At 39.4% G+C, this 69,696-nt stretch overlaps 2 long non-coding RNA genes across 2 annotated transcripts; both read left to right on the plus strand.

Annotated features, from left to right (window-relative positions):
• The first annotated feature begins 48,500 nt into the window (after nucleotides 1-48,500).
• On the plus strand, nucleotides 48,501-50,056 carry LOC145945842 (uncharacterized). The gene is made up of 5 exons (XR_014426928.1): nucleotides 48,501-48,572; nucleotides 48,774-48,852; nucleotides 49,270-49,499; nucleotides 49,670-49,835; nucleotides 49,948-50,056. It is a non-coding gene; the product is annotated as an uncharacterized LOC145945842 (long non-coding RNA).
• Nucleotides 50,057-56,177: 6,121 nt separating this feature from the next.
• On the plus strand, nucleotides 56,178-56,540 carry LOC145945955 (uncharacterized). Its single transcript, XR_014426947.1, has 2 exons — nucleotides 56,178-56,245; nucleotides 56,330-56,540. It is a non-coding gene; the product is annotated as an uncharacterized LOC145945955 (long non-coding RNA).
• The last annotated feature ends 13,156 nt before the right edge of the window (nucleotides 56,541-69,696 follow it).

The following is a 69,696-nucleotide window of genomic DNA, read 5'->3' on the forward strand; positions in this document are numbered from 1 at the left end:
TTATTATTTAGAATAATATGTAAAAACTCTCTCGAATTCGCTACACATTTGTGCTGCGAAAAAGTGTCTTTGTATACATTACAATTTTCATCGTTACACCGCGTAATCGACGATTATTTGGACAAAAATCTACAAAGCGTATGGATGTTGCGTCGAAGAGTTAAAAATCTCTCGATGACACGCGTGGTGGAACGTATAATTTGAGAACACTAAAAAATACAGAGTACTACGTAATTTAATTTTTTTTTTTTGCAAAAATTATATGTGAATCACTATAATACATAATATTTATTATTACGCTACCATTGTTAATTTTTTACAATAATACATACTAAATCTTTTAAAAATTGAAATAAATTATAAAATAATCAGCACATAATTTTTTGGTAAACTGCGTTGAAATATGGGCATCCTGTCAGCCGGACGAACGTTTTTCATATGTTCTCAGTGTGAGACATTTTTCACGCTACGTAAATTATATTTTCGTTAGAGGTCCACAATTTTGAGAACCGTGATCAGCGCGATCCGATGCTTCCGCCGTGCTCCGTATTAGCCTCACCGTCGTTCCACTTCTTCGTGCCTCGCGCTAAAGAGCTACGCCAGGGCAACTTTTCGGAAAATTTTTTTTTTTACAAATACGCGATAATATTAAAGAAAAAAAATATAAATAATTGCAATAGTACGAGTCTACGTGCATCGATCGACGACAATAATATCGACGATAAAAAACTTATATTTTTTGAAGTTGTTTCTTTTCACCATGACACCACCACCTATTTACAGAACGAAGTACTTGTACGATTGGAAAAAAAAAACTAATCTTACCATTTACTCGTAACATTGTCGAGTCGCGCGTACATGTAAGTTCGATTCGTCGAAGAAAGAAGAATACCGATGAGAATGCTCGCCGCAGCGATGATAAACACCACGGCAACCGGCTACGTTGTCTACACCGTTCTATAACAATGAGAAACACATTCACGCGACTGTCGATTGAATGAATTTTTCACGATCTCTATCATCCGATTCACAATAATTCGTCAAACGTATCATACGCCTCGACATTTTCGTCGACTCTTCGCCTCGGTGAGGCTAACGAATCTTACGAAATGTACAAGAATTCGGATAAACTGAACTCAGAATATATATTATCTATAGATACGAAAAAACGTTAACTCCCATCTATAGAAACTATCGATAAGTATGCGAAACGAGTCGAATAGAATTCGCGATACGCGATATCGCCGATATCGAAAAACGGCTACGCGATGCACCGTCGATAGCACTCTCCTCGAGCCTCGAATCTCGCAAAAAAGGAAAACGTAGATGAGGATTGAACGATAAACGAATTACATTGCAATACTTCTTCGAGCAAGTCGACGCATTGTTGAGTCGCTATTCTCGCACGACGTGTCAATATTCAAGATTTTGCAACGTGTGTCGCTTCGTCACTCATCCTCGTCGATCGATGCGGACTATATCGCGAACTATTCGACAATAATCTCCGCCGCTCGTTTTAGCATACGATTCATCGATGCGCGCGCAAAATAAGCCACGATCTTTTTCCATGGAAATGATAATAATAATGTTAAAATGAATAGTTTTCACGCATTAGCCTCTAATACACCGAATACACGGCTTGTATAATCGTCAGTTCTATACAGTCGCGATCACACCTATGTATGACTCATTGTATTTCCCCTCCGCTCTCTCTTATGTTTTTAAGAAAACGCCGCGGTCATTTATGAATCACCGTATTCTCCCCACTATCTTCCACTTTATCGATCGACCAATTAGAAATCCCAATTTGTGGAAAGAGAGGGAGAGATCACGTGACAATTTGGCGAGTATAAGAGGCCGGTACCGACTGAATGGTTGAGTTTATGCCGCCGCCCGGCGCCCGAGCGAGAGGAGGGCGAGTGAAGCGAAGCGAAGCGAGGTCTTCCGCGAGCGGAGGGCGCGCGCCCGCGACGACAAAAATTCACAATTTGAGAATCAGCTCGGCGCCTCCGCTGCGCTTCGTGGGCCTCCGCTCTACGCCGCTCGCTCGTCGCTCGGTCGTTCCGGGCCTGCGGCCGCTCCACTTCTCGCTCCTCCTCGCGCCACCGAGTCGGCCACTTCGCTTCGCTTCGCGCCTCGCGACAGCTGCGCCGGAGCGACTTTCGAGAGAGAGCGCTTCGCGCTCAGCGTCAGGGCGCGTGGAATTTTATTCAAATTTAATTTAAATTGTATTTGAATTTAATTTAAATTATATTTGAATTTTATTTACATAAATTACTGAAATCAAAAGGATAAAGATTTTTAACACGTAATGTATTTGATAAAAATACAAGTAATAATGAATATGTCATTACTGAAATCAAAAGGAAAAAGATTTTTAATACGTAATGTATTTGATAAAAATACAAGTAATAATAAATATGTCATATTTACAGACTTTCGCCAAAAAAATATAAATTTTTTTATAAGCATGCAATAATATTAGAGATTAAATATAAAAATCAAATAAAAAACTAATATAATAAATATAAAAAAATTTTTAATAAAAACGGAGAAAATGTATTAAATTTTTATTGTAATTTGAAACTTTATTAAATATTATTAGAAATTTATAAATTTTATCTACGACTTTTTTTATAATTCAAGTTATTTCTTTTCACAAGTAAAATTCAAGTAATATTTATTTTTAATACATATAATACAATAATATATAATTAATTTTATCGAAACGTGTAATGTACTAACAATGAGTGAAGCGCTTTTCTCAAAAGTTCCTCTAACGAATATTTATCGCAAAATATACAAAATATTTTTATATTAAAATATGTATAAAATAATAAAAAATTAAGTAATTTTTATCATAACTTCTTTTGAACTTAAAAATGTAATATTTTTAGCATGACATCACAATATTTAAACTTTAAATAATTGCCTCTCTCTCGCATGAGTAATTCATTTCTATACGTTCTAAGAAAAATGTCGCAGTCATTTATGATTCACCATACTTCCTGCCTCCCACCACGACGCTCTTGGCGACAATTCAATTCGATCTGTGAGGATCGTCAAACGGATAAAATTTACGAATGCTTATTGATTTTCGAAAGACATGTAAACTCTACGAGAGATTATAACAATCGTATATAAAACAACAATAGTATGAAATTTAAAATTGTAGAAAAACATTTTAGTCAAATTTTGTAAAAGTTATGAATTATAATAAAAATGTTATACGCTTATTACATTCTATTAAATACTTTTTTCTTTTTTACATTATTTTCTCCTTCTCTTTTCAAAATTTAAGATTTATCCATTGTTAGATTAAAAAGTGAAAGTGTGCGGGGAGGAGGCACATATTACTAATATAATTTTTAATAGAAAAAATATGTCACTTGTTTCGCCAAAAGCAAGCTTTTGAGAAAAGTGCTCCATTCATTGTTAGTATACTACACGTTTTGATAACGTTAATTATATATAATTCCTTGATTTTATTTTAAAAAATGATGTATTTATACAAAGTTTTGTTTAAACTTGATTAATATTTTTCAACAAAAATCAAATAAGAAATTCGATACGTAAACTTACTTTCTAATGAAGATTTAAAATACTATCATTTCTCTGGTTACTTAAGATATATGTATTTTTATGAAAAAGTAATTACGTCTCTCTTTTTACATCAAATTTTCACGATTTTAATATCTTCAATTTTTTTGATATACAGGTATTCTCATAAAAAAATCACTCCTCTCTTTTCATCCGCTCCTTTGAAACTGAATTATCAAATTTAACGGTTTTGTGTTTAACTATTTTGAGTTGGTATGTTTTTCTCTTTATATTACTTATTATTATCAAATATAACGTTTTTGTGTTTAACTATTTTGAGTTGGTATGTTTTTCTCTTTATATTATTTATTATTATCAAATATATTACGTATTGAAACTCTTTTTTCCTTTTGATTTCATTAAATTAAATAAATACTATTCAAATATAATTTAAATTAAATATAATATTTAAATATAATTTAAATTAAATTCAAATACAATTTAAATTAAATTTGAATACGAGCGAGCGGAGGGCGAGCGTAGCGAGGTCTTCCGCGAGCGAGCGCTCTCTCTCGAAAGTCGCTCTGGCGCAGCTGTCGCGAGGCGCGAAGCGAAGCGGAGTGGCCGACTCGGAGGAGGAGCGAGGAGTGGAGCGGCCGCAGGCTCGGAACGACCGAGCGACGAGCGAGCGGCGTAGAGCGGAGGCCCACGAAGCGCAGCGGAGGCGCCGAGCTGATTCTCAAATTGTGAATTTTTGTCGTCGCGGGCGCGCGCCCTCCGCTCGCGGAAGACCTCGCTTCGCTTCGCTTCACTCGCCCTCCTCTCGCTCGGGCGCCGGGCGGCGGCATAAACTCAACCATTCGGTCGGTACCGGCCTCTTATACTCGCCAAATTGTCACGTGATCTCTCCCTCTCTTTCCACAAATTGGGATTTCTAATTGGTCGATCGATAAAGTGGAAGATAGTGGGGAGAATACGGTGATTCATAAATGACCGCGGCGTTTTCTTAAAAACATAAGAGAGAGCGGAGGGGAATTACAATGAGTCATACATAGGTGATCGCGACTGTATAGAACTGACAATTATGCAAGCTATTCAGTATAAAGGACAATGTAGAAAACTGTATATTCGTTTTTATATTATTAATTATATTATATTATTACAGCGGGGGAAAAGGATCGTGAATAATTTTGCGGGATGGATGATGTAAAATATTTGCGTATTTTACAATATCCCAATGTATTGGATCGGTTGACTCGCAAACAGCATTCACAATATGAGAATTTATTGTCAGCACCTGTGCTACATTTTGCACCTCGTGTTCTAACTGTGTGTTGCAGCATGTCTCTCGTGAGAGGCGCTCCATATACATTTTAACATTGACGGGACGTTTGTCGTGGAACGTAATCAGGCATGATTGTTAGTATGTAGATAAGTAATGGCGGCACCAATCAAAATTGAGAACGTACTTTTAGGACGTTGATTTAAAGAGAGGTCTCTTTAGTGGGAAGTATCATAATACGATATGTCAGTCGTGCAGTGGTAACTGTCGTTTGAGCAACACAAGACGATTTTTTCTTATACCACTTACTCCATTCATCATCGTTATAAAATTACGCGACGTGTCAACTACTTTTTGTGATTTTGAAAGAAAAAAATAATGAGTGGAAAAAAAATGCAACGAGTCACCGTAATAATAATTATGGCACTTGTATCACTTTACGACGATAAACGGTGGTTTAATTCTTCGCCGTGTGGAATCGTGGATGCGAAAATTAGTCCCGCGCAAATGTCATGCGAGAAATGGTTTATGAAGCGCATCAATCATGAATTTTCGTGTGATTTGTACTACGAATGTATAGATGATATTCCACAATTACAACAATGTACACCAGATGCGCCACAATTTAGCGTTTGGAAACAATCGTGTGTAATATATAGTGGTAGTATTACGTGTAAAATGTTACGCAACGCAAATGCAATTCGTGATGTTGTACGCTCGTATCGTATTCATTCGCAAAACGCTCAAACTTCTTCCAACGATAGTGCAAATGATCTCATTTTTCGAAATACTAGTGATATCGCTCAACAATTTGTCGACGACATCGATGAAATTGCCACTTCGACTGATACGACTAGTGATAATCTAAATGTGACGAATAGTACAAATGACGTCGCAAAAACATCTATCGATCCGTTTAATTCTACACCTGTAGCAATATTTAGTAAGATATTTTCTAACATATGTATAAATTATATTTTATTTCATCGATTGTAAAATGATTAATATATTTTTCATAACAGATACAATTATTATAATTCTAACTCTACTCTTATTTATACTGATGATTTGTTATTGCCGAGCTGCGTATCGCAACACTACGATTCCTACTACGAGTAGATATGAAGAAGAAGGAGAACAAGCAGCGAATCAATCGATCAAAGTGTTTTTGAATCGAACTCGTAGAAATGATGATCTCGCTGCATCGTCCGCATACGAGTCACGGTGTATCAGGCATGACTCAACGCCGAATAATCCTCACTCATCGACTCAACGTGATGATGTAAAAAGATCCTCGGTTATCAATGTGGATGAAAAAGCGATTGGTTCAACAATGACAAATTTATAGTTTAAATCACACGCGAGACACTTATCGTTTATATTAGCGTATTTTACGTATAATTTATTGATTTTTTATTAGTATGACGGAGAGATGAAAATATATATAATATTATGTATAATTTATTGATTTTGTATTGCAGGATGAGGGAGAGATGAAAATATACATATAAATAAATGAATGCACGAAAATATAAATTTTTATTATTATTCATTTTATTTCTACACATTTTTCTAGTATAAATATATCATACAAAATATTATGTAGAATTTTTGTATAAAAAATGTTTAATATATATGAAATTCTCGCATCTTTGTCAGCTTCGAGCATACATTTCGCTTTGGTTTTTTAACTAATTTATTACACGTATAAATTGCGCGTCGTGGCTGATATCGGTCGATCAGCGTGTTGAATAACGCACGATGCAAAGACTCGTTAAATTTGACGTTCTATAATATTTGAAATCATTATTACACACGTACGTATATGCGTATACAGTCATCATATAGTTCGTCCGCAATCTTCGCAAATTACAATAGGTGTTACAGATTCGTCGTTGGCGCGAGTTTGTCGATATTCGATTCGTTTAGCACCGATATGTGTGCACGACAGTGCCGTAGATTGCGATAAAAAAGCGCGAAAATTATTAAAAATATTACGCATTATGGTGTCGTGTGATGCTTTCGTACAATCATATTCGGGCGAAAATAGAATAGAATTTTCAAAAGCCAAGAACCGCTTCATCACGTTCCTCTCGTCATTATTATTCGTAGCGGTAATAATAGTTTGTCGTTTCTTGAACTTTACATCGACATCATCGCTCGTACTTTGCTCGACAGCATTTTCGCATCGTGTGCGCTTGCTGCTATTCTTCTCTCCTCGTAAACTCATCTTCGTAACATATACTTCGTTCTCCACTATCGTCTCTCTGTTTATCTCCAATAGGAATAGTCGTTGTCGAGTTGGCTGAATTATACGGACGCTCGTTCGTTGTAGACGCGATATGTTCGTCGCTTGGCGAAATTGTCGAGATAAACGTACGCATAAGCAGATCTCCGACGCACTGTCGGAACGGATCATCGAGAATACGAATTCGCATCAATGGTAGCAAAATATCAGCTACAACATTATTTCGCGTAATATTAAATTTTTTGAAAATTGTTTCAAACTCGTCATTACGATTATTTATCGCATCTTTACCGAATAGATAATTACGAAAATCTTGATGAAATTGCGAAATTATAGCGCGTAGAATGTTAAATCGTTGTTCGATTTCTGTCACGATCGCTCGCTCGATCTCAACTTTCTGTTCAAAGTACTCCATTGTTCGGGGACGCGTGTCCACGCTGAGTATTGCCAAGTCTATGAGACGAGTCGCGAATTGTCGATAATCCAATATCACGTTATTGAGTGTCCATTCACTGAGTTCGCGATTCGGATTGATATTTCGAGCGATCGAATTGTGACATCGTGCCACAAGTACGTCGATGGGAAAGACACATCTGGACTCGGCTGTATCAGCGTTTTCATATCGTCGACGACATGTGCGATCGCAGCGATCGATCCATTCGAAATACTCGCGACCGAATGAAGCGCGCCAATGTGCGTAACAATGCGAACACAAGAGGAAAAATTCCATATTTTGCAGTACTACGAGCAATCGCGAAGCGTACAATCCACGTCGTACGCGACACAACGAAGCCAGCGTATGTAGAACGAACCAGAGAATTTGCGACGATCCGTTTTGCCATATTCCAGCACTCGGTAAGAATATCGGAAAGAGACGAATACCGCGTGAATCTTCGATACGTTGAATCATGTGTCGCATAGACTCAAATCGATAAAGAGATGGCGCGTAACGCAAGTACATTTCTACTAAACTCCATTCGCGATTGTATTCGTCGGTTGATAAAGTATTACTTGTAAAAGTATTATTACTAGCGTCAATCGTACGCGTATCGATACTGTCGAGAGATGTCGCAGTCGGCTCGCTATTCGGCAAGTCATTGACCGCGGAATATGTTTGAGAAACAGGAACGTCGTCGCGATAGAAATCGTAATTGTTGTAACTACGATTTAACCGGCGTATATATTTTACACTGCCCGATATATTTGTCGGTAGCGGTAAATTATTAAGTTTATCGATACGATAAAACGTATCGCGCATCAAGTCAATTTGACCGGATGTATATTGAGAACGTAAATGCGGTTCGACGCTCTTATTCTCCTCGTCTCGTCGCTGCGCGAACACTTTGACAATTTCACGATAGCAATCCTCGTCGGTGCTAACAGATTCTTCCATTACGCGACGCGATTCACGCACACTTTGCAAAAACTCATCGAAGTCGAACGCGCGATTAGCTAATAACTCATCGGGCGTCTTACCGCGCGTATCGCATATCATTTCGTCCATCAGCCAAAATATTTCACTACTACTAGCAAACACGTCTCGAGTTTCCGTAGTAGTCATCATGGCGATTTCGAACGCGGTCGAATAGGCAGTGTCCAAAGGTCTCGCGTATGCTAAATCGTAAAACTCGTCGATCCATTCGGATCGCACGACATGTCGCAATTTCCGCGATTGTGGAAACGTCATTGCCTTTTTTCGCTGTTGTTTTTTCGATCTTTCAGAAAGATTGTTAGAATTGATCGAGAATATAGACAAATGTTGTCTGATCGATTTTTTGAAATATTTGATAATAATGTCTCAGTTCCGAGTAAAAATGATAATCGTCGTTAAGATATCGCCGAATAAGACTAATGTCGTTGTAAAAATCCCCGTTTCTCATAGCTTCTCGCAGGCCTGAAAATGATGGATTATATCGATCTCGATATTTGTATAGCAATGCGATTAAAACTGCTACGGCAAACCGAAGTTCGATCGTTTGATTTTTCAATGTTAACGATGTTTCTGTAAAGGAACACAACAAATTCGATAATGCGCGAGATACTTGATGACATTACAGACATCTGTTGCGTATTCAATATCGCCGGATAGCGCAATTTAGCGTCACGTACATATTTCGTTAATTCGCCGTCGTCGTCGTCGAATATGTATCGAGCACTTCTGAAATATTTTCCGCACCTTTTTTCGCGCGTGTAGCTTCTTCGTTTATTTTACTTAATAGAATTTGCAAACGTTCGGATACCGTACGAATTGCTGTATTCAAAGTTTCTTCCGTATCGTGTATATCATTAGCGTATCGCTGTGCGTCGAGCAAACACTTTTTCGACGTTATTCTGATCCTCGAGTAAAGTTTGCGCGTGTCACTCATCCTCTTCGCGTTCCAGTTCGGCATACTTTACCGCGATAGCTGATGTAACTTTCTGTACGCTGGCGCTTGTCGATAGATCGGAAGTGATATCGTCGTACTCGTCTAGCAAGCGTTTCACATCCGCCTGTTTAGTCGCTAGAATATACCGTTGAGCAAATATCCAATCGTTCGTACGAGCGATATCGACTTCATGCTGCCGCATAGCTGCATACTTCCGATCATTTTGTTCGCGAAGAAATTGCAATTCTTCCTTCAATCGTGATACAGTTCTTTCATTGACAGAGACTCGATTACGTAAAATGGATATACGTTCTTTCACGATGTCGCGCAGCGTAATCTCGTTGTCTATCAACGTAGATTGCGTAATTTCAATAATATCGACAAAATCATTGTCAACCGGCGCGGACGAATCGACACTTGTCCCGTCGTATCCGTACATGCGTGTCAGAGTAATATATTCGCGATTCACGATTACGAAACGTATGATCGTTTCACGCATATCGAGGGATAACGCGATCAGTTTCCACATTTTTGATCGAAGCGGTAATTTCTCGATAATCGCGCCAAATACGTCGCTGTTTTTCACATTAATATTTGATATATTGCGAAAAATAGCAAGTCTGTCATCGTCGAGTACCAAAAATGCAGATCGCGCGTCAGTTTTTCCGCAGCGCCAAAGACGTTTGAGGAATTCTTCGTATTGCGAATGACGCGGGAGTGCCATGGAGAGAGTATTTATGCAATCGAATGCTTACATTTTAGCAAAAAATTCCCCACATACAGCCGTCGCAGGCACATTCGTTGGGACAATCTTTCAATCGTGTCGAGTCACACGCGCATTTCATATAGTTTGAAGTACGAAACCACCATCGAGACATATTCAATACATTATCCAATGCCTTATTTTCGTTACACTGTGCAAAACTGCTCAGTTTTGACATATTAGGCCACACACAACTCATATCGTAAACTTGTACGCGTTCGTGCAGTTTCTTATCCAGCAAAGATAAAAACAAACATCGTTTACTCGATCCTTTCACAAAGATAATCATCTTTTTATCAATATATTTTTGATGAAGTAATGGAGATAAAAGTGCATAATATTTTTTCACAGTATCATCAACAATTTGACGAACATTGTTACGTTCGATAATATCGTCACAATTCCACGAAAATCCATGTATTTCCGACTCCACATTTTGTACAAATTTGCCATTTCGTGATTGTAATTTCCAAGAGGGAAATGGCGCTAAGAACGTATGCTTAAAACTCGATACGTTATTTACACCATACCGAACTCCCGTGATAGATCTGAGTATATATATTTTACCGTTATTCGGCCAGTATCCTTGTAAATCGAGAAAAGTCGGATATACGTGGTGACTTTGATTACAGATTGTATTAGCAGCAAAATGTTGCGTCGCCTTCATGGTGCGTTGAATGGAAATGCGACTCGTGGTAATATCACTCGAATGTTTCGACACAATGATACACTCAAAATGTGAATCACTCGATCGAATACAGACTTTTTATATACGGGGTTCGGTCAACTTGTTTTTTCTTTCAGTAGAAGACATTTTTTTAGTATTAAATCCAACGTTTTAACATAATTTTACACAAGCCTGATGATACATTGCGACATAAGTTACATAAATGTATGTACGTTCGAATAATTAGACGATGATTAGACAAGTCGATACTATTTTAAAAAATTAAATTAATTTTTTCGTCGTTATAGTTTCCTCCTGCTCTTATTCATATTTTTCCTTTCATTTTTTTAATCGATCGACTGATAAAAAATTCAAAAATTGTGGAAAAAAGTGTGAGAAGTTACGCGACCGTTCGGCGATTAATGAAAGACCGATATCACAATCGAACGGTTGAGTTCGTCGTGCTGCTCGATGCTCGAACGACGACGCTGAAACCGTTCGAGAATTTGCTCGACACTTCCCGCTGTGTGCACACACCTTCGGTGGATCTCCGTTCTATATTATACGCGTCTCGCGCCAACCGCGCAACTTTCGAGAGAGGCGCTCCCCGCTGACATTATTATGTAGCATCACTGCTCGAGCGCTAGACAATTGTACATTTACGAAATGAAGCGCCTCGTTTGAAAAAGGTTATTTCATTTTGATGTTGTTCGTTTCTCATATGTGTAATTATTAAAGCTGTAGTCGCTGAATTATTTTATAACATCTAATCTTACACGCGAGACGCAACGTCGTCCGCAATTTCGCGCATGGCATAAGCCGATGGTACTACTCGATCATATATTAATGCTTGAGTCTGTACGCACGCGGGATACGAGGTATCGGCATCATTGTTTTCTATACCACACGGTACTGGTAGTATAGTTCGCGAGTCTCGATAGTGAGACGAATACAACGACCAAATTTCGATGCACGGATCGGTGCGAATAGTCGCCTCGAAGTTTGTAAAATTCGTGCGTACGGTACGCAAGTTTTCAACGTAGAATCGTATTTTATATCGGGTTGATCATCATGCTCTCGACATATACATGTATTATTTTTGAAATCTGGGCGAATGTATTTACCGGCGTATGGAATCATCGAGGCGCAATGATTGTCGATGAGCGTTAATCTATCGAATGGTGCCTCGACCATAGAGTTGTCTAGACGATCCAATTGATTAGGCGGACACACGAAACGATATTCGCCGTTAGTGGTCAATCGCTCGTCGATGTCGGCGAAGCGTAAACTCGAGTCGATGTAATTGTGCCAAATATTGCCGGTGGCGCGATTTAAAATGGAGCCGTTGCACGCGACGACGCGGTTACCCCCTTCGCCGTTGAACGCACGAGTTTGCGGGAAACATTGCCAACCGTCGCGTCCGTAAACGGCTATCGAGGTATTCTCGTTGCATATCGCGGCATCGTTCGGAAGACAATACGAGCCTTTGCGACTTTTGCGCCCGTCGATTATGCGACCTATTTGATCGAAGTATTTGTACTCTACGCCATCGGAAACGTAGCAGACGGTGCGACAATCCACGTAATCGTCGTGTTCGGAAAGAAAAATGCCAGTAGTGAGACACTCGCGTTGAATGTGACGAAGTTGCGTATCGTCCGCATTCTCGTCATCGTTGTTACGTTTGTCGCGCGTATCGTTCGTGGACTGAAATTTCACCGTAGGCAACGAGTCAATATTGAGTCCTATCTTACGTCGCAAACGAAACACTTTATCTTTCGTTTCGACACCAGTCTCGTCAAATTTGGCAATTTGTCGCTCGATAGCGCGAATTCGCGGTATATAGTACATGAACGAGTATACGCGAAAAATGATAAAGTATATTGCGAATATCGTTATTACAAGCACTAATGTCGCGATCGATGATTTCCACGTACGAGATTCGTACGCGTTCTCATCACTCCCGTCATCCATTCCTCTACTATCCACAATGCTTAAATCACTCGCTATGGAGAGTGAATGGGGGAGGGAGGGGAGAAAGTACCGCGACTACTTATTTTTTTATGAAAAATTCTCATTTTTCACGAAGATAAGTAGTCGTGGTATTCTCTCTTCCTTTTCCTCTCTCCTTCTTTTTTCTATTTTTTTCTCTTAAAAAACATTAATAATTTATTTTATTCAAAGAAGGATTTTGTATCTGTCACATTTAGATAATATATTAAAAGTTATAGTCACTTTGTGCGCGACTCTCGTATTTTTTGCAAACATTTCCTCTTCCCTCCTTTTATGCTCATTTTATGCCTGAAATGAGAAGAATTTTTTTTTCAAACGAAGATGCGAATAAAGAAACAATGTTAATTGTGGAATGAAAAAATTTTATTTTCGATATCATCGTAATACAAATGACAAAAAAGTTTCGACGAACTCGAAACACGCAATTACGTGAATACAAAAGTGAATATTGTAGCATTTCTTTCGATGATCGGTATCACCGATACGTAACTCTAGGCACTCTCGATTTTTGTACACAGCCTCAAAGTGTGTACGAGATGTGTATAGAAATGTCGAATCTTCCAGATTGTAGAAGCGAAATTTTCTTCGCATTGTTTCGTCAACAGTCACGGGTGTGCGCGGAAAGTGACAATATATTTTTCGCGTATGTAAAAATATGGGAATGGGCAACGATAAATTCGTAAACATGAATATTCCGCGACTGTTCAGACAAATTAGTTTTTTACCGGTAAAATGTCATTTACGTCTCGCTCGACGCGATCTACGACACGATTACGCGCTTCGACCACATAGTCCGAGTCGGATCTTTTCCAGTATTTGCGTTTCTTGTCATAATCACTGGAATCTTCACAGTGTTCGCGCTTTCGTTTACGCGACTCGTCGCTCATCCGTTGCGGATAACGTCGATGATTCTCGCTGCCGGATTCGTGCCGTTTCTCGATCTTGCCGTCATCATTACGTTCGTCATTCGTAGAAGATCTACGACGAGTGTGTCGACGATGGTTGTTGTCGCCTGTCTCGCCGTTCGTTTTTCGCTCGACAATTTTACCATCGTTGTTGCCCGACGACAATGACTTGACGGCGGTAGATTTGTTTCGACGCATCATCACTTGCGCCACGGTGTTTGTCGTTAATGCGGCTTGCTGCTGAGACGCGAAATGCATTTCTTTATTATCGGCGCCATTGTGTTGTATCGCTCGCCGTTGCTCGTCACGTTGATGCTGTGCCTCCATTGGAGTGTTTTTGTCGCGAGACGTCGATTTGTTCGAGCGATCTTTCGAGAGTTCCGCGTCGCGGAACAATTCGCCGCACAGACCCATGCGATTCGCGCGAATGTAGCCGTGTACGCAAAAGCGACACAATTTTCCATAGACTAGCTCGTTTTTGCGTAATATTTCGGTCACGCGTCGCGTATCGATGCGATTCTTGTTCCAGCCGCATTCGTCTATCGTGGCAAATGGATACCAATGGTCCACCATAGAGATCATCGTCTTGTCCGAGAGTTTGGACGAGTTGACGTTTACGATTCCCTGTTGCGAGAGCTGTTGCGTAAAGCGGTCGCGAGAAACGTCCGAATTTTCGCCGATACTGTAGATCAGGAAACGGAAAATGTGTCTGTTGTGTCGATTTAAACTCGACAGACCTGTGCAAAAGTCTCTCTCCACCTGCTCGTAATGTCGATGCATCGAGTTTCGAAGATTTTTGCGATTATTTTTCGACGTGTTGACAAAGAGTGACAAGTGATACTGTATATCGTGAAAATTGAAGTGTTCATGTTCCGCGAGCGGTACAACGCTTGCCTCGCTCATCGCGATCTCGTCCGCGCTTCTAGATCTTTTATCGCTCGTACGATCGCCATCTCGCGTCGACGTTCCTAATACCGTCGGTTTGGTCGCTTTAGCGCGATTCGTTCGCTTCCTCGCCTCTTCTTGCGCTTCGTCGAGGAGGCGTCTCTTATTCCTGTCGTTATTCGCGCATTCTGTATTACGTTCGGTCGATAATGCGTACGATACGCCGTCATTTGCTTTCTCGTTGTACTCGAGCGATTCGCGTTGATTAATTTTCTCAAATGCGTGATGCGGATTTTGCTCCGATGGATGCTGCGAAGACATCGGTGCCATATTCAATAGACGGTCTACGTCGAAATTGCTCATTGTTATGTCCTCGAGGTCTCCGAACGAGAGATTGAAGTTTTCCATATTTTTGTCTCTATCGCTCTTGCTCGCGTCGCTTACGTTGTGTGTCGGCACGTAACGTGAGCGTTCGTCGATCCTTTCGACACTAATCTGAATATTAGCTTTTTGCGAGTTTTAATATATAGTGGTTCGAGTTAAATCGCTCGATTAGTGTACATTTGTGTACGTATAGCTAGATAATAATAGGATAAAAATTCTACGATCAAACGTGACGGTCTAACGCCGAATCGCTTGAAATGTAATATTGAAGGTATGAGTGATGTCGTTGTAGGCTGTTGGAAACACGGTTTTAATGCGTTCCTTCATCTTATTTACCATATCGCGCACGTGCGCGCGCGAAATCGCGCTTGAAAAGTTACTCTCCTCTAAAAATGCGCGCAAATGTGTAACAAGAGTATTCTCGCTGATCGACATATTTTTCTCCGTATGAATATGATAATGGTGAAGTAGCAGACGATACGGATCGATCGAGATGTGTAAATTATTCTTATCGCGCTCGATAGCTCGCGGTAGATTACCCATTACTAGCGGGGCGGCGAGATCCTGATCCAGCGCTTTGTATCGCTGGATAAAGGTGTGCAGCCATTTTGCAAAATTGTCCAAGCGTACGTCATTATTTTTGATACCCTCGGTATCTTTATCCTCGCAATCGTTCAACAAATGTAACGCGTTTGCTCGTGCCAATAGCCAAAATAATTGCAAGTCGCGACGATAGCGTTGCGACGTGTCCGTGTCAGCGTCGAGCATTCGTTGAGATATTAAATCGGCCAGAAGAAACGTACCGTCGTTCGAGTACGTGCAATAATCGACGCCGTGGTGCTCGATGATGGCGAATAGTTCGAGACGAAATCGCGCGAGATCCACGCCGCGCGGAAAGCATCGAGTGGCGAACTGATAGGCGACGCTGTTGCACGCGAAATTCTCCGTAAAATCGATCGACGTGTCGAAGCTGGTTTGCAGCAATTCTTTGAATTTATGCGTCATACGTAAGACGTATTTTAGACGAGTCAATACGCCGGCGTCGCCGCGAATGGATATCGAATCGTTGGACGTGAGGATGAGTTTCGCCAAAATGTTTAGCGGTCGGCTTTGCTGATTGAAGAAACGACGACAAGTGTGTTGCGCGTCCGACACGATGTTCTTGAATCTCTCGGCGTTGATGAAATCCGGCTCGTCGCACTGGCATACGTGCGAATTCATGAGAGGTATGAGATCGGTGTTGATTTCATTGCGTCCACCCTTGCTCAGTGTCGAATTGTTCACGGTACCGCTTTGACTGGAGAACAGTACGCGCAGCACCTTCGAGACAAATTCGCTCTTACCGCTGTCGCTCGTGCCGATGAGTAGCAGAACGGATTTGAGAAATTGTTCCGGGAATCGTATCGACGTGACAAACTTGATGAAAATACGACGACGTCTATATTGCCGTCCGCCATGATGAAGAAAGTGACGAGAGCGACGCATATGCCGTACACGATGTCGTGATCGAAGTGTCGCTGTTGTTTGATATCATTTAGACTAGACATGACGTGACTCAGAAGACCTTTGGCGAGACTATTCGTATCGTTTGAAATAATGTAGCGCTGCGGATATACGCTACACAGCGCGATCCAATTGTCGACGTAGGAGCCATTCTCGAGACGCGTAAAGAGATTCGCACGTACGTGAATTTTATCGAAATTGTTCGTCTCGCGTATATCGTCGTACTTGACTATACTACGACTAGTCAGCTCGTTCGGTGTTAAACGACCGTGCGGTCGCAGATACGCTCGTTCGCGTTCACGTTCGCGCGCGAGTAGAAACATGTAAACGGTCGCGATGGTTATTATCGCCTCGTCGCTCAAACCGCATTTCGCTAAATCGAACTCTCCGCTGTCGTTAATAGCGTGTCGTTCCGCAAATTCGTTTAGACGCCACGACGAAAAGAATTCGCGCACTGTGTCCGAATTGATTATACAATTATTACGAGTTTGTTGTCGGGACGATCGCTGTTCCCGTTCCTGTTGGTTAATGTCATCATTATTACTCGTCGCGACGACGAGGATAAATTCGAGCGCGTTATTATCGCTCGTCGCATCGCTCTCGCTTTCGTCGTTCGCTCGAGCGACTTTTTCGCTAAAATTAACTCTGTTATTCCACGCGCGACGCGCCGTTTGCGGAACGCGAATACGTACTTTCCGCTTTTGACGCGTCAAGTATACCAAAAATTTTTCATTGTCCGTCAGGTCGGTATAATTCACACCTCTCTCATCTAGAGTGAATTCGTCGTCGTCGTTCTCGTTACGTTTTCGTTTTCTCGAAGTATTCGTCGTCGTACGTTCGTCGAGAGAGCGAGTTGTCGCATTATACTCTTCATTGCTCATCGTTGTCAGGGACACTAGTGCATCGTTGATGTCAAAGTGGCATGTCGCTCCGGCATATTCGTTCCTTCTACTCTCTACAATGTTGGACGAATACGCATCGATGGATATACGAATAATTTCAGACGACCGCAGTTCGTTATTCTCGTACACGTACACGGTTGTACGACAATTTAGCGGATTGTAAATTAATTTATAGGCATCGACATTGTCAGTGGTGTGCGTACCTACGAGCATCTCGACGAGGCGCAACGCGGAGTCTGTACGTTCGAAAAGATTCGCTCCAAACGCATGTACGGCGTTCAGGCATATGATGGCGAAACAACGTGAATCTGCGTGCGAATCGAGAATACGTCGAGCATCTTTCGCCAATATTATTTTACGAAGGCGTAACAGTAAATCTATCGCGTCGCAATAGAAACGTTCGCCTCGTTGAACGTTCGTCATCGACTGTTCGATCGCGCGTTTCGTTCGGCGCGAGATCCTTTATTCTCTCGCGCAGCGTATCTTCCGACATCGAGTGTTGTTGTTGCGTCGACGCTAACAGCAACGATTCATCTTCGTCATTGTACTCGCGTGTATCCTCATCATCATCATCATTGTTATTTTTAACACCGACTCGCACAGTTGTCGACGATCCTGTCGTTTTTTCTTTCAGTTCGGTCTCATCTTTCGCGACGCCACTTGTCGACACATTCGCATCGCGGCGATACGAAATGAGACGTGAAAACAGATAGTGATCGATCGCGTCGCGCGACATAACTTGCCGAAAGTACATCGGCATGCGATCGATGGCGAAACGTACGAAGGTGGCGATGTGAATATCTTGCGTTTCGTTGAAACGAAATTTCTCAGCCGGCTGTATATCGTCGTAATTGATGAAGAGTAAATTCGTCACGCAAGGTGTGATATTCTCGAATCGGTGTAGCAATAGGTTCAGCATAATCGAACGTCCACTACTCTCGTCGTAATATCGCACAAATTTATCCGAGATTACGCCATTAGTAGCATTCGCGGCGCCGCTGCTTCTGCCGTTATCGCCGTTTCGCGGGTCGTCCATCGTGCCGTGCGACATTACGTTTGCCGTCTCCGATCTCGTTATACTTATTTCGCCACTGTTGCCATTGCCGTTGTCATTCGTTTCGTCGCCCGGTATACCATCCTCGTTGATCATCATCATCGTATCACTCGTATCGAACGTCTTTACAACACGCACCATATGGTCGATCATTACATTGACCATTTGGTTTATCGTGCGAATCCGCAAGCCGTTACTACCACCTTCGGCAGCAACATTAGCACTTTCATTGGCACGCGAACAATTCTTACGCACCGTCGATCTCTGTTCGTTGACTACGTCGATGGTGTCGGCGCTATTATACGCGCCATCCTGATTCATGAGACAGAGCAATAGTTGATTCTTGAACTCACCTGCAAAATTGGCGTCTTGTCGCAGTTCGACGAAACAATTGCGACTCGAGTCGACGTAATTCGTTCCGTCGTAGCGCCAGTAGAATATATTTAACAATGAAAAAATCGAACACGCTCGATTAGGATTGCGCGTCATAAAATCGCTCGAACTCGAGTCGCCGGCCTCGGGCGCGATATACTCGCATGCCAATTTTATCATATCTACCGTCTCGAAGACGTGTCGCACGAACGTATTGTAGGCGCGACACTCGCCTTTGTGCGACAGTAACTTTTTGCCGTTTGCATCGCGTAACAAGCAGACATTTCGCAAGCGACGTCTTCGTCGAAATATTAACGGATATAGCAAAAATTCACACTTGCACAATTCTTGAATAATTTTACTCGATCGTGTGGTGCCGAGCGACAGATATTGATTCAAGATGAATCGTGTGCGATACTCGAACAGATTATCGAATTTGAACGTCACGCAGCAGTATTCGCAAATGTCGTCTAGCGTGAAATTATTTTTGAACACAAATCTATACAGTTGAGCCAGTGTGGCCGATGGTGCGTAATTTAGCACATGCAGCAGTATCGTGTCAACGCGCGACACGGTATTATTCATTATCACGTTACGAGATATTACATAGTCGAAAAAAGGTATATCGATGGAGCGATATCGCTCGGCAAAATCAGTTAAACGCGAACGCATACCTATAAACTTGTTTTCTAATTCCGCGTCGATCGTATTCGCGGCTTGTTCGATACTTCTCATCCAACGACAAGCGGATACCAATTGTTTCTTCCGTAATGTTGAAAATATGTCGGCTTGTAGGTTAATACTGTGATACATTTCTATACGATTTTTTATCAACTGCGCGTCACATCGTACGTATCGTTTTGTCGCGTAGAAACGCGCGAATCGCTTCGCGTCCTCTTCGTCGAAGATAAATTTATTTATCCGCGGAATCATTCTTTGCTGTACGCGCCAAATTTTTTGCCAGGTTACGCTCACAATCAGTTTAGCGCACTCGTCGGTATAACTGACGATATTCTCGTATTCGACGTCGGTGGATGTTTCCTCGACACATCGACTGTAAGAAACAATAATCGCGAAAGAGGTAGTCGCATTATCGCGAGACATGATATCACGATGTAAGATTGCAGTATCGGCATATACCATTCTTTCTTTTGCTCTCTCTTTGTCACGTATTATCTATTTATTCTCAAATGGAATCGCGTCTCCAGCGAAAGTTGTCCGTTGGTGAAGACGTTATCTTTCGATATCGTGATAAACGCGAGAGGAGCCAGAAACGATCGTGCTCTATCGCGTTCTCATCTTCTTCGAGCAACGATCCCTTATAAGCGATTTTGTAGCCTAATTGATCGTACCATTGATAATATGTCCACGAATTAGCAATACGGTTACCCGATCGTTCGATTTGTTTTAACGTAATGTGCAAAAAGTTACACGCTCTCTCGAGAGACTGTCCACACGAATCGTGTGTATAGTTTGAAAAATATAAGTAACAAAAATATAACTACTTTTTCGTCGCGACGCTAGCGAAACGTGTGAATTTTCGTCGCTCTCATCGTCCTCTTGCGCTTCCTTTTTCGTTATTTCTCGCCACGCGAGTTTTGTGTCGATTACATTGACGATGAAGAAAAATGTGCCAAAATGTCGATCGATACTGTTCAATCTTGTAAAATGACGATAACGTAGACTCGACAATCGACCGTTGAAATTTTGCGAAGTTACGTAGACGCTATTAGTTTGTAAATTTTGATCGCTTTCGAAAAAACCTGTGTGATAGATGTACTTGCGCGCCTCGATTATGTGAAAATCTTGCGCGAAGTGTAGACGATGTTGAATAATTTGTGTTTCACCTTTGATTCTTCGTTCCGGGCAAAATATTCGCAGAATAGGCAATTTGAAACTGTAGATCGAAATCTTATGTCGCTCTTGTTCTCGACACGACGAATCCTCGATTCGCAATTTATTAGACGATTCTATCGACATTAGCGATGGATTTATTTCTAATTTGCGACGTTTTGAGAAAAGGGTCATGAAGTGAACGTAATTTAATTTTTTCGTGAAAAAATTTCAAATTTCAATAAACAACCACGTATTCTTTCTTTTTTTATTCGTCGATTTTTTCCCGTGTTCTCAGTTCAACGAATTTGTACGCAGTGTAAAGAGACTCTTTTCTCATTAGTCTTTTTATATCCGAATTCACCTGCGTGTTCTATTTTTTTTATCGTACATAGGCATGCTTATGCGCACCGACGCTTGTTCTAATACAGCTATACGTCAACAGACAAGCAAAATATTGCAACGCGTAACGGGCCAAATGCTCGCCACATTGAGGAAAACGAGTGTCTTCGATACTATGGCGTTCGTGAAAATCACGCAGCGCTTCGCGACAAATATCTGTCCGATTCTTCTGCGCTCCTCGGACCCGTGGCTACTCGAACATTCGATATTAGATAGAGAGACAATTTACAACGCACAATTGCTTTTGGCGTCAAATCGGCAAATTTTGCAAAATTATTTGGATATTTGTAAAATGCTCGTACAACGTTTAAATTCTTGCATTTTTGCGTACGAAGAACAATTGCGCGAATATAAAAGTAAATCAACATCGTGGGAAGTAATTCTGAATCGACTCTGCTCGATAGAAATAGATATGCCAATTACGAATGGCACTCCGATGAAATCGGGCGATGCACCACTATAAAAATGGCGGAAATGGATTTAGCGTGCGATATTATATCTACGTCGAAAAATCTAACATTTGCAGATCTCTCCACCGAGTACGAATGCCTCAATTACATTACTTTACGTCAGAGCTGTCCACGTTTTGCACTTTTCGGCCGATTTCCGAGGCTCACCGCCTAGCGGCCCCCACTTACGCTCGAGACCTTAGCAACGCGTGGCCCGATAACCGTAACTAAGACGCGCGGAGCTCTGTCTCAGGGACGGCGCATCTGTAACGCGATGCTGTTCCGTACCCCTTAACTAAATATTTTCAGTTTTTTAAAATCGCGATTTTTTAATTATTATTTTTTATTATTAATTATTATTTTATACTTATATTTATATATATTTATTATTAGATTATATTTATATTAGAATTAAAAGTGCAAAACGTGGACAGCTCTGAGTTAAGGGGTACGGAACAGCATCGCGTTACAGATGCGCCGTCCCTGAGACAGAGCTCCGCGCGTCTTAGTTACGGTTATCGGGCCACGCATTGCTAAGGTCTCAAGCGTAAGTGGGGGCCGCTAGGCGGTGAGCCTCGGAAATCGGCCGAAAAGTGCAAAACGTGGACAGCTCTGCTTTACGTAAACCGCATTCATCGTATGGGTATGCTATTCGTTTTATTGATCCTGATTTGACGAAATGTCGAGAAGGATATAAACAGTTCGTCAAATCGGATAAGCATAACGGAGTATTGCATTTTCCCGTTTTTCACGCGTCCAAGGACGATCGTGGAAATTATGAACTATTCAAGCAATTGTCGCGAGTGGACTTAATTTTAGCCGACGACGAGTGCGAAACGATAGCTGATATGTGGGTTTGTGTTACGCATATTTTGCGTCGCGGCGGAAATTTGTTATTGCGCATAACTAGCAGCTGGTGCGACGAGTCGACTACAATTTCGTCAATTATTGAGATTATTCAACACTTTAGTATGTATTACGTGCTCAAAAGTAATCATTCTCGGCGCGTTGATCGCGAACGGTATCTCTTCTTGCAATATTTTACTCCTTCGTCGAGAGGTGAAAATGTGAAAAATATCGTCGATCGTTCGCGCGATATATTATTCTTACATCATGTTGAATTGTGGCTATCGATGCGACAACTCGTCTCCTTGTACTCGATCGATGAATTTGTCAACGATATACGAATCAATCCTACCTATCGTACTCATTTTGAACAGGAAGAACGCTTATTCCGCAACGACGATGATAATTTTGTTACGAAATACATGCACTCTATTTTGCAATTACCACTATATACTGTTAATAATAAGTATATGGTTTCGGACAAGTCGATATTATTTTAAAATTGAAAAAAAAACAATCTGAAAGTATGAGGGTTTGTGTTTGTAAGTGCGACGCTAGTGTGAGCGGAGCGCTTCTCTCGAAAGTTATTCTAAGCGTAGGTAGGTAAAACGCGAGGCGCGAGGCAAAGCGGAGTGGCCAAAGCTCGGAGCCGCGAAGAGGAGCGAGGAGTGAAGCGGCCGTAGGTCCGCGGAACGACCGAGCGACGAGCGAGAGGCGTAGAGCGGAGGCCGACGAAGCGCAGCGGAAGCGCCGAGCACAGTCACAGTTTCTTTGTGTTGTAAATTTTAAAATGTTATAATAACATTTTGTCAGATTAAGCATTATGTTTTCACGACAATTTCGCTATTTAGATGAAGTTCGGCGAATCGAACGACCATTACGTGAAATATGTCTTTCTTATTCGATAATAAATAATCATGGATATGAATTGATCGAGCGAATTGATTTTATGCAAGATATTCTTCATCGAATACGAAATTATCGTTATTCCGTATACAATGAAACTAATAACGATTATGTTCATATTGGCTATTTTTTGAAGTATTAACTATATATATTTTTGAAGTATTAACCATATATTTCAAATATTTTTATAATATCAAAAATGTATTTTTTCTACCGTCGCAATCGTACGATTGCGGAGCATATCTCAATGTGGAGGAACTTGTTCTTTACGTTACTTGTGACGATCGTGCAATTGAACGTAGTATAGTACGTTCCGAGGCCATTGATCCGTCGCGTATAATAGTTAATGGTAACTAATGGTACATATGGAAATAAAGTATTTGAGAAAGGATGCGATTTTACTTTGTACGCGGTATTAGCAACCATCGCGGTAATAGAACAAGCTATATTTTCTCAACTTCAATATATTTCTACAAATCGCACTTTACCCGAATTACTGAGTTCTCCGTTAAACGATAAAGGTTACGTACTTATGAATTCCAATGTACAATCAAATTGTGTAAAAAATGAACGTAAAAGTGCGGAATTGTATTCTACAATGTCAACGAGTGTGCATAATAATCATATTGTATTGCCTTTTTAAATAAATATAAGATGTCAAAATGATTTTATCGAATAATACGATTGTTCGAAATATTATAATTATTATTCTTCCATTAATTGCTATTGTGACTGTGTTCATATATACGCTACGTATAAGGTATTTTGCTTTAAGAGCTTTGTACACACCTTGTGTTGATACAACGCGTTATACGATTGCTATACCGTGGTTAAATTGGAACAAAAGGTATGATCAAAATAAGGAGATGAATGAGCGAGAAGAGAAGGGTGGTGGCAGTGATGATGAATTATCGGCTATTCAAGATGGAAAAATTGATGTGGTGTTAAAGCGGTTGCAGACGAGTATCTCCACATTAATAACATTAATGATGAATATTTTAATGAAGCAGATGCATTCGATGAGAGAAATGAATAATTTATTTTCACGTCGACGTTTAAGTAGCGATCGCGATACCGAAAGTAATTATACAAAGGTAGAAGAAGAAAGTGTAACGCAACGAGATAAAAAATTGAATACCGTTGGTAAAAATCTGGAAGATTCGGTATCGATTGTATCGCTCGAGGATAATTTATTCGTAAATACAGGTAGCGATTTCGCAAATACCGAGAGTAATAAAAATGACGTATTACGAGCTGATATGGTTATTAATGAGTCGGAATATGTACATACAAATGAGAAACAAAAACAGCCAACCGTGTCACCTATTTATACTTCTAACGATAGTGTTAAGAATGAGACGTTAGTCAAAGTTAATTTTGTAAAAACTGCAAATATTGAGGATAATAGTGAGAATAATTCTGAAATAACATATACACCTTCACCATTAACATTGGTTGATTCTATAGATTCAACGATAAATACAAATAAGGAATTTATAAGTGATAATTATACAACGATGGTTGACGATGATTTGACGATAACAAGTGGTGGTGACGAGAGTGACATATCTGACATTGTTAAGATATAAATTTAAATGAGTTGTGTCGTGTGTCGTTGTGCCGACGACGATGATCCGAGATATCCGATGTGTACACATTACTATATTGGTATTGTGTAATTATAATTAGTGAATCTTTAAGCGACGATGTTGCGATGATGATTGATTTTTTTGGACAATAACTAGTGATTAAATATAAATAAATGTAAATAGATATAAAAAATATAAATAAATAGTACGAATGGTCCTGTGGTTTGATAATCGTAACATCGGTCGAGGCGTTAAATTCATTTTAATGTTATAATATTACATGCGTTTATCTGAGTATTTTTCAAAATAAAAGTTAATTAATTTAGCCATGTGATTGATGTCTTTGCTGCAGCATAAGTGAGAAAAAAAAATAATAAAATTTTATATAAAATTTTTATTATATTTAACTTTATATTTTATTATATGAAATTTTTTTAAAATGTAAAAGTAAAACTTGTATCGCACAATAATATGTAAAAAATTGAGTAATTATACTAAAGTAAAAAATATAAATATCAAAAGAAATATATATTATATATTTAATAACAATGTATATACATATATTTTATTTATATATAAGTACCCTCACAGTCTGTCTGTTTGATCGCGAATTACTCGTTTTAGTAAAATGGATCGATTTTTTCGAAATCGATATATCGGTGTTGAAAATTTTACGGGAATGGCTATTGTGTGGTTTTTTTATTTTTAAAATTTTTTAAATTATCGTTACACAGACATTTTTCTAAAATCGCTTTTTGGTTGTGGCATGAGTGGGAGTATATGTTGTTTTAGCAACGCGCGTTGCCGGATGCTCGTAATTTTCTCGAACATACGTATATAAATGGAAGGGAAGTAACAGACTGCGAAATGTGTTTCGAGAAAGTGAGACGGAAAATTGTAGTTGCTTCTCTATTGCTCTCGGTATAAATCACGTTTGCTTTTTTTTATGCGTGAGTTATACACTGTTCGAAAGTGCGTATAACGCGGTTACTGAATCGCGAGAGAGAGGCAATTATATTTTTTTTCTCCCTTTCTTGGGATATATTTTTTTTGTTGAGAACAATAGGCATTTTTATCTTTCATTTATATATTTTTTAAGCTCTTAATCGAGAAGTTCGTATTACGTTTAACAAATGTATAATATTAAACCGATTTTTTTCGCCATATGTTTAGTAACTATATAAGATAGTGAGCTGTGTGTATGTGTCTCTTCTTATATTATATTTATATATTAATTTTTAAAAATATTTAAAAAATATTAAAAGAAAAATCTCTCTTGCTTATACGCCTCTCTCGCGATATCTCTCTCGCGTGCGCCTCACGTCATCTGGTCGCTGCGCTATCTCCCCTGCGTCATCTCTTCGCTATTTCTCTCGCGTGCGTCTCGCGTAATCTCTCTCGCGCGGACCCTAGCGTCGCGCTCTATCTCCTGTACTTTGTCGCGAAATCTTTCTCTCACGTCATTTCTCGCAGACCCCTCCCCCCCGCAAGGACCATGCACGCAGATTTCGCGGATCTCCCTCCCCGCGAATCCCTCGCCCGCAAGGACCACGCATGCCGTGTCCGCGGAACGGGCTAAATATATAATATAGCAATATGATCATATTGAAGCACAACGTGGAGCAACAAAAAGTATATCCATTCTTCGTTCATTCGTCTATCGCAAATTCAAGATCTTTCTCGGTACGCACTATCAAGTAGATACAACACACATGATTGATAAACAACGCATTGTCCTTGACATATGTATGGGGTGTCAAATTTATAAAAGGTATACCAACGCTCATTGATGTCTTAAATCCCGATATTACATGTGTTATTTAGAATCTTTGTGTAATAATAAAAAACCGAAAAATAGCATTAAACTACATAGACGGAGATTTCGTAGTGATAAAGTGAATTCAATTTTTTCCAGAAAATACTAGCCCCGAAAAAAAATTTTTTAAATAAATATATTTTTTTAATAATATTAAATCTTTGGTTTTTTTTAAAACATATCTAAAAAAGAAGACAAAGATATAGTTTAATCGAAGATTGAAGTTAATAAAAATTTCAAAATTATAAAAATTTAGTAAATATATTTTTATTAAATATATATTTTATTTTTTATTGATAATGTAGGCGGTTGATGGAAATCCTCCGAATAATTATATTTGTCAGGAAAGGTCGGGATTGTCAACGTATTAATTAAATATCTTTACGATATTGATATATGTTTATTGCGTGTTCGGTATAGGATATATGTAATAGCCTCGTTAACGGTAAAAGATGTGTCGCTTCCTTTAGATCGCTGATTTCTTCGTTGTATCTCTGCTGTATTCTCGGAGCTTGGAAAAAGAGAGCGTTCCCCGAAAATCAACGCGTTTTATACGTAAGGTCCTTAAACCTTCCCCACCCCGAACCGACGGGCCAATTAGAATTATTTAATAGAATCGGGATAGAGGTGGATATCTCGTTACTTCTCCTGAGGAAGACAATATCCTCAAGGAGATACAGCTCTCAAAATAAACGGACGCAAAAATAAATAATACGAGGACACACAGAGATACAAAGTCGAATAACATAATACTGCCGGTTAAAGACTCGATCTATCTCTCGCGAGAATTATATAAAATGCCTACAATAATTCTTTTAGTTATTATTAAAGTTACGAATAAATTAATGTGTGCGTGTCACTGTTTAAATGTCGTTGATCGGTTAATAATAAAATATTTCGGTAATTGTTTTTTTTTAACGTTTTAATTTCTCTTACTCTTAAAAAATATTTTATAAATTATTTATTAGTTTTATTTTTATTAAATATAGCGTATATTCTTATAATGTAAGTAGCTAAACGTATAGTGACATATTGGCAATTTTATTGGAAGCTTAACTAGCTAAAAACATAAGAAGTAGCTAAAACATTTTTGCATACAGCTCATTGTTAATAGACGTTTCTCTTACAATTAGTTAGAACATATACATATAAATGGAAGGGGGGGAATAAAGGCTGAAATATGTCTCAAGGAAGTGAGATAGAAAAAATCGTAGTTGCATATCTCTTGTTCTCTGTGAACATCGTAGTTCCCTCTCTCTCTAGTGTGCGTATGCGCAGTTACATGGCAGTTACTCAATCTCATGAGAGAGGCAACCATATTTATTCTCTTACTACCTTGAGATATGTTTTTCTGTCGAGACCAATGGGCGTTCCCCTTACAGGTATATATATATGTATTAAGGCGTTTCTATAATCCTACTACGAACTATGGTTACGGAGCTACAAATGGCTACAAAGTGGCAACTGCGCTGGCGCAGCATAATTCTTGTATAGACTTTTGGTCTTCCACCGACTCATTATCAGTCACTCGTCAGTATTCAAGGGGTCATATTAGATATTTTTACATTATACAGTAACACTCCGTGAACGGTGAATATTATATATGTTAAAAGTATTTGTTTTTTCAAGAATACTGCCATTGGTGAAGTCGCTTTTATTATGTAAGTTTTATTATTTATATATTTATTTATTTATTTATTTATGTACAGGTAAACGGGAGATATCCCTTTAAAAACAAATTAAAATAAAATAAGTTGAGAACATAGAAAATGTACAAAGTTATCGCTATATGATTACGCACGAATGATAACATTAAGAGCCCATCGCAATAAAACTAAAACACAGGAAGGAAATAACAAGTCTATCGTAGACAATGGGATAACGTTCATCTGAAGGTGCAGAGTGATGATTGAAAGAAATCCACATGATCAGAGAACTCATTTGCCAACATGCAGATTCGATTCAGGGGCTTGTATCTTCCATAAGAGGTACGGTGAGACTCAACATTAAATATGACGTCCTTCCTGAGAGGCCTAGCCGGAGCACGCAGCCCCACATACTCTAGGAGCTCCGAACATGTAATACTCCCATTAATCAATTTGAAAAAAAACAGTAGATCTAGGAAAGTGCGTCTATTTGCTAAAGTAATTAGCCGCAAGTTATTCAGCATATCATCATAAGAGTGATCGAAAAAGCGCATTGGATTATCCGTTATGAAGCTCACTCTATGCAAAAAGCGGTGTTGGATTCCCTCAATCTGAATATCATATTTGGCATAAAACGGAGCCCAGACAATGGAGGCGTACTCCAAATGAGGCCGTACTAGCGCACAGTATAACAATCTTAAGGTGTGCACATTATTAAAGTATTTGCCAGTCCGCAAGACAAAACCCAGTTTTCTATACGCGCAGCTCGTGATACTCATTATATGTTTCTCAAACGATAGATCAGGGCAAAAGGTGACCCCAAGATCGCGTACAGAATCTACCTCAGAGAGACGCACCCCGTTTATCGAGTACTCATGCATGCAAACGCTTCTCCTCCGACTAAAACGGATTACATGACATTTCGCTATATTAAACTGTAGTTTATTAACATTACACCAATGCTCGAGCCGAAACAGATCAAGCTGCAACAGATCCGCGTCCTCAAGGTTATTTACTCGTCGAAAAACTTTTAAATCGTCCGCATAAAGTAGAAATTTACAGTGATTAAAGACCTTGTTAATGTCATTAATAAATAGATTGAAAAGAAGCGGGCCCAGGTGAGAATCCTGGGGCACGCCAGACGATGCTTTAAAAATTCTAGATTGGCAATTATTGATCCTTACAATCTGTGACCTGTCTGTTACATAACTTGATACCCATTTCAGCAAAGTACCATCAATACCAAAGGCCCGCAACTTAGTGAGTAGCAGGGAATGGTCAACGCTATCAAAAGCTTTTCTAAAGTCCGTATAAACTGCATCGACCTGGGAGCCATCCTCCACCACTAAATTAATAAAATTCTGATAAAGTAGCAGATTAGTCACGACGGAACGACCGGCAATAAAGCCATGCTGCTCTTCAATCAAAACATGCTTAAATAATGATGCAAGTTTATTCGCTATTATATTTTCGAATAATTTAGGCATGAGGCATTGCTTACTTATTGGTCTATAATTAGAGACCAAAGTTCTATCACCGTCCTTAAATATTGGCGTAACGGTGGATAGCTTCCAGGATTCCGGGAAGATGCCACTCACTAAAGACTTATTGAAGATAATCCAAAGTACTCTGGATAGTATAAAATTGGTTGCTTTAAGAAAGAGCGGAGGAATGCCGTCATAGCCAGAGTTGGATGCCAAATTCGTGGCATTTATGCAATTAAATATATCCCCGATGGAGATATCTATATTCAATAGGCTCAGATCATGCTCACATATCAACATCGCTGCCACCATGCACATCCGAACCGGAGTAAACAGATTCGAAATAGTCCGCGAAACAATTTGCTATGGCTGATCCATCATAGACAGACGAGCCATTGTGATAAATTGACATTGGAAATTTATTAGAAGTATACATGGATTTTGTGAAGCTCCAGAAAACATTTACGTTACTCGAGATAGCCTCCTCCGTACGATGCACATAGCTCCGCAGACACGCCGATGAAAGGGATTTACATCGAGCCCTCAGACCCGAAAATTCCATATAATCCGAAAAGCAATTAGTTCTCTTAAATCGGATGTGAGCACCTTTTTTGGCCTTGATGAGAGTTTTCAGTTCATTTGAGAACCATGAGGGATGCTGTGATTTGCGGGTCATATATGTAGGAACAAAATTAGAGATGACATAATCAAGATGCCCATACAAAAAATCCACAGCTTCATTTGCATCCAGAAATTTTAGTTCTTCATCCCAGGAGATACTGCCCAAGTAATCATTAATAGCATCATAGTTCGCACGTTTAAAGTTCCACCTATGTTCAATGTGAGATGACAGCGATGTTTTCAGTGGCAAAGTCAACAAGATGGCCGGATGATAACAATCGCACGCACATAAATAATCAGCGGCTAGTTCCACTGAAGCGCTATGCAGTGTAGAAAACACTAGATCTAAGGTATTCCGATTCGCATTAATGATCCTATTGTGCTGGTAAAAATTAAATTCATTGAAGAAGTGTGAGATAATGTTAGCATGCGGTAACATATTACAGTGACGATCTGATTCATAGTGCAAGTAATTGTTATTATTATGCCACTGAATATGCGGAAGATTATAATCGCCCGCAATAAGAAAATATATATTTTATAGCTGTCAGTCTGCGTTTCCCCTTCCATTTATATATGTTCTAAGGGTAGAAGAGTATACGTATGCGTATTATATTTAAGAGAAGTAAGAATATAAATTATTGTCGATACGATAGTGATGTGCGGTAGTAATAGATCTTAAACAATCTTGGACTGATGAAAATAATTTTTTCATTGGTTAATACTCGGAGCTTAAATATAAGTTTTGACCAATATCATTATTTTGAACATTAAAGAAAATGCTTTCGGATGACGGAAGGGGTTATTCAAAAAAGTTAATACAGATGTCAGACATCTTTGGAGAACGCAGATTATGTTCAGACATTTCGAGTATATATTTATTTTGTTGTGTTTTATATATTTTTGCAGTGTATAATACAAGTGATAATTAAAAATAGTGAATAATAGATACTTTACTTTAAAAAAAAATAATTTTTTTAAAAATATTTTTTATTACAGATACATGTGTCTCATCAAGGAAGGGAACCTAAATTATTCCGAGGGAACCTAAATTATTCCGAACTTTTTATTTGTGAAAACTACTCGCAACAATTATTTTGGACGTGTGTCGACAACATTTTACAAATTTAATAATTGTACTACGATTTTTGCAAGTAAGAAGTTATTATTTATTTATAATTTATAATTATATTAACTATTAAATTCTCTTATCCATTTTTCAATATTTTTTTAAAAATTATTGTAAATTTTTCGTACTTAGTAATAACTGAGAGATTCGCGATTCCCTTCCATATCTCCTTTATAAATGTCGGAGGATTTTTTCGCAATAGCGGTTAAGATTCGTGATTTCTAATTCTTCTTTTTCTCATTCTCTAGAAATTGTTGAGGATTTCTCGCGGTAGAGAGATTCGCGGTTTCTTTACACATTTTCTTTAGAAACGGTTGAGGATTTTTCTTCCGCAATAGCGGTAAGATTCACGATTTTGTTTCCCATTCTTTATAAATTGTTGAGGATTTTTTCGCAATAGCGGCTAAGATTCACGATTTTGTTTCCCATTCTTTATAAATTGTTGAGAATTTTCCGTAATAGCGGTAAGATTCACGATTTTGTTTCCCATTCTTCTTTTTCTCATTCTCTAGAAATTGTTGAGGATTTCTCGCGGTAGAGAGATTCGTGGTTTCTTTACACATTTCCTTTAGAAACGGTTGAGGATTTTTCTTCCGCAATAGCGGTAAGATTCACGATTTTGTTTCCCATTCTTTATGAATTGTTGAGGATTTTTTCACAATAGCGGCTAAGATTCGTGATTTCTTTCATAATTCTTCTTTTGCTCATTCTCTAGAAATTGTTGAGGATTTCTCGCGGTAGAGAGATTCGCGGTTTCTTTCCACATTTCCTTTATTAGAAACGGTTGAGGATTTTTCTTCCGCAATAGCGGTAAGATTCACGATTTTGTTTCCCATTCTTTATGAATTGTTGAGGATTTTTTCGCAATAGCGGCTAAGATTCGTGATTTCTTTCGTAATTCTTCTTTTGTTCATTCTCTAGAAATTGTTGAGGATTTCTCGCGGTAGAGAGATTCGCGGTTTCTTTACACATTTCCTTTATTAGAAACGGTTGAGGATTTTTCTTCCGCAATAGCGGTAAGATTCACGATTTTGTTTCCCATTCTTTATGAATTGTTGAGGATTTTTTCGCAATAGCGGCTAAGATTCATGATTTCTTTCGTAATTCTTCTTTTGCTCATTCTCTAGAAATTGTTGAGGATTTCTCGCGGTAGAGAGATTCGCGGTTTCTTTCCACATTTCCTTTATTAGAAACGGTTGAGGATTTTTCTTCCGCAATAGCGGTAAGATTCACGATTTTGTTTCCCATTCTTTATAAATTGTTGAGGATTTTCCGTAATAGCGGTAAGATTCACGATTTTGTTTCCCATTCTTCGTTTTCTCATTCTCTAGAAATTGTTGAGGATTTCTCGCGGTAGAGAGATTCGCGGTTTCTTTCCACATTTCCTTTATTAGAAACGGTTGAGGATTTTTCTTCCGCAATAGCGGTAAGATTCACGATTTTGTTTCCCATTCTTTATGAATTGTTGAGGATTTTTTCGTAATAGCGGCTAAGATTCATGATTTCTTTCGTAATTCTTCTTTTGCTCATTCTCTAGAAATTGTTGAGGATTTCTCGCGGTAGAGAGATTCGCGGTTTCTTTACACATTTCCTTTATTAGAAACGGTTGAGGATTTTTCTTCCACAATAGCGGTAAGATTTACGATTTTGTTTCCCATTCTTTATGAATTGTTGAGGATTTTTTCACAATAGCGGCTAAGATTCGTGATTTCTTTCGTAATTCTTCTTTTGCTCATTCTCTAGAAATTGTTGAGGATTTCTCGCGGTAGAGAGATTCGCGGTTTCTTTCCACATTTCCTTTATTAGAAACGGTTGAGGATTTTTCTTCCGCAATAGCGGTAAGATTCACGATTTTGTTTCCCATTCTTTATAAATTGTTGAGGATTTTTTCGTAATAGCGGCTAAGATTCATGATTTCTTTCGTAATTCTTCTTTTGCTCATTCTCTAGAAATTGTTGAGGATTTCTCGCGGTAGAGAGATTCGCGGTTTCTTTACACATTTCCTTTATTAGAAACGGTTGAGGATTTTTCTTCCACAATAGCGGTAAGATTCACGATTTTGTTTCCCATTCTTTATGAATTGTTGAGGATTTTTTCACAATAGCGGCTAAGATTCGTGATTTCTTTCGTAATTCTTCTTTTGCTCATTCTCTAGAAATTGTTGAGGATTTCTCGCGGTAGAGAGATTCGCGGTTTCTTTCCACATTTCCTTTATTAGAAACGGTTGAGGATTTTTCTTCCGCAATAGCGGTAAGATTCACGATTTTGTTTCCCATTCTTTATAAATTGTTGAGGATTTTCCGTAATAGCGGTAAGATTCACGATTTTGTTTCCCATTCTTCGTTTTCTCATTCTCTAGAAATTGTTGAGGATTTCTCGCGGTAGAGAGATTCGCGGTTTCTTTCCACATTTCCTTTATTAGAAACGGTTGAGGATTTTTCTTCCGCAATAGCGGTAAGATTCACGATTTTGTTTCCCATTCTTTATAAATTGTTGAGGATTTTCCGTAATAGGAATGGTTGATAATTTTCCGCAATAGCGGCGAGATTTGCTGTTTCTTTCTCCACTGTTTTTAGAAATTATTAAGAATTTCTCGCAGTAGTGGAGAGATTCGCACCGGGTTCTTTTCCTTATTCTTTCGAAATGGCTGAGAATTTCTCGCAATAGCGGCAAGATTCGCTGTTTCAGTCCCCCTCATTTTTTAGAAATTGTTGTGGATTTTTTGTAAAAATTTACTTTGATGAAATATAAAATAAATCGTTTAATAATGTTACATTTAAAGGAATCGTACTTAATTTTTTTTATTCAATTTCATTATACTTCTTTCATACACTACGACATACGAATCATAAATTGTGCATTAAACACACATAACGTTGCATAGTTGAGAATTTACGTTGCTGTTAATTAAAGCAGTCTATTTGACCCTTATTTCTTCGAAATGGCTGAGAATTTCTCGCGATAGCGGAGAAATTCGCGATTTCTTTTCCCCAGATTCCTTCGAAATGGCTGAGGATTTCTCGCATTAACAGCGGCAAGATTCGCTGTTTCGTTTCTCCCCATCCTTTAGAGAAATTGTTGAGAATTTCACGCGACGGCGGGAGATTCGCGATTTCTTTTCCCCCTAGATTCCTTCGAAATGGCTGACGAGGATTTTCTCGCAATAGGTAGCGGCAAGATTCGCTGTTTCGTTTCTACCCATCCTTTAGAGAAATTGTTGAGAATTTCACGCGACGGCGGGAGAGATTCGTGATTTCTTTTCCCCCTAGATTCCTTCGAAATGGCTGACGAGGATTTTCTCGCAATAGGTAGCGGCAAGATTCGCTGTTTCGTTTCTACTCATCCTTTAGAGAAATTGTTGAGAATTTCACGCGACGGTGGGAGAGATTCGCGATTTTTTTTCCCCCTAGATTCCTTCGAAATGGCTGACGAGGATTTTCTCGCAATAGTAGCGGCAAGATTCGCTGTTTCATTCCGAAATTGTTGTGAATTGTTTTGGTCAAAATTTACTTTGATGAAATATAAAATAAATTGTTTAATAATGTTACATTTAAAGGAATCGTACTTAATTTTTTTTATTCAATTTCATTATACTTCTTTCATACACTATAGCATACGAATCATAAATTATGCATTAAATACACATAACGCTGCATAGTTAAGAATTTGCGTTGCTATTAATTAAAGCAATTTCTCTGACCCTTATTCCTTCGAAATGGCTGAGGATTTCTCGCAATAGTAGCGACAAGATTCGCTGTTTCATTTCGAAATTGTTGTGAATTTTTTGTCAAAATTTACTTTAATGAAATATAAAATAAATTTTTTAATAATGTTATATTTAAAGGAATCATATTTAATTTTTTAAATTCAATTTCATTACACTTCTTTGATACACTAACATACGAATCATAAATTATCCATCAAACACACATAATGTTGCATAGTTAATAATTTGCGTTAAAGTAGTTTCTTTGATCCTTATTCCTTCGAAATGGCTGAGGATTTCTCGCATTAATAGCGGCAAGATTCGCTGTTTCATTCTGAAATTGTTGTGGATTTTTTGTCAGAATTTTTATCAACCACCAACATACGAGTTTTAACGCAGTTTAATGATGTATGAATGAAAACGTTACAAAGAGTATATATCTTTCTGACATCGTTCCTCGCGCGCTCACGTGAATTAATTCTAACGCCTGCGCTTGGTTCTGCTTAATTACTCGATTGTTCTCAAATTGTCTAGAGATCATTCCCGTATTATCTCGATCGCTTCCGAATTATTCGTCTGAAGCTGTTCTCTCAATTCCGCCTTATTACAGGTTATCTCTTTAACTTTCGTCGTTTTAATTCGTCTTTTAACTGGCATATCGTCATATTATCTATCCTCGTATCATCTGTGTACCATTGTAGATTTTTTTTATTGTCATTTATCGTCGTGCGTCTTTTTCTCTTTTTTATATTCACTCTTGCGTATATTCCGGCTGAGCCACCCCCCACCTTCCCAATAAGTTTGTATAGTAAGCGAGATGAAGGATAATGATTTTCATCAATCGCCAATATATGAGTTTTTAACGTATTTTAATGGTGGATGAATAAAAACGTTACAAAAAGAATCTATCTTATTCTGACGTCGTTCTTTGCGCTCACGCGACTCAAGTCTAATGTTCGCGCCTGGTCCTGCCTATAATTACTCGATCGCTCTCGAATTGTCTCTATTACTTTCCGAATCATCTCGATCGCTCTCGAATTATTTCAATCTCTCACGATGCTTTATGCCCCCCCATCGAAGTCAATTAACTTTTTTATACGAAACATTTTTTGTATTTCTTACATTCTTCGAAATATTTGCCTGTTAAGATTAAAATTAATCACTCTGTATATATTAATCTAAAAAATTATTCTTAATAATTTTATTTTTATAGTGGATAATTGTAAAAAATGGATTTCACGGGCTGCTGTGAAACATTGGCGAAATCGTCGAAATAAACGATTAAAAAAAGCTTTGCTTCGAGGTTCGGTGTCAGATGGACGTGATAATGAGTCCGTTGTGAACCTTAATTTTTCCAAAATCATAGAATCTGAACAAATGCTTTCTTCCGTTTCTTCGAGTGTTCCCGTTACCCAATTCGATTCACCCATCAGATCTCCATCTCCTGTACTCGTACCTCATTCGCACTCTCCCGACCAATTCGATTCACCCATCAGATCTCCATCTCCTGTACTCGTACCTCATCCGCACTCTCCCAACCATTTGGATTTACCTGATTCACCCAGATCTCCATCTTCTGTACTCGTACCTCATCCGCACTCTCCCGACCAATTCGATTCACCCATCAGATTTCCATCTCCTGTACTCGTACCTCATCCGCACTCTCTCGATCAATTCGATTCATCCAGATCTCCATCTCCTGTACTCGTATACCTCATTCGCACTCTCCTGAACAATTCGATTCACCCAGATCTCCTGTCCCTTCAACAATCATTCTTGAAGAAGATTCATCTCCCTCTTCTCCAATTTCTCTCGAAGATGTAGAACAATTGGAGAATGAAACGATTTGTATCAGTGATGATAGCTCTGAAGAACCGGAGTTATCATATGAACAATCAAAAGCTCGATTTTTTAATCAATTTCCTATATTTGAAGAAATACCTGAAGGCTATTTTACAATTGGTCCAGGTCCTATTGATTATAATATTCTACAACAATTTTTAACAAATGCCAATCCAAATACTATTATTGCCTGGTATGTTTTTGGATATAGATATCCTTTTGCTGTTCCAGTTAACGTTTTTTTAAAATTTTATCCTCTCTCAACTGTTCAAATTCAAGAAATTTAATAATTTTTATTTCAACCAATCTGTAAATAATCTCACATCTTCATAGAACCTCAAAAATTATATTACTACTACGTTCAGCGAATTAAGCCGACATGAGATATGATTAAAGTTTAATGATATATTAATATTGTAACGGTCGCTTTTCGCGAGCTCGGAATAACTCGGTCGGGATCAGGGCTCGTAAAAAGGGTGAGACAACGAACGTAACGGTTATTGGTAACAATAGTAATTTATTAATCTAGGTGTCGGTATGTACAAGTGTGCGTGTGTGTGCGTGTGTGGGTGTGTAACGCCGGTCGTTAAAGCCCGTGTATTATGCGGGTCTTTAAATCGCTTCGATTGTGTTTACGTCGTCCGCGAGACGCGGGGTCGGCGCGGCGAGCGGGGCGTTCGGTGTTGTCGCGGCGCGAGTCGGCGCGAGTAGAAAAACGCGTCAGCTGAGAGCGGCCGCTCTCTTCGATATATCGAAGAGAGCGCAATCGAACGGCGCGCGTATTTAGTCGGATTTCGCGGACCGTGATTTCGGCGTGGACGCGACGAATCGGCGTGTCACGGCCGTCCGTATGGGTGTCGGGGGGGAGGAACGCACTGACGGTCGAGAACCCTCGACGGAGGCGGCGGAGCTCCACCCGCTGACGTCAGCGCGCTGTTTGCGGGGTGCGGTCGGAAACCCCGGACTCCCGAGAATAGCTCGGGGGAGACAGAGTACCCTCTACCTCGAAGTCGGGGAACGGTGGAGGCGGAAGCCGGTAGTTCGGAGCACGGAGATTATCTCCGCAGAGGCAGCGTACGCGTCTACCTCGGGCTCTTTTTCCGGGCGGAAGGATTCTCCGATACGACGGAGTCGGAACGGTATCTGAGCGAGCTCTTATCGTGAGCTCTCTTTTTATATGGATCGAGTAACGGGATCGGAGGCTGGATCGAAGGAGGGGAAGTAGGGGTGGTACGACTCGGTTTATTTCGGCGCGCGTCGGGCGTTTTCGTGGAACCGTATTTAACGGTTGAATTAATTGTGGCGCTCAGCGCCTGCTGCCCTGCCCGGCCGGTGTTCGCCGGGCGCAGCCTTCCGACGGGTGGACGGTCGGGAACGATGCGGGGGGCATCGTTACATCACCCCCCTCCTAGAAGTGCCTGAATTTTGAGGCACTACTTAGCGGATTCGGCGGTGGTAGCGAAGTTCGCCGCGTCGCGAGAACCGCAATATCCAATAGCCGTGTTCGGCTGACCGGAACTTGTAGCGGCGGGATACGTATACCGCGAAATGCGGTACTTCCACCACCATTCCAGGCGCGACCTGGTACGGAATCGGCGGCGGGGTTACGGGTCCGGTCGGCATTTGTAGCGTCGGCCGTGGCGCTACGGTCCTCTCCGGAGGGGCCGGCTGGCGGGCTGGTCGTTTCGGCAGCGGTGGTGGTTGCTGCAGCAGCATGTCCCGCTTTCGCTGGTTGGCTCGGTCGGAACGCTGCACAATCGTGCCCACGCGGGGCGGCCGGGAGGGTGCTGGTCTAGCAGGGGCGCTCGGCGGCGTGTCGGGGCCCTCGTCATCGGTCGAGTCGCCCAGGAGCTCGTTGATGGCTTGGAGAATATCTTTTTCCATGGTCGTTCTCGAAGGTTTCGAACCAAAGTGAGCTCATTATTTTCCGGAGTCGTCCTCATCCTGATTGTCGGGGTCGTCGGTGTTATTGTTTATTCTTTCCCCGTTTCCGTTAGCGGTGTTAGGTGTGTTATTGTGGCCTGGCTTTAAATCCTGGATGTGTACATGGCGGTACCATTTGCCGTGGACGCTTTTCAGGTCGACGATTACGGGTGAGACGATGCGTTGTACCGTGAGCGGGCCAACATATTTGGGCGCTAATTTGGCATTGAAGGCGTCGGCCTTCCGTGACAGCGGATGCTGTTTCTTCCAGACGATGTCGCCGAGTTTCGGTCGCCACGGTCGTCGTCGCAAATTGTAATATTTTTCCTGGCGTTGGAACGCCCTGGCTAAGTGCACTTGCACAAGTTGATAGGCGTCGCGGAGATGCTGAGCGACTATATCCGGCTCGTCGATGGCGGTCGGTCGTCGTTCGGTCGTTTCCGGACGTCGCAGTTCCCGGCCGTGATTTAAGTAGGCGGGCGTGTATCCCGTGGCGTCGTGGTACGCCGTGTTGTAGGCGAACTGCAATTCGGGGATCCGGGCATCCCAGTCTCGATGGTCTCGTCCGACATATTCCCCGACCATGGTTTTGATTACGCGGTTCGTTCGTTCCACCGGGTTGCAGTGAGGCGCGCGGACGGGTGAGGTGCGATGTTTGATCCCCAGGGCCGTTAGGCGAGCGGTGAGCTGGCCGGAGATGAGCTGGGTGCCGTTGTCGGAGATAATGCGATCGGGTTGCCCGTGGCGCAGGATAATGCGGGTGGTCAGCGCGTCGATGACGGCGGCGGCGGTCGCCTTGCGTAACGGCACGAGCTCGGTCCATTTCGTGAAGCGATCCTGCATCACAAAAAGCCAGGTGTGTCCGGCTCGTGATCTTGGTAGTGGGCCGACTAGGTCGATCGTGACTTGCTCCCACGGTTGCCGGACGTCTACTGCGTGCATATACCCGGCGGGTTTTTGTTGCAAGGCTTTGTGCGCCATGCAGGTTTCGCACTGTCGCACGAAGGTCGCGGCTTCTCGTAGCATCCCCGGCCAGTAATATTCCTCCGCGACACGAGCGACCGTCTTAGCTACCCCCAGGTGTCCCGCGGTGGGTGCGGTGTGTAGCTGCTGCAGCACGGCGCGCCGTCGGTTCTTCGGCACGCATTGCTTCCACTGTACCTCGGTGGGCTCGTCCTTGAAGTTCAGCGTGTGGAGAATGTGGCGGTAAAGAACTCCGTTGTCGATGCGGTAATCGGGGAGCGCGGAGGCCTGTCGCGTCACGGTGTCGTAAAGGCGGCGGTACCAGGGACATCGAATCGGGTGCGCGGCGCAGACCTCGGGGCATCTGGAGAGCGCATCGGCCACGCGATTGAGCTTTCCGCGGCGGTATTTAACGTCGAACTCGTATTGCTGGAGTTCGAAAACCCAGCGTCCGAGGCGGCCGGTCGGGGAGTCCACGCGTTGGAGCCACTTGAGTGACTGGTGGTCGGTCACGACGGTAAAGGCGTAGCCCTCCAGATACCCTTTCATCCGCTGGATGCCCCACACGATGGCCAGGCATTCCAACTCCGTAGCGCTGTAATTTCTCTCCGCGCCGTTGAGGGTGCGGCTCGCGTACGCGATGACCCGTTCGCCTTCCTCGGAAAACTGCGTAAGGACCGCTCCGAGGCCGTGGTTACTGGCGTCGGTTTGCAGGTAGAAGCGGCGTGTGAAGTCGGGGCACGCGAGGATGGGGGCGGCGATTAGGCGATTTTTCAGCGCGAGAAACGCGGCGTCTTCTTCGTCCCCCCATTTCCATCGGGCGTTTTTCCGCGTTAATCGGGTGAGAGGCGCGGCGGTCGTGGAGAAATCCGGCACGAAACGGCGGTACCACGAGGCGACGCCCAGGAATTGCCGAATTTGCCGAATGTTCTGCGGTGCGGGCCAGTTCGCGACGGCGCTGACCTTTTCGGGGTCGGTTCGAATCCCGTGTCCATCGACTACGTGGCCGAGATATTTCAACTGGTCGACGCAGAATTTGCACTTCTCGGGGTTCAGCCGTAATCGTGCGTCGCGCAACCGGCGGAAAACCTCGGTGAGCAGCTCGAGATGTTCGTCGAAGGTGCGGCTGATGATGATAATGTCATCCAAGTACACGAATACGTGGGGCTCGAGTTCCGGTCCCAGAACCGTATCGAGCAGGCGTTGGAACGTAGCCGGCGCGGAATGCAAGCCGAACGGCATCACCCGGAACTGCATTAACCCCCTCCCGGGAATAGTGAACGCGGTAATCGGACGGCTCTCCGGCGCGAGCGGTACCTGCCAGTAGCCATTTTTGAGATCGAGCGTGGTGAGGTAACGGGCTCCTCGTAACTTGTCGAGGGTCGCGGTGATCTGCGGCAGGGGATACGCGTCCTTATCCGTGACGTCATTCACGCGTCGAAAGTCGATGCAAAACCGGTGTTTGCCATCCTTTTTCCGGACGACCACAATGGGTGAGCTCCACGCGCTTTTGGAGGGTTCGATAATCCCGGCCTCCTCCATCTTGGCCACTTCGGCGTCGATAACGGCCTGCATCGCGGGGTTACGAGGGCGGTATCGTTGCTTGATCGGCGTCGGATTTTTTAGCCGGATGTGATGCCGCGCGAGGGTCGTTGGCCCGCGGACGTCTTCAAATAACGCGAGTTCATGCTGTAGTAAGGTCGTGAGGCGGCGGTCCTCGGCCGGCGTGCGGCTCGCGAGTCCAGTGGTCAAGCTGCACTGCGGGGTGTGCTGACACGGGTCGGCGCGCGGCGGGGTGATGGTGATCCCGAGCTTTCCCCATAGATCGATGCCGATCAGTAACTCGCTGTCGAAAGTCGGTAGGATGGCGAATTCGTGTCGGTAGGTGCGGCCTCGGACTTGCATCGGCAGTGTCACATAGCCGGGTATTTCCGCGTATGTGCCATCGGCCAGTTGCACTTGCCCGGCGTTTGTGCCCTCTACGTAGCCCCAGGTCCGAACGGCTTCGGCCGTGGCGGTGTTGATGAACGAAATCTCGGCCCCCGAATCTAGCAGGGCCTTGAAGGGCCTCCCGTGTATGCGGACGGTTAGGTGGGGTCGCGGCGAGAAAGTTACGTCGCGATGCTGGTGTCGGGGCGAGTGCCGGTCCGCTCGGCCTCGGCCCCGTTGGCGTTTCCCGTTCGTGGTGGGTGGCACTGCGAGGTGAGTACCCCATCGCGTCCGCATTGCGAACAAAATTTCTTCGCGGGGCGCTTGCAATTAAACCGGGTGTGTCCGCGCTGCTTGCAGCGCCAACAACTTTCCTCGCGATTATATACGGCTGCTACGGAGGGCCGTTCGCTCGTCGGTTTCTCGCTCTTCCGCATCTGACTCCGTTCCTGCTCGATGTCTTCGTATTCCGCGGCGCGGTTATGTAGTTCCGACAGGTTCGCCACGTCGTCAATCCGCACGTAAAACTTGTACTCGGGATGCATATTCTCATAAATGCGTTCGAGCTGCTCGTCGCGAGAGAAACCGCCCGCGCGACGCATCAGCGTCATCATCACCGTGGCGTACGCAGCGAATTTTTCCCCCGATTTTTGCCGGCGTTCCAGAATTTCGCGGCGGAGCGTGGCTTTGTATCGGCGCGGTAAGAAGTGCGCGTTAAAATCGCGTTCGAAATCGTGCCATTCGAACCAGTTGTCGCGCGTATTGCGGTACCACAGCAGGACATCGCCGCGTAAGAGTTCGGGTAACGCTCTAAGTAGCTGTTGGCCGGTGTACCCGTAACCGGCGTTTAGTTCGCGGACGCGCTCAAGGAAGGCCACGGGGTCGCGTCCGTCGAAAGGGCATCCCCACTTCCGAATCTGGTTGATGACCTTCGCGTCATCGGACGGCAGGGGCCCCCTGCGGTCCCCCCCAGGCGGCGGTGTCGGGGGCCGCACATGGATGGCCGGCGGCGGGGTGAGGAGTTCAGCCTTAAGCTTATTAAGAATTTCTCGCAGTAGTGGAGAGATTCGCACCGGGTTCTTTTCCTTATTCTTTCGAAATGGCTGAGAATTTCTCGCAATAGCGGCAAGATTCGCTGTTTCAGTCCCCCTCATTTTTTAGAAATTGTTGTGGATTTTTTGTAAAAATTTACTTTGATGAAATATAAAATAAATCGTTTAATAATGTTACATTTAAAGGAATCGTACTTAATTTTTTTTATTCAATTTCATTATACTTCTTTCATACACTACGACATACGAATCATAAATTGTGCATTAAACACACATAACGTTGCATAGTTGAGAATTTACGTTGCTGTTAATTAAAGCAGTCTATTTGACCCTTATTTCTTCGAAATGGCTGAGAATTTCTCGCGATAGCGGAGAAATTCGCGATTTCTTTTCCCCAGATTCCTTCGAAATGGCTGAGGATTTCTCGCATTAACAGCGGCAAGATTCGCTGTTTCGTTTCTCCCCATCCTTTAGAGAAATTGTTGAGAATTTCACGCGACGGCGGGAGATTCGCGATTTCTTTTCCCCCTAGATTCCTTCGAAATGGCTGACGAGGATTTTCTCGCAATAGGTAGCGGCAAGATTCGCTGTTTCGTTTCTACCCATCCTTTAGAGAAATTGTTGAGAATTTCACGCGACGGCGGGAGAGATTCGTGATTTCTTTTCCCCCTAGATTCCTTCGAAATGGCTGACGAGGATTTTCTCGCAATAGGTAGCGGCAAGATTCGCTGTTTCGTTTCTACTCATCCTTTAGAGAAATTGTTGAGAATTTCACGCGACGGTGGGAGAGATTCGCGATTTTTTTTCCCCCTAGATTCCTTCGAAATGGCTGACGAGGATTTTCTCGCAATAGTAGCGGCAAGATTCGCTGTTTCATTCCGAAATTGTTGTGAATTGTTTTGGTCAAAATTTACTTTGATGAAATATAAAATAAATTGTTTAATAATGTTACATTTAAAGGAATCGTACTTAATTTTTTTTATTCAATTTCATTATACTTCTTTCATACACTATAGCATACGAATCATAAATTATGCATTAAATACACATAACGCTGCATAGTTAAGAATTTGCGTTGCTATTAATTAAAGCAATTTCTCTGACCCTTATTCCTTCGAAATGGCTGAGGATTTCTCGCAATAGTAGCGACAAGATTCGCTGTTTCATTTCGAAATTGTTGTGAATTTTTTGTCAAAATTTACTTTAATGAAATATAAAATAAATTTTTTAATAATGTTATATTTAAAGGAATCATATTTAATTTTTTAAATTCAATTTCATTACACTTCTTTGATACACTAACATACGAATCATAAATTATCCATCAAACACACATAATGTTGCATAGTTAATAATTTGCGTTAAAGTAGTTTCTTTGATCCTTATTCCTTCGAAATGGCTGAGGATTTCTCGCATTAATAGCGGCAAGATTCGCTGTTTCATTCTGAAATTGTTGTGGATTTTTTGTCAGAATTTTTATCAACCACCAACATACGAGTTTTAACGCAGTTTAATGATGTATGAATGAAAACGTTACAAAGAGTATATATCTTTCTGACATCGTTCCTCGCGCGCTCACGTGAATTAATTCTAACGCCTGCGCTTGGTTCTGCTTAATTACTCGATTGTTCTCAAATTGTCTAGAGATCATTCCCGTATTATCTCGATCGCTTCCGAATTATTCGTCTGAAGCTGTTCTCTCAATTCCGCCTTATTACAGGTTATCTCTTTAACTTTCGTCGTTTTAATTCGTCTTTTAACTGGCATATCGTCATATTATCTATCCTCGTATCATCTGTGTACCATTGTAGATTTTTTTTATTGTCATTTATCGTCGTGCGTCTTTTTCTCTTTTTTATATTCACTCTTGCGTATATTCCGGCTGAGCCACCCCCCACCTTCCCAATAAGTTTGTATAGTAAGCGAGATGAAGGATAATGATTTTCATCAATCGCCAATATATGAGTTTTTAACGTATTTTAATGGTGGATGAATAAAAACGTTACAAAAAGAATCTATCTTATTCTGACGTCGTTCTTTGCGCTCACGCGACTCAAGTCTAATGTTCGCGCCTGGTCCTGCCTATAATTACTCGATCGCTCTCGAATTGTCTCTATTACTTTCCGAATCATCTCGATCGCTCTCGAATTATTTCAATCTCTCACGATGCTTTATGCCCCCCATCGAAGTCAATTAACTTTTTTATACGAAACATTTTTTGTATTTCTTACATTCTTCGAAATATTTGCCTGTTAAGATTAAAATTAATCACTCTGTATATATTAATCTAAAAAATTATTCTTAATAATTTTATTTTTATAGTGGATAATTGTAAAAAATGGATTTCACGGGCTGCTGTGAAACATTGGCGAAATCGTCGAAATAAACGATTAAAAAAAGCTTTGCTTCGAGGTTCGGTGTCAGATGGACGTGATAATGAGTCCGTTGTGAACCTTAATTTTTCCAAAATCATAGAATCTGAACAAATGCTTTCTTCCGTTTCTTCGAGTGTTCCCGTTACCCAATTCGATTCACCCATCAGATCTCCATCTCCTGTACTCGTACCTCATTCGCACTCTCCCGACCAATTCGATTCACCCATCAGATCTCCATCTCCTGTACTCGTACCTCATCCGCACTCTCCCAACCATTTGGATTTACCTGATTCACCCAGATCTCCATCTTCTGTACTCGTACCTCATCCGCACTCTCCCGACCAATTCGATTCACCCATCAGATTTCCATCTCCTGTACTCGTACCTCATCCGCACTCTCTCGATCAATTCGATTCATCCAGATCTCCATCTCCTGTACTCGTATACCTCATTCGCACTCTCCTGAACAATTCGATTCACCCAGATCTCCTGTCCCTTCAACAATCATTCTTGAAGAAGATTCATCTCCCTCTTCTCCAATTTCTCTCGAAGATGTAGAACAATTGGAGAATGAAACGATTTGTATCAGTGATGATAGCTCTGAAGAACCGGAGTTATCATATGAACAATCAAAAGCTCGATTTTTTAATCAATTTCCTATATTTGAAGAAATACCTGAAGGCTATTTTACAATTGGTCCAGGTCCTATTGATTATAATATTCTACAACAATTTTTAACAAATGCCAATCCAAATACTATTATTGCCTGGTATGTTTTTGGATATAGATATCCTTTTGCTGTTCCAGTTAACGTTTTTTTAAAATTTTATCCTCTCTCAACTGTTCAAATTCAAGAAATTTAATAATTTTTATTTCAACCAATCTGTAAATAATCTCACATCTTCATAGAACCTCAAAAATTATATTACTACTACGTTCAGCGAATTAAGCCGACATGAGATATGATTAAAGTTTAATGATATATTAATATTGTAACGGTCGCTTTTCGCGAGCTCGGAATAACTCGGTCGGGATCAGGGCTCGTAAAAAGGGTGAGACAACGAACGTAACGGTTATTGGTAACAATAGTAATTTATTAATCTAGGTGTCGGTATGTACAAGTGTGCGTGTGTGTGCGTGTGTGGGTGTGTAACGCCGGTCGTTAAAGCCCGTGTATTATGCGGGTCTTTAAATCGCTTCGATTGTGTTTACGTCGCCCGCGAGACGCGGGGTCGGCGCGGCGAGCGGGGCGCTCGGTGTTGTCGCGGCGCGAGTCGGCGCGAGTAGAAAAACGCGTCAGCTGAGAGCGGCCGCTCTCTTCGATATATCGAAGAGAGCGCAATCGAACGGCGCGCGTATTTAGTCGGATTTCGCGGACCGTGATTTCGGCGTGGACGCGACGAATCGGCGTGTCACGGCCGTCCGTATGGGTGTCGGGGGGGAGGAACGCACTGACGGTCGAGAACCCTCGACGGAGGCGGCGGAGCTCCACCCGCTGACGTCAGCGCGCTGTTTGCGGGGTGCGGTCGGAAACCCCGGACTCCCGAGAATAGCTCGGGGGAGACAGAGTACCCTCTACCTCGAAGTCGGGGAACGGTGGAGGCGGAAGCCGGTAGTTCGGAGCACGGAGATTATCTCCGCAGAGGCAGCGTACGCGTCTACCTCGGGCTCTTTTTCCGGGCGGAAGGATTCTCCGATACGACGGAGTCGGAACGGTATCTGAGCGAGCTCTTATCGTGAGCTCTCTTTTTATATGGATCGAGTAACGGGATCGGAGGCTGGATCGAAGGAGGGGAAGTAGGGGTGGTACGACTCGGTTTATTTCGGCGCGCGTCGGGCGTTTTCGTGGAACCGTATTTAACGGTTGAATTAATTGTGGCGCTCAGCGCCTGCTGCCCTGCCCGGCCGGTGTTCGCCGGGCGCAGCCTTCCGACGGGTGGACGGTCGGGAACGATGCGGGGGGGCATCGTTACAATATAAATTATATATATTCTAGTTGTAGTAATATTTTGAATAAATATTTAAAAATATTATTAAAATTTAAACATAGTTAAAACCGTAATATGTATTTATAGTATAATACATGTGTATAAAAATATTTGTGACATTATAATATACTGTTATTTTTTTATTATTTGTTATTGTATACCTGAGAAGTAGTTCAGTGGATAGCAGATTACAAAAGACGTAAAAAATTATATCGCTCATAAGTGAACACATACATCTGCACTATGTAAATATATGCGTTAATGTTTCTCTCGCATCTATATATTCTTAATATAATTTCCCCCTTTTCTCCGTTTGTCTGTTTTTTAATCGCGAATCTATTGTCGTATTTTACAGAATTATATAATTTATTAATTTAATATATCTAATGTTAAATATACACTGATGCGAGACAGATTTTTGCAGAGGCTACATTTTGAAAAATTAATAGATAAAATGGAAAATCATACAAATGAATTAAATAAATTAAATAATATTGAAGAAATTAGAAATAGTAAGTAATAAAATTAATTATTTGTTTGTATATAAATTTTAAATTTTTTAAAAATTAAATTATTATTATAATTTATAATTTAAATATTTCAGTGTTAAATGATGATTGGGATGAATCGTTAATAAAAGCAGCAGTAGATTATGAAAGAATTCTTGAGGAAAAGAATAGAAATAATTGTCATAAAGTAGATGCGAATGAAGAAAAGAGAAGAGATGGATGTGAAAAAAAATCAGAAAAATTAAAGCGTGAAGAGGATAATGAATATAAAGAAGAAAAATTAAATAATAAGAATTACCTAGAGATTTAAAATGTAAAAAAAAAGAATTGTAAACAAGATATAAAAAATAATAATATGAAAATTGTATTAAATTTTAGAAAAAATTGTTTAGCGTTATATCTCTTTGGAAGGATAGTTAATAAACTTACGATTTCTGGAAAAATTATTCGTTTTTTGGTCGTCGCGTTATATTTTGCCGCGCGATAAGCATTTCTGAATAGCTGCCATAGCTGGTCACATACGATGATCAGTTGTCGCCTCTCTATCTCTCTTTTTTCGAGGCTAGTTCGAGGCCATGTTACATATGCCTTAACCTTATTTCTTTATCCGAAGTGAATCCTTCAATACGAGGTTGAAGACGTTATTCTAACCGGTGATCAAATTGGAAAACCCCCCCTCCAAGGTGAATCTAAAAATCTACTACGCTAAAATTAATTTTTGTATTTATCAGTTTGAATAAGGTATTGTTATCATTGGAATATAGGTAAGTGTACAAAATAAAATTTCTTATATAAGAACACTATTATATATAATGCAATGTTAATAAAAAGTAAATCGATTTTTGTGCTACCACACACTTTCCTCTTATTAATTTAATTTACAGATAAACATGAATCAGTAGATGAATCGACAATTATTGCTGTACCGGAACCGCAGTAACCGGGAGACAAATAATGTATCAGGTGATTATATGTGAAATATATTTTTGTTATATAATTGTATGTTACTCCCGCATAAATCGCACGAGTCGATATAAAAAATTACTTTGTTTTTTTCCAAAATGTTGGCGTTTTTCCAGTATATTCATGTACACATGTTTAATTCTGCGAAGAGCATTTTTCTCAAACTCAATCGTGCTTGATTTGACACGTGTATGTACATGAATTTACTGGAAAAGCTGCTACGCTACCATTTTGCAAAAAACAAAATAAAAATTAATTTTATTTATATATTGTATTGTATTATTTTATAATATAACGTTACATTATGTTACATTATATTATACTCTTATTATATTATACTCTTAACGTTATATTATATTATACTCTTATTTATTAGGACAATGTAGGATACTGTTAGATTATATAATTTTGTTTCAGCATCGACACATTCGAAAAAAATGTCAATAATTGCGTAAACGTTCAAAGTATTGATAAGAAAATATTGATAGAAAATTTGGTACCAGAATTTTCAAAATCTACATTTGAATCTTCAAAAAAGTTGAGCTGAATTTTCGAAACCAGAATCTGATTCGTATAATGGATCTTTAAAATCTGGACCTTCGAAATCGGGACCTTTTCGACACAGCCTAACATTGAAAATATAACATGTAAGTTTGCTTAAAAAATGTTGACATGCGTTAATTTTGTTATTTGTGTTTTTATTTTATTACGATTTATTATACATATAATTTATCCCATCATCAACTTATTTGTCTTTTATTTTTCTTTAGAATGTTTTGTAAATATAAAAATGATGTATTTGTCTTTATTTTAACAGATTCGCGAGATAAAGATGATTGGGGGGATGATCTGATCCCTGCAAATTCACCAGAGCCACATTGCGTTTCTTATGTTCAATGAATTATTAGCAGTACGGTACTCTTGGTCAGGTCGAAGGAACACGTTAAAATTTAAAAATACACAAATTTCTCGATGCCTTGTCGGTAAGTTAAACAATATTTTCTTTTTCAGTTTTTTCCGTAACAAAATATTAATATTGAATTTTCTTTTATAATATTTATATATTTACATACAAAATATTATTATATATTGCAGAAACTATCTAAAAAAAAGCGATTCTTGATCGACAACAGGATGGATCTTTTAATCTTGGTGTTTCTCGATATTTGATAGAACATCTGTTTTTCTTCTAAGTATTTTTTTATCTTTGTCCAAGATAAGTGTTATTTTACTTCACTTTTTCGGTTTTTTATACAGTAGTATCTTTTAACAATACGTGGCATAATATATACATAATCTTGAAAATTGAGACAATTAAACTTTAAAATTATCAAATGGCTTAGATAAAAATATAGTAATAAAGTATATATAGATATTGTTTTCCAATTTTATCTATGCATTTACAAAAAGTTTTGAGATTCGCTATACGTAACTAATAACGTTACTTGAAATAATCGATAAATTTACGAAAATGTAATAACATATGTGTTACGTTGTGACGTGACGTTTTTACGCCCGTCACAGGCCCGGCCGAGGAAGGGTCGAGAGAGAGGACGAATTTTGGGTCGGCGAGCGACGAACTTTTCTTCGTCGACTCGCCTTTAGTTAGTTAAGTCCCGTAGGTTTACCGAGTGGAAGTGAGTGGTCGGAGAAGGCCCTAATGTATCAAAGGGAGCAGCCATCGTGGGATGGCGGAATTTGCAGCAAGGGTGGACGACCTGAGTGGAAGCGGTGCGCTCGGGGACGCCGGGTAACACGGTGAAGTAAGGTATTTATTGTCAATAAATAGAATAAATACGTAAGGGCCCGTTACTGCCGGATGCGTTTTACAGCCTCGGATAGCGGACGGAACTAAACGGAGGAGCACATAAAAGGGTACCGACATCTCGAGACAGGGATGGCTACTCCAGTGGGGCCGCCGGCATCGTCCCGAAGAAAGCGGAACCGTCGGAGACTGATCACCTCTCGGCGGGTTCCCCAGCAAGTCGACAGCCATGAGAGAAGGAGAGAAGCAGTTATTCGGAACATACAGCGAGCAGCCACATTATCCGCACCAACATTCCGAAAAGTACCGAGAGCGGTTTCGAAAATACCGGGGCAACGAGGCCCACAAGGATCGACTATCGTCGACAGAGGATCAAGGATCGATTATAGGCGGCGCGCGCAGCGCCACCGACGCCGGCTACCGGCGTGCCGTGAGCCCAGAGTCGTACACTGTTTGACGAGACTGCGGCGTGCGAACCACGTGAGACATCGACGGACGACAGAATATTGTAAGGCCACCACTTCAAAGTCTCGGTAAGAGCGAACTCGGCGGGGACTCGCGTCTCTAGTAACACGGCTAAAATTGTTATCGATATTATTGTTAATTACTTTCGTTACCGAGCACTCGGGAGTGTGCGAAACGCGAGGCCCGTACCGAGATTCGCCATTAATGTAAGAATTGCGCCACCTCTCTCTCTCTCCGTGGAGAGCCGTATCGAGTCGACAGTCCAGAATTTTGTGTATAAATGTTAGACTAATTAGTTATCAAGTTTCGTTCTTCTGATTGTCTTGTGTCGAGTCTTTGAGTCTTGTAATTTGGGAATGTCTTTCTCTCCCGCCTCCTCGATTGAAATATAATCCGGGATATGTTCCCCTCGGTAGCGATAAATATCGAACCATAATTGTGTTGTAACACCTCGAGTGTCGAGGATCTACCGAGTCACGAGGCCGTAAATAAGTAATGTGAAACTGCAATCAATTTTCTAATATGAAATATATTTATTTAACTTTTATTTAAGTATGTCAATGTGCCGATTTAATGACTCTCCTTCTCTCCAAAGCCCCGAGTACGATTCCCCGCATTAAGAATCCGCCCCTCTGCCAATTAAGAAACTGAGTTACCGAGCTTAAGCCGTCACTGTCGTAGAATTAATTATCGTGTTATTTTGAGTGGTGCGGCCTGACCGTACCTGGCGCCCAAGCAATCTGTCGAATTTTTGTGTGTAGAGATACCGAGAAAAGTGACGAAGTTGCGCGGCACTAGAAGGAAAAGTCCGTTGCAACGTAAAAACTAAAAATCTATATAATTGTAAAGTATAACAAACGAAGTGAACCCAAAATCTATACAAAATATTTGACTGTATCGAAATATTCGATACAGTCGAATATTTTGTAAGTAATGCTTTTTTGAAAAAAATTTTAAATTAAAATTGTAGAGTTTAAAAATATCTGTTTACAGATTTTATCACTTTAACCTTGGATGGCCAAAATACTCTAGAATTTTTGTAAATAAAAAAGAATATTTTCGAAGAGTTTTAATTTTAATAAATAAGCTATATATAATGATAGATTTATTACTCTGTGATTTATAGAATAAGAATGTGATTGAAACAATGTGTGCAAAAAACCAAAGAAATAATTGAATGTTTTACCAATTTTAAAATTAAATTTGATAACTGCTCTCTGCTTCGTGACAATTTTTTTAACGGATCAAAAAAACAAAAAGAATTCATAAGCTTGGTACTAACGTAAGTACAGAATGAACGCAGCTTATTAAAAAAATACATGAATATAGCTGAATATTACTACTAAAAGATTATCTAATTGATTAACAAATGGCATTACTTGTAAGCCGGGAAAAAAATCAGTCCCGGAACTTTTCGGACAGACGGTGTATATAAATATTAATAGACATAACAAATATATAATTTTAATAAATAAACTATCTATAATAATAGATTTATTAGTCTATGATTTATATGATACGAATGTGATTGAAACAATGTGTGCAAAAAATCAAAGAAATAATTTATGTACGAGTATTCTTACGATATTGTAATTTATTTAATGTTATATATCGTATATATAACATATATTTGTTATAGTATATATAAATGTTAATAGACATAACAAATGTATATACATATATGATGTAGATAATATATAAGATGTGCATATGTTAAAAGACGTAGATAATAATATATAAAAAATGTGTGCGTATGTTAAACATAGCGTTCCAAAGCGTCTAAAGAAAGATATATTTAATATCTTTTATTTAATATACGAACTAAGTAATTTATTTTACATTAGTTACAAATAAATATATTGAACAGTATATAAACATAGTATTTTAAATTTATACACAACATTCTTTCTAATCCGTATAAAGAAAAAATATAGTATTATATTTGCAACTTTTTAATTAAAATATTTCATCATATATCCACTTTTCAAAGTTAAAATATAAAAATGTAAGAAAAGAAAAAAACGAATTATTTCACATCACATTCCATTTAATCTTTTTGTAATCATGTTTTTTTTTTTAAACAATAGTTTGTTAATCACAGCTTACAAAAATGTCAACTTTTTAAACACAGTTTAGCAACTTTCATTTTTAATAGAAGTTCAGAAACAAAAATTAAAGTAAATTTATTCAACTAAAAATTAAAGATCTAAACTGAAATAAACTTACCCTATTCAAATTACTCTAAAAGTTAATGAACAAAACTGAAATAAATTTATTCAAACGTATACTATATAATATATAAACGATGTATTTGTTTACAAATTTTGTATTTTTCGTCGCGGTCGTGTTAGATTGTGACGTCAAAAACGAAAAAGTATACGCTGAAAATTCTTATATGCCTTTTTTAAATGAAAAAAATATTTCGATTAAAACATTATTTCAGATGGTTTTAGCATACTTTTAAAATATCTCGAAAAACTCTTCTTTTCCCTCGATAGTCGACAACCGTAAAATGATCGTGATATCAAACTTTGTCACATGTGGAATGATTATACGCATGTGTATAAAGAGACTAGACGGGCCTCATATTACAGTTGTTGATTATAAAGGGGAAAGGATAGTCTTTCGAGGTATTTTAAGAGGGTGTTAAAGTCGTTTTGAAATATCTTTTTGTTTCCAAAATGGTATTTAAGAATTTTTAACGTATGTTTTCTTGCCTCTGACGTCATAATTCCAACATGGTCGGTGAAGATTCAGGAGCTGTAAATGAATATCAAAATAATAAACTTCTAAATAAACTATATAAACTTCTGTAAATTGACAGTTCGAACAATGTATAAAGTATAAAGCATATAATCATATCAACATACCTGTATTCACGAATATCGCGCGCGAGGTCCGAATCGGTGTTTATTTTACTCTCATCCTCGCGAGAACGTCGCGTTGCAAAGTGCACGCAAAGACAGAGGCACGTCCTTCTTTTTTTTAGTTGTGTATAGCTGGAATCACGTAAGCTTTCTTGATGAGCACTGGGGCACTACCTCTCGTACGGTACGGATCCTTGAGGAAACGTCGACTCACATCCGCAATGAGAACGGAGTGTGCCCGTTCTCGCACCATTCTACCGAGCGCATGCAACTGAGCGTAGCTTTTACGTAGCGACTGCGAGACACGCCGTGTGTATATTTATTTACGCGAGTCGGACAGTTGATAGTATCATATATATTTCTGACACGATGCGATCGAGTTCTTACTTGAGCTCAATCGATAGATTGAGTTCAAATTATATAATAAAAATGTCGTTACTTTTTTTCTATGTGCTTTGTAAACGGAGATATTATAATGTAAAGTTTGATTTTCTAAAAAAATTCTCTACGTGCGTGGGAATGGCCCTATGCCTGTCGGTCTCGAAACCCTTACAAGTGGTAATATTATATTTTTTATACGAGTCATTTCTGCGCTACCATTATACCAGTCCCGGAAGATTCTGCATGTAAAAATATAGGTATTTTGACTCAATATACACGTATGATCCTCATTGTCAGTCAAATTCATGTATGTGTGTGTATTACGGTACCATATAGAAAAATATTATGTACGACAAGGCATATGTTAAATTTTGTTTCGCTTATCTAGAGCGATTTAAAAATTCAGAAACGGAATATCTTATAGTTATAATGCATTTTAGAAAAAATGTTTCACATAAAAATTACAGTGTTAAAATATAGTAATGTTAATATACCAATTCTCATCCAGGTCCTCTGAGAGGGGGGTGAAGGGCAAGGGAAATTTGCTGCGAGGAATGACGTCACACGAGGCGATGAAAGCGTCCGCGAGAGAGCCGTAGGGTGGAGTCCGTGGGGTGAGAAGAACGCGAAGGAGAGCGCATGTGAGAGAGATAGGCGACAAGATAACGCGAGGCGTACGCGAGAAACGTTCGCGAGAGTTTTTTTTCTAATAATAATAATTTAATGATAATAATTCTTATGCTATTCTAATATTAGGGATGTAAGGAGAGGAAGGAATTTTAAAATAAATACATTTAATGATAAAATTTTTTAATTATACAGAGTGTCCCATAATTCGCGAACCACCCGTCAGTTGCAGGTAGAGTAGGTTAAACTGATTGTGAGTAAAAAAGTCCTCTGCCATTTTGCGATTTTCTCAATAATTAATGAGAAATAAATTAAAGAAAATCAGCCAATTCGAGCGATGATAAACGTGCAGCGAGAAGAGACAGCCCACTCGGGGATCCAGAGTTAGCGCTACTCGTATGTAGTTACTGTCTTTTGTAAAGCGCTCCTCCCCGCTTCATCGCGCGCCTAGCAACCGTGTAACATTATACTGTTTCTTTTCGCCGCATGCTTAGTAACGATATGAAACTGGGCTGTCTTTTCTCGCCGTCGTCACGCGAATTGGCTGATCTTCTTTAATTTATTTCTCATTCATTATTGCGAAAATCGCAAAATGGTAGAGGACTTTTCTATTCAGTTCAACATGCTCTACCTGCAACTGACGGGTGGTTCGCGAATTATGGGACACCCTGTATATATATGTGGGTATATGCGTGTATGTGTGTGTGTGTGTGTGTGTGAATGTAAGATAATAAAAAATGAATATAAATTTTAAAAATAATATAAATTATATATAAATAGAGCGGTGAGGTGTCGGCTGCGAGGCGGCTGGGCGATGGAGGATTGATGGATCTCTTCTACATAACAAAAATTTTTTATTATTAATTATTCTATTATATATTTTAATAATTTTTAAAATTAAAAACACTTACCAGTTCCAATTTTCCACCACATCTTCGGGATATGGCTCCAGTGGAAAGAGCGGACGAAGACAGAATGTATCTTCCTGAAACCATGGATTATTTCTCTCCCATTCGCGAGCCTCCTCAGTATCATCCCACATATGATCTAATATATATATCTATCGCATCTCATCACGGAATCTTTGTTTCGGACCATCTGTTTTCTTATCTGATGTACCGAGTAAGCGTTCAAGCTAATTCTTATGTCATACATCCCCTACTCTTTTTAACGTGAGTGGGTCTGTCTCCGCGACGTTTGTCATAAAGTCTCGAGCAGTCATCGAAGTTAGTATAAAAAATAGTGAAAAATGACTGGAGGTTTTCTGCGCCGTACGCTCCCCGAAATAGTAAGTTGTACAGTTTATTTAAAACTATTGTACAGAATATTGCAATATGTTTAGATATATATATTAAATATTCATATTTTTCAGATAATCGATAGCATTGTGCTAAATTTACGGCCGCAACACATGGTGGAGCAAGGCTTAACTGAACGAGAGTGGGTGAGAATGTTGAGGTGGGAACATCGCAAATGTTCGCAGAAATGTGGTGCGAAACTGCGGAGGCGCGGCAAATGGATGCAATTTACAATGGGCTATGGGAAAACATGTATGCTCTTCGGGAGCTGTTTGGCCTAGAGCAGAGCTGTCCACGTTTTGCACTTTTCGGCCGATTTCCGAGGCTCACCGCCTAGCGGCCCCCACTTACGCTCGAGACCTTAGCAACGCGTGGCCCGATAACCGTAACTAAGACGCGCGGAGCTCTGTCTCAGGGACGGCGCATCTGTAACGCGATGCTGTTCCGTACCCCTTAACTAAATATTTTCAGTTTTTTAAAATCGCGATTTTTTAATTATTATTTTTTATTATTAATTATTATTTTATACTTATATTTATATATATTTATTATTAGATTATATTTATATTAGAATTAAAAGTGCAAAACGTGGACAGCTCTGAGTTAAGGGGTACGGAACGTCCCTGAGACAGAGCTCCGCGCGTCTTAGTTACGGTTATCGGGCCACGCATTGCTAAGGTCTCAAGCGTAAGTGGGGGCCGCTAGGCGGTGAGCCTCGGAAATCGGCCGAAAAGTGCAAAACGTGGACAGCTCTGGCCTAGAGCCATATCCACCAGAACCTGTGGTGGAAAATTGGAACTAGTAAGTATTTCTTTTTAATTATAAATTATTAAATTAATTAATAAAAAATTTCTGTTATGCAGGAGTCCCCGCCTAGCCGTCACCTCCGCTTCGCGCAGCACCTAGCATTCGGCCGCCTCACCATATCCAGACACTCTCGTTCAGACAGGCCTTGCTCAACCATGTGTTACTGTCGTAAATTTTATATACTTTTTTTATTTTTTGATTATATTATTGTATTATTATATTTTACATTTTATATTAATTTATATTTTATATTCATATTTTATATTATTCTTATATTCGTATTTTTTATTATTCTTATATTTTTACACACACACACAACGCACACATATTTTGTAAATACACGCACACACACACACACACACACACACACACACACACACACAAAATTGTATAATTGCACACACATACTCATTTAAAAAATAAAAATTATTTTAAATATTAAATAAATGTATTCATTTTAGAATAGGTCCTCTCTCCTTTCCTCCTATTAAAATCTTATTAATTTAAAAAAATATTTAAAAAAAAAATATTAAAAGAAAAAAAATATTAATTAAAAAAAAATTCTCTCTCGCGTCCGCCTCTCGCGTTCTCCTTCGCTGCATCAGCTCTCGCGCTCTCCTTCGCCGCGTCATCTCGCAACATCTCTCTCTCGCTCTTGCGTCATCTCTCTCGCGTACGCCTCTCGCGCTCTCCTTCGCGAACACCTTGCGTCATCTTGTCGCTGCGCTACCTCGCACTATCTCGCGACCGCTATCTCTCTCGCTCTTGCATATACACCTCGCTGCAACACCTCGCGCTCTCCTTCGTTGCATCATCTTGCGACCGCTATCTCTCTTTCGCGAACGTCTCTCTCGCGTCATCTCTCTCGCGTACGCCTCTCGCGCTCTCCTTCGCGAACATCTCGCGTCATCTTGTCGCTGCGCTACCTCGCACTATCTCGCGACCGCTATCTCTCTCGCTCTTGCATATACACCTCGCTGCAACACCACGCGCTCTCCTTCGCTGCATCATCTTGCGACCGCTATCTCTCTTTCGCGAACGTCTCTCTCGCGACATCTCTCTCCATCTGTACCCACGCTCTAGGTTTTAAACTCCGCAAATAGTTGTCAAAGTTTCTGAGAAATTGAAAAATATATAACGATTAATTTTTTATTTGTGAGTATGTGTGTGTGTGTGAATGTAAGATAATAAAAAATTGTGCAAATGGAATTAAAAATTATTACTTTATATTATTGATCGTCGAATATCGGCACGATATAACGAAATCTAGAAAAGATGATGTAAATATGAACAATTAAAATACTTATTGATAATTAATAAAACTGTGTATTGTATTAATAATTTTTCATATATTAGGTGTACAACTTTGCTTCCGCCGTTTTCCTATAGATAGCTTTAGCGGTAAGTAGTGGTCGAAATAAATAGATCATAGACGTCATGCAATAAACTTGGGCATCTGTCAACATAACCCCATAGAAACATTAATCGATTTGTGTCTGCATCATAAAGTTATTCTCGATTGAAAATGTCAGTTTACGAGCCAAATTCTCGTCATTTGCGGGAGGTTATTCGGTTTGGCCGTCGACGTGGAAGCATGGCCGGGATATCCCCATGATTTTCTGCGCTTGGGGTTATCGTAATGAACCCATTTTTCGTCCCCAGTCACAATGCGATGCAGAAATCCCTTCCGTCTTTCAAGCAACTGTTCACAAGCAAACAAACGCCGTTCAACATCTCTCGGTTTCAACTCGTACGGCACCCAATTTCCTTGCTTCTGAATCATTCCCATGTCTTTGAGGCGTTTTGAAATTGTTTGTTGAGTCACTCCCAATGATCGTGCCAATTCTTCTTGACTTTGACTCGAGTCTTCATTAAGTAATGCCTCCAATTCTGCATCTTCGAAAACCTTCTCTCTTCCACCGCTATGCCGGTCTTCGACGTGAAAATCACCGTTCTTGAAGCGTTGAAACCACTCACGACACGTTCTTTCACTAATAGCGGCCTCACCATAAGTATTTGAGAGCATTCGATGAGCCTCAGCCGCAGATTTCTTCATATTGAAGCAGAAAATTAAAACCTCCCGCAAATGACGAGAATTTGGCTCGTAAACTGACATTTTCAATCGAGAATAACTTTATGATGCAGACACAAATCGACTAATGTTTCTATGGGGTTATGTTGACAGATGCCCAAGTTTATTGCATGACGTCTATGATCTATTTATTTCGACCACTACTTACCGCTAAAGCTATCTATAGGAAAACGGCGGAAGCAAAGTTGTACACCTAATATTTTATTTATATTTAATATAAAATAAAAAATTTATAATGTAAAAATTATACACGATGCGTGATATCGTGTAAAGAAATATGTTTTTTATACGCAAAAATAATTTTTAAAAAGTTGCATTTTTTTGACGGGTGATATAAGATTGGATACTGTGATAAATGTATATTCAAAATTGTTAAACATGTAAAAAATAAGTGAAAATATTATTTTTGATACTATTATATGTACCGCTTAATAATTAAGTATATTATATTTTTTACTAATTAAATGATATTCACATTCCATTAGTTAAATACATGTAGTTTCAATTTAAATTTAGTAAAAAATACTTTACTATTTTTCACAATTCTTGCAATAATTAATGAGATATTAATTATGAAAAAATTAATCAATTTAAATGTCACTGTTTTTCTTCTTTTCATAAATCGCTCTTTTTACTCTTTTATCGTGTAACATATAACCGCGTAATACGAAACTGTTTTTTTTTTGCCGTATATTTACTAATTATATAAGATTGTTTATAAGTTGTATCTCTTTATTGTCGAGTATATTTGGCACTTTTTCCTGCATTTTTGTAAAATTTCGCTTTATATTCACAAATTTGTTCCTCGCGCTAGTTGCACCAGAGTAAATTGGAAAAGTTTAAGAATGCGCAAAATTTTATTAAATTAAAAGATGTATGAACGAAGCGTTCGATCCGAAAAAATTATTCTACCACAGTTAGCACGAGGCGCGAAGCGAAGCGGAGTGGCCGAAGCTCGGAGCGGCGAGGAGGAGCGAGGAGTGAAGCGGCCGCAGGTCCGCGGAACGACCGAGCGACGAGCGAGCGGCGTAGAGCGGAGGCCCACGAAGCGCAGCTTAAGCGCCGAACATTATTAGTTTTTTGTATTTAAATTTTAAAATGTTAATAATAATTGTCAGATATTTTTCATCAAAAATGTCTTTATTAAATATAAATATTTTTTAAAAATATTTTTTAAAAAACACAATTTATATAAAAAATTGTTATTCATTTATATGTATGAATGTATTAATAATAAGGATTAAATAAGAATATACGTATCATGCTCGATCGTTATCCTTATTATCATCAATCGAGCGATCGATTTGACAGTTTTCGCGAAAATACATTTTACACGTGGAGTATGGCGTTCGAATTGTCGAGTGCTGGATTTTTTCACATAGGTATACGCAATGTTACAGTTTGTTATCACTGTGGTCTTGCTTTATGTGGCTGGAATATGCAAAATGTAGCTCATGCTTTAAAGGAACATTACGCGTGGAATTGCAAATGTTGTTTTATACATCGTAAAAGTAGCGAGTTTGCCTCGATTAATATTACGATAACATCTAACGATAAGCTACCGTCCAACACAATATTGTCTCTTCTTCAATATAACAATTTTGTACCTACGACAACCATAGTGCCGTGTCGCGCTACATCTCACTTGTGCGCCATATATAATCGCTATCGTGATGTGAGAAAAATTGTTTTTCGCGAACAATTGGTCTTTGATCAGCTAGTAATGTATTTTCTAAAATTTCAACGTCATCATCATCGCTTATTATCACGCTGTCGTAAAATTGAACAACGAGTAGGACAACAGTTGGATATATTGCGTTACGCGGATGATGAATTTTTACAAAAAGACGCTACGACGTTAATAGATCAATTATCGCGCGATGTAGAGAATTTGGAGAATCGAGCACGGTATGCGAAATCGTTCGAGTATAACGACAAAATTTCAATATATTACGACGAATTGAATAAAATATTAAAAGTTGAGGATACCGTGTGGTGGAATCAACAAAATATAGAGATAAATTTTGTCAACGTCACGAATCGGTTACAATGCAATTGTATAGCCGGTCAGTTACAATTGTTAAGATCATCTTTAAAAATCCCACTATCCTTGAGTCTTGCATTCGTATCGTCACTACCTCCACCTACAGCGCGACCGAGTATCGATCGGCGTCACGATAACAACATTCGATCGGAAGGACGCGACGATAATGATACTTCTAACAAGAATAATTCTATTATTTCCTCCACCATCGAGATAAACGAAAATTGTTGTTGCGTAGTATGTTTAGATCAGGTGAAAGATATGATTTTTTTACCTTGCCGTCATGCGATTTGTTGCCAAGAATGCGCTTCCATGCTGACACAATGTCCATTGTGTCGAGCTACGATATTTTTCAAAATTCGGGCGATATTATAGGAGCCCTTGTATGAAAAAAATAGGATGCGAAAATATCGGAATCCTCCCTTAAGTAGGGAAGGATTCTACGGCATCCTATTATTTCAACTACCCCATTCCTATATTATATATAATAATAATGTAAATTCTATGTCTCTCTTCGAATTTATTTCTCATTATTTCATAATTCAATATTCGTTTGTGCGCGGAGAGGGGGGAAGTGTCCGCGATGTTAGGGTCCGCGAGGGGTCCGCGGGGAGAGAGGAATCCGCGAAAAACCGCGTGAAGCTTGATGGGTGAGGAGTCCGCGGGGAGAGATGACGCGAAGGAGAGAGATAGCGGTCGCGAGATAGTACGAGATGAAGAGGTAGCACAGCGAGAAGATGACGCGAAGGAGAGCGCGAGGCGCACGCGAGCGAGATATCGCAAGAGAGGCGTATATATATATGCAATAGCGAGAAATGTTGCGAGAGATGTTGCGAGTAAAGAGAGAGATAACGCAGCGACAAGATGACGTGAGGCGTTCGCGAAGGAGAGAGACGTAACGCGAGGCGCATGCGAGCGCAAGAGAGAAAGAGATAGCGACAAGATAACGCGAGAGAGGTAACGCAACGAAGGAGAGCGCAAAAAGAGAGAGGCGTTCGCAAGAGAGATTTTTAAAAAATTTTTTATACTTAATATTCTTAATAATAATTTAATATTTCTTATACTATTCTTAATATTAGGGATGCGAGGAAAGGAATTATCCTAAAGTAAATACACATGCTTTTAATATAATACTTTTTAATTATATATGTGTAATACATTTGTGTGTGTGTGTGTATTTACAAAATGTGTGTGTGTATGTTGTAAAAATATAAAATATAAAAATATAATACAATAATATATAATAATATAAAAATATAAAATATGAATACAATATGAAATATGAACATAATATATAAAATATAAATTTAAAAAATATAGAGTATAGGTGTGGCTGCTGCGAGGCGCTGTAGGCGACCGGGCGAGGACTCCTGCGTAACAGAAAATTTTTTATTATTTTAATAATTTTTAAAATTAAAAAGAAATACTTACAACAATTATTCCTCCTCAGAGGATTCTCTATAAGTTCAGGTAATGGGGAGTTTTAAATGGAATTAAGTCGGGAAGTTTTGAAAATTGGTGAAGCACATTTTTCCATTTAGATTTTTACTTGTGAAGAAGAGTGAAAAATGAAGTTTACTCAACGCCAATCGAGTCTCATTGTGAACATCTGATTTAACAAATAAATACGACTTTTGATCGATTAATGTTGAATCAGGAGGAAATCCGTAAAGCGACTAGATCGGTAATTACTCGATGCTGAAAGTGTTTGGAGCTAGGGGAGGGGGGCATTTTGAGAACAGTTAGTGTTTTCACGTCTTTATTCATTTTCTACTATTACGTGCTATTTTAGTTTAAAAAATTTTATTTTATTTTCATAAAAGAAAAAGATCTTTATTTTCTATATCGATCGTTTTTTTTTCAAGAAATTTATTAAATTTCATTTTCTTTTCACCTTTTGCTCTTCCTTTATCAGAGGTTTTGAGCGATAATTTCTTAAGGAAGCATTTTTCGACCCATATTTATAGGAAATTTTTTGTTCAGAATTAAATTTCCTATAAGATCTCAAAGTCTGGCTGGAACGTTCAGGATCACCCTGTATATAAATATAATATAAAAATTAACAAAATTGTGATACGTACGAGAAAAATGTGATCGCGCTCGGCGCCTCTGCTGCGCTTCGCGCCTTGCGCTATAATAGCTGCGCTAAAGCACAATGTTGAAGAAAAGAAGAAGCCTTTTACCCGATGGCGAAAGAGAAGTAATGGATTTACGAACACAGAGCGTCTTATTAGGAAAATTACTTCGATACAACGATGATAATTTATCCATCCTCCTGTAGATCGCAAAATTCTATACTATTAGCGAAGATTATCATTATCTGTAAAAATAAAAAAATTCGTCTTTTTTTTTTTAATTTTCTCTTAACATTTTCGACGCGAATTAGATTTCCGGTTTGCTATAGACACAGTGCGACGCTTCAATTTATAACTCTCCCTACCTCTCTCTCTCTCTTTCTCTTCGATTAAGATCATAAAAAAACCAGAAAAAAATATGATAAAATTTACCGTTGTTAACCATTCCACCTTCACGATTATGAGGAATATTAAACTAAAACATGAGGGTGGATATTATATAATTATATGTATATAATAAGATGATATATAGTAAATTCCTTCTCCTTTTTTTATTATCATGAAAATATTTTATGTACTTAAGGTTATATATAATTTTTTGTTTTTATATATGTATAAAGGGAAGGTATTTAACGAAATATAACATATGAATAATATAGAGTATACGAGGTTATAAAGAAAATACAATAGTGGAAAGTTTAACTTAAGATTACAGATGAATATATATATGCGTATATATATATATATATATATATATATATATATATATAAAAGGAACGAAGTAAAGTCGACCCAACTAGCCAAAATTATATTTATTTAAAAAACACACAACGTTTCGACCATATGGATGTGGTCCTTATCAAGTGTAATACTGAAACAATACAGTTTTAAATCATAAGTGTGAGACGATTTGATATGTCAAAAGTTAGAGATTTTTTACATACTTCATTAGTAGAGGTGCAGCCAAATTAACGATAACGTCAACTTTTCCATAATATAATTACAACATATTTAAATAAACATAACATAAATTCAAGTTTGTCAAAACATTTGAAAGAGAGAAAACGATCCTATCATTATGATGATTCGTCAAAAACTAAATATATAAAGCCAAAGATTATACGACCTTTATAATTTTATCATAAATGTTATTGAGATTCTCAGTGTCTTTATGTAGGTTAATTGTATTGCTAACTTTTTTGATAAAAAACATCTCTGCGATTTCTCTCTTTCTAACATGTTTTTCGCTGTGCAATATAACGGGTGATGTCCAATCAAAATCGTGTCCATATGTTAGTCTATGTTTACTTATAACAGAATGATTTGTCGCATGTAATTTTATATTGTTACAGTGTTCTTTTACACGAGTGCGCATATGTCTCTTTGTTTGCCCGATATATGAGGCATTACAATTATTACAATTAATTTTGTATACAACATTAGTTCTATCATTGTTGGACAATGTATCTTTGCCTCGTTTTATTAATGTGTCCAATTTATTGGCTATTTTATAGACGACATTAGCGCCGGCATTTTTTAGCGAACGACCAATGCTCTCACTCACATCTTTGACATACGGCAACGAAATGTAAGGAGAAATTTTTGAACACCCATCATACGCTTCAAATGTACTGTTATCATCAGTACGATTTTTTAGAATTTTGTATCGTCACTTGGTAGTCCGCTATACAATGTCTCGAGTTACATACACAACTTAATATATAACTCCATTAAAAAACCAATGTCCCATATTAAAGATGGGTGGTCATTTGCTAAAATTATTAAAGGGGCAAACAAAGAGACATATGCGCACTCGTGTAAAAGAACACTGTAACAATATAAAATTACATGCGACAAATCATTCTGTTATAAGTAAACATAGACTAACATATGGACACGATTTTGATTGGACATCACCCGTTATATTGCACAACGAAAAACATGTTAGAAAGAGAGAAATCGCAGAGATGTTTTTTATCAAAAAAGTTAGCAATACAATTAACCTACATAAAGACACTGAGAATCTCAATAACATTTATGATAAAATTATAAAGGTCGTATAATCTTTGGCTTTATATATTTAGTTTTTGACGAATCATCATAACGATAGAATCGTTTTCTCTCTTTCAAATGTTTTGACAAACTTGAATTTATGTTATGTTTATTTAAATATGTTGTAACTATATTATGGAAAAGTTGACGTTATCGTTAATTTGGCTGCACCTCTACTAATGAAGTATGTAAAAAATCTCTAACTTTTGACATATCAAACCGTCTCACACTTATGATTTAAAACTATATTGTTTCAGTATTACACTTGATAAGGACAGTACTCTGCGTTGATACCACTGCTTGTGTTTTTTAAATAAATATAATTTTTGGCTAGTTGGGTCGACTTTACTTCGTTCCTTTTTAAAATTTTACTAGCGACTTTTTAAGTATCTAATTATTATTTTTATATATATATATATATATATATATATATATAAAAAGTCTTATAATATAAGAATTAGTCTTAGTCAGTGTTGGTCAATAAAATCTTAAAATTGTTTTAAAAATTCGACTGGCAAATCACATCTTACATATTGATATATATATATGTTTTCATTTATACGGCGGGTTCGACGTTCGGCTGTGATTTTTGTGTGCAGCTCTGCATGTCCTAGTTTGACAAGCACGTCTCTAACGTTGTATGCTCTGTTGAATTCGCTGTCGGCTTTCATGTGTAGTTTTACGAGTGCTGCTCCTTGTCTCAAGGATGTACAATGTTAATCCATCCCTGTTGTTCTTCTAGAAGGAGTTGACATAAGTGTCGTGTCCTCCTGGGCCAGGTGGTTTTTGTTGGCGAGGGCCCTTGTATAGGCTAACCCGCAAATAATGGCTTGCCACGGTAATTCTTTGAATCTATCTTCCAGGAAGTAGACATCATTCGCGTGATGCCAGGTTGTCCTGCCCCAATCGCTTAGTACTACCTGGACCATCCAGGTAGTTTTGTCGATGCTTCTGATGAAGCCGCGTTTCCACGTTTCTTTTTCTTTGATTGCTCCATTTCTGCTTTTAGGTTTTCGGGTAAAAATATATAACGATTTTGCTCTCCTGTCCATTCGAAACTTGAGCTCCTCTTCCATCTCTTGGAGGTTTGCTTCGTCGTTTTTAGTTGTGCCCAGAAGAGGAGTGGTGAATCCGCTCTCAGTATTGTCACTTCTAGGCGACTGCGAGTCAGGAACTCCGTTTCGATGTACTGGATCTCCATTTCTGTAGTAGATATTATATTTAATATGTTGAAGTGGTAATGAAATTGTTGTCTTTATGTATGGAGAAATCCGACGAGAGGGGGAAATTCTTTGAAAAAATGTTTATACCGATTAAAATAATTTTCCTTTCTTTGATACGTCTGTGTATAATATAATGATACAAATTCTACGTATTTTATAAAATATGAGAATAATTTCGCAATTTGATACGTCTGCACGATTGCTCCGCTATCGCGGGAAATCCAGAGTGATTCGAGAGAGAGAGAGAGAGAGAGAGAGAGAGAGAGAGAGAGAGAGAGAGAGAGAGAGAGAGAGAGAGGAGAGAGAGAGGAGAGAGAGAGAGAGGAGAAAGAAAGAGAGATAAGGATGGAGGAGAAAAGACTTTTTCAGAGTTAGAAGTAAACAAGGGTAATAAATTAATAAATCAAAAAAAAGGAAAGCAAATATAATTTAATTGAAGTCCAGAATTATTTTTAAGTATAGAGGTGGGAATGTAGCACACTTGATAACTTACTTCTCATATGGGATGCGCTGATGAAATATTCGAAAAACGGAGTTGCGTCGAGTTAAGCGCCTCAAGGTGGAGATCTGACTTGATAAGTATTCGGTTTTGTGAACTCACCATTGTTCACTGTCGCGTCGCACAACGAGCGTCGAAATCTGCGTTCGAGCGAGGCCGAATTTTCAAATATCTTTTCGCCATCGTTGAATCACTTCCGATCCCCATCCTTCGTCTAGGTAGTCTCTGGAGTATGCAGGTATTCTTCGATGCAACCTCTGCATTCGTGCGGATTTTATCTGTACAATTCTTTTATCGCAATAGACGCAATGAGTTTGATCGTCGGCTGAGTCTTTGTGTACTAGGTTGTGTGTTGCCAGGAATACGTATGTGTTCTTGTATTCATCTGGTGTTTTGTCATAACACGTGATACAGATTTTGTAGTTACTATTAATGTTTTGGTAAAGCTTTTCTTCTAGCGCAATTACACATTTGAGTTCCATGAGGTACTCGTATGCTTCGGTATAGTCACTCGGTCTTACTCCATCGATGGGTCCGTGGTATTCTTCTCCTTTTATATCAGGGGTCCACAAGAGGCGATGGTATACCGGCATTTTTCTATATCCCCCTTTTTTTAATTTTACAACCGGTGGGCGAGTGACTAAGAGAGAACGAAAAAAAAAGTAAAAATAAAAAAAAGGAAAATGGCTCTTTTCAAGATTCTTGTAGAATGTATATATGGGTTATTAATAATATAATATATAAGGAATATATATCCAGAGTGATTTCGAGAGATGAGGGGATGGTAGAAATCACGGATTGCTCCGCTATCGCGGAAATCCAGAGTGATTTCGAGAGAGAGAGAGAGAGAGAGAGAGAGAGGAGAAAGAGAGTAATAAATTAATAAATAAAAAAAAGAGGAAAGCAAATATAATTTAATTGAAGTCCCAGAATTATTTTTAATTATAGAGGTGGGAATGTAGCACACTTGATAACTTACTTCTTATATGAGGTGCCCTGATGGAATATTCGAAAAACGGAGTTGCGTCTAGTCGAGCGCCTCAAGGTGGAGATCTGGCTTGATCCGTATCCGGTTTTTTTGAACTCGCTATTGTTCACTGTCGCTGTCGCACTCACTCTCTGTTTTTATTCACACACAAACCGAGCGTCGAAATCCGCGTTCGAAGCGAGTCCGAATTTTCAAATGAATCGTGTTCGAAAAGTCTGAAAAGGTCTAAAAGTATGAGGTCCGGATAAGTCGTGTGCGGAAATTATGCTCAAGAGTCCGGAGTAAAATCTGCTCTCCCGAGGAATGTCGCGGGTATATCAACCTTCTTGCTCCTCCTAACCATTGGTTTATTAACATTTCCTGACGAATAGGAAATTTTTCAATGATGCCCCTTTGGGTCCCGGAGGCGTCTCTTTTAATTTTACAATTACCACGATTGGTTAGAGTTTTTGTTTAGGACTCTAGGTTTCGACCAATGGAGAATTTGTTGTAGTCAAGTGAGGTTGATATTTTTATTACCCTCTCGAATTTATCTCACAATCAGGTATCGCGTACCGACGAACTGTCAGGCGAGAATTGTTTAGGTTCGGTTATCGTTGTTAATCTTTCTTCTTAATCTTTATTAGTCTTCGACTGTCGGTTTCGTTTAGAGAACCGTCGACTATAGTTTAACTTCTTAGAATATAATGAGTTATAGTTTGAATTTTATGAGTTGATCTCTGTTTGCTTCTCAAGTTCTGTATTTATTCTTTACTTTTATGATGGAACTGTCTCGGATATGTTTCTCTCGCCTGTCAGATCGTCGGTTTATCTTTCACCGCTCGTTACTTTGCAATTTGATACGTCTGTGTATGGAAAGATTCGCCGCTGCTAAAACACGCGAGGAAGTTTCTTGAAAAAATACTTATATCAGTTGATATAATTACTTCTCCATTTGATATGTATGCGCGCATGAAGAAATTCACCGCTCGTCACTTTGCAATTCGATACGCTTGTGTATGGAACGATTCGCCGCTGCTAAAAAACACGCGAGGGAGTTTCTTGGTAAGGAAACATTAAGATAATCCCTTCCTCAAATTTTCTAATACGTATACGCATAGAAAGATTCGCCGCTGCTAAAAAACGTGCGAGGAGTTCCTTTAATGAAAACGAGCATTTGTACCGATCGAGTGACAGAGCGAGTCAATGTGATTAAAATTTCTTCATTTGCACAATTAATACATAGATTAGTGTTTTTGTGATCAACATTATCGTAATGATGGAATTATTAATGGATGACGAAAAGTGTTCTCAACTTTGTAAAATTTAAACAACTTATCCGAAGAATGTATAAAATTACGAGACGATGTTAAACAATTTCATAAATTTGTTCAACAACGTCACGAAGTATTAGAAAAACGAAGAAAAAAACTGCATTGTATATTTAATGAAATTCAAACATCGTTATGGTTAAAAACAAATAAAAATCACTTTCAACAACAATCGTCGAACGAGCAGCAGCAGCAGCAGCAGCAAACAACACAACAGTCACAACAGTGCACCTTTACTGACAAGTCAAAAGTGAAAAATGAATTATGTTTAACGCTTAAGAGAAAAAGAGAGGACGAAGCAGCAACATCGGTAAATACGTCGAGTACTCTGCGTTGATACCACTGCTTATC

This window comes from Prenolepis imparis, unplaced genomic scaffold (assembly GCF_030444845.1).
Source record: "Prenolepis imparis isolate NDT839.2.m4 unplaced genomic scaffold, iyPreImpa1.0 SCAF_15, whole genome shotgun sequence".
Lineage (NCBI taxonomy): Eukaryota > Metazoa > Arthropoda > Insecta > Hymenoptera > Formicidae > Prenolepis > Prenolepis imparis.